This window comes from Schistocerca gregaria, chromosome 5 (assembly GCF_023897955.1).
Source record: "Schistocerca gregaria isolate iqSchGreg1 chromosome 5, iqSchGreg1.2, whole genome shotgun sequence".
Lineage (NCBI taxonomy): Eukaryota > Metazoa > Arthropoda > Insecta > Orthoptera > Acrididae > Schistocerca > Schistocerca gregaria.
The window spans coordinates 70,195,610-70,267,698 of NC_064924.1; the positions used below are offsets into that span (position 1 = coordinate 70,195,610).

A 72,089-nucleotide genomic window follows, 5' to 3' on the forward strand; every position below is an offset into this window, starting at 1 on the left:
TCATTGGGAAGCAGGTTAAACAAACTTCTAGGTGAGATGTCTAACTATGGAGAATGTGTAATGTGTATTGTGGAAACTTAGTTTAGTCTTGCAACATGTTGATCACTTTGCAAAGCTTTGTAAACTCCTGTCACCAATTTTGTAAAGGCCTCCTTGCTAATGCTGTAACGGTAGGCTGAGTTCTTGAAATGGCTTCTGGTGCAGTGCACCACTATTCTCCCTTCCACCATTACATAGCTATGCTCCAGGATCAGGTAACTGGATAGGAGAATGAAGGTTCTACAACGCTCCAACCAATTAGTAACAAAGTCACACAAATGAGTTAAAGTGTACTTATCTATGTGACTGGTTGAATAAAGAAGTCTGCAGCACTGCTTGTAGTGTAACACAAAAAAGGCCTTCAATGACTAAGTGCAAATAATTGTAGGTAGACTTCACTGTATATTGCAAATACAATTTAAAACTGCCTGTTCACTTCTTAGAATTCACTAAACAATGTTCCGTGTCTATGTCAGTCCTGGATGATGATCTATAACTAAGTGGGTGAGCACTGCTCTTCTATCTTTTGAGTAGGCTTCTGTCCATTGTCATCTGGTCCTTGGTGTATTGTACTTGGCCGAGGTGAAGTTTATTTCTTCATCCTCAGGGCCACCCTTGTCGCTGGTTGAACTCACACAGGTGGTGAGCGTCTATGGCACTGGCACCAGCTCGCATCTTTGTGCCTGTGGTGCTTTTGCCCTGGCTGTGTCTTATTCGGACATCACAGCACAAAGAGTGATAACTAGGTTAGCATAAATGATACATTTTAAGGTTACATGTAAGAGTCAAGGAGTGCAGAACATCTAGTACCTTCCGCCGTGGAAGTCGAACATGTGGCAGAACAAATGGACGTGTTCAGCCCATAGAGGGCTCCACCTCCGCGGCGGCTATTCCGCGCGGCGAGGGTGCCACCACTAAGCGACGTGCAGACAGCGGCCAATAGCCGCTCCCTCTGGTTTTGTATATAGGGACCCACTCTGCCGTAGTCCAGTCAGTCTGGTACTCGTTCTGGATTTCTTTTCTATCTCGGTGGTACTGCGTTCTGGTCGTTGCTCGTTGTTGACATTTGCCTGGCTCTGGTTCCAAGTGGATTTACATTTGGTGTTGTGGTTTCCACAAGCCTCTATTGTTTATCTCTTCCTAGTTGTGTCGCTTGTAGTCGGTTGTTGTCAGTTGTCGTTGGTCAGTAGTCCAACTCGTCCTGTGTTTACCCGGTGGTGCGTGCTCCCCCGCCTGGCGGCTCCGATCCACAGCCCAAGGCGTTCCCGCTGTCGGTTGTGGTTACTACATAACATATAATCATTAGGCTTCTGTGGCCATAGTCAGCTGATATAAAAGTTTTCTGAGAATTGTACTGTGCCATAATGTAAAAAACTATAATGGAGAAAGTCAACATTTCAACTACTGTAACCGTATTGAAACAATGGTTTCTCCAATAATGTTTTCTCTCTCTCTCTCTCTCTCTCTCTCTCTCTCCCCCCCCCCCCCCCCCCCACTTTATGTGGTGGTACAATACTCAGAAAAGTTTGCACCTAGGTCATGAAATTGTAGAATGCATACCGGAATACCGCAACTGTTTTGGCAGAGATGGTTTAACACTGCTGTCGAATGAACATGTGAGAGTCTTGTGGACTACATCTGCATTTACACTCTGCAAACGACTATTAAGCCCATGGCAGAGGGTGTGCTCCATTGTACCAGTTATTATGGTTTCTTCCCACTCAATTCACATGTTGAGAATGGGAACAATTATTATTTAAATGTCTGCTCACTGTAATTAATCTAACCATGTCCTCAAGATTCTTATGTGAGCAATATTTAAGTTTATTAACATCCTATTAGTATAGTGGTGTATTCTTGGAGTCCTAATTTAAAGCCAGTTCTTGACACTTTGTAAGTAGGCTTTCTCAGGATAGTTTATGCTTACCTTCAATAGTCTGCCAGTTTAGGTTTTTCAGCGTCTCTGTGACACTCTCCCATGGGATAGCTGCAGGCTGCTGTGCAGTGACTCTGGAAAGTGGGCAAGAATGATGTGGGCCAGAGCAACCAATGGAGTAGCAAGATATATATCAGATATACTAGTGCCGTGTCACAGCACTTGTGTATTGCTTAGAGAACCAACCAGTGACTAGAATTATACAAACTACAGAGAGATATGTAATTGTGGCTGAGACCAAGAAGGTGGAACAGTAAAAACTGTGTAAATGTAAATAGGGAAAAGAAAGAGTGTGGACATATGGTAGCTACATATAACTTTTATTTCAGACTAGTGCTCTGTAAAATGTGGACTGCAGTAACAGTTCATTTGTTGCAGCCAGACTTAAGCAGCTCAAGAATTCCAGAAAGGTAGGACTGTAGTGGTGCAGGGCACAGGCTCCGGACCACAGCCGAAATCCGAACACTTGACACCTACACGCTCAGCATTTACATTAATCTGAGATCATAACCTGGCTGGTGGGGCAATGATTGGCACTTTTGAGACATTTTGACAGCATTAGGTAGGCTGCATATGTGATCGTAACTGCAACATGACCTGCAATGTTTTGTATAAAAGCTGGCAGTCAGCCAGTTTGGGCATGAAGCAGACAGACTTATAATTGGTGTCTGCTATATTTTGGCTTCTGCCAATGTCTGTCCAGCATGTTGTAGGGACCTCCAACTATGTTCCAGAGCTGCAACGTGGATGGGCTGGAAGTCAAACTAACATCCTCTCAGCTAGAAGCTCCCAGGATTTGTCAGCATCTGCTGCAACCTCTGCATCACCAGTCCGAGTTCTGCTCTGGGACACTGCCATCCATCACCGTGGCTGCACACTGGTCTCTTCCAACCACAGTTACGAGAGCAGACATGTTGTGATGTACAGCTAGCAAGGTCAGTGCTGTGCCGTATTGACAGATGCGCTGACACTGACACCTCCTTGCTTGCTGTAATGGCCTGGATCACTGCTTCCACCACTGCATGTTCTAAGTATATCAATAATAATTAATCCAAACATAATAGCTAATTTGTCTTGAAAGGGGGATATAAGATGAACATCAACAAAAGCAAAACGAGGATAATGGAATGTAGTTGAATTAAGTCGGGTGATGTCGAGGGAATTAGATTAGGAAATGAGACACTTAAAGTAGTAAAGGAGTTTTGCTATTTGGGGAGCAAAATAACTGATGGTGATCGAAGTAGAGAGGATGTAAGATGTAGACTGGCAATGGCAAGGAAAGTGTTTCTGAAGGAGAAATTTGTTAACATCAAGTATAGATATAAGTGTCAGGAAGTCGTTTCTGAACATATTTGTATGGAGTGTAGCCATGTATGGAAGTGAAACATGGACGATAAATAGTTTGGACAAGAAGAGAATAGAAGCTTTTGAAATGTGGTGCTACAGAAGAATGCTGAAGATTAGATGGGTAGATCACATAACTAATGAAGAGGTATTGAATAGAATAGGGAGGAAGAGGAGTTTGTGGCACAACTTGACTAGAAGAAGGGATCGGTTGGTAGGACATGTTCTGAGGCATCAAGGGATCACCAATTTAGTACTGGAGGGCAGCGTGGAGGGTAAAAATTGTAGACGGAGACCAAGAGATGAATACACTAAGCAGATTCAGAAGGATGTAGGCTGCAGTAGGTACTGGGAGATGAAGCAGCTTGCACAGGATAGAGTAGTATGATGGAGAGCTGCAAGGACTGAAGACCACAACAACAACAACAGTTAATTACTAAAGAGCTACTTTATTACTACCTACCAGAAAGAAACTTTCCTTAAATATTTCAATAATCAGAACTGAGATAATCCAAAAATAACTAATTAATTACCTTCAAGTCCAAGGAGGTTTCTATTCTGTATGGAGGAAGGTGGTACAGTGGTTAGCACACTGGACTCACATTCGGGAGGACGATGGTTCAATCCCGTCTCCAGCCATACTGATTTAAGTTTTCCGTGATTTCCCTAAATCGCCTCATGCAAATGCCAGGATGGTTCCTTTGAAAGGGCACGGCCGATTTCCTTTCCCACCCTTCCCTCATCTGAGCTTGCACTCCATCTCTAATGACCTCACTGTCAACAGGATGTTGAACACTAATCTCCTCCTTCTATTCTGTACTTGAATGAAAGAGGGAGCAATTTCATATCAGTCATATCTCACACAATTCCAGTGATAGCAGATATTAAATACAAAGTCAAATTATACATTCCACGAGTACTCCACGTAGATGGCAAAGATTATCACGACAGCACACAAGGTGTTAAGGTAGCTTGATGTACATAGCATTTCCATAATTGCACAAGATGCATTACAAATGTTGAAGGACAATTCCTGACAGAACATGTGGGAAATATGTTGTAAAAAACTTATACCTGGTAAGTAGAGTGTATTGACTGATTCTAAAACCAACTGAATCAGGGATATATTTGTTAAAACAATGAAAACAATCAAACATAAAGTAATATCTTTGGAGTAAGGCCTTGGAAGTAAACCACAGAAAAATTTCTTGTAATTAAATGTCCTAAGCAGCAATTTGGTTTTGTAGTCTGCATTTGAATATTACTGATGCAATTTAATTTTTATTGCTATTTGATAAATGCTACCTGTAAGATAAAAACAAATATATTACAGTCACAAATAAGAAGAATTTGAAGTATAAAAACTCAGAAAGAGCTAAAAAACACACCCACACACACACACACACACACACACACACACATATTATTTATTTATTATCAAATATAAAGACAACTCCTTTCATGATGCTGGTACTTAATATATAAAAAAAAGGTCCAAACATTACAAAACACATTCTATGCTTTCATTTTGTAAGCCATTACAATAAATGACAATGTTGCAAAAATGTTTGAGGATGCATTACAACAGTCATATTAACATTACAATAAAATAAATGGGCTCTTATCTCAACAGTATGAATGCCTCAAAAGTCAATCATTGTCATCAAAACACCAATGTTTTTTTTTTTAAATATACCATATGGATTGTAAGAATCAATCTCAACTGCGATAATAGATGACAGCGAACATCTTTATCACCAGGAAACTTAACAGTCAGTCAATACAGTTAAGACTGTATTACTTTGAGATAATTTTCATGCAAATTCACCTCTGTACATAACAATATTTTTTTCAGTTTCATGGATTTTTACTTCATACAGTATTTCTGGGTTAGGTAGCAGGGATTTTAAGTTATTCCATATAAATATAGCAACATTTTCTGTTGTACTGACGATGTCTTTAAAATAAGGAACATCTTTATCAAGATTCTTATGATCCATTACATCCATGATAGCTTCATTCATGTACTTCTTGAGATCACTGATGTTCATTACCATGCCTGTGTCTGCAGCAACAGGACCCCTGAGTGTTACTTCAACTGCAAACAGAATAATACAACAATGAACGGAATACTAAATTATGACAAATTTTTAATACAGAATCACACACAAGAACAGAAATTAGACACTACAAAACTAATAATTCTTGCAAATATGAATTAACAACTGATTCATGAAAGGAAATTTTTCATACAATAAAGACTGGAACTGCATAATATCAATTTCTTGCTGAACTAAAAGAAAGAAGAGATGAACATGATTATGTCATGTAGGGATGGGATACAAAATTGAATTGATGAAGGACAGGGAAGGAAATTGACCATGCTCTTTCAAAGAAACCATCCCAGCTTTCACCTTTAATGATTTAGAGAATTCACATTGTACCTAAATCTGGATGGTGGAACAAAGCTTTGAACTGCTGTCCAACCGAGTAAGAGTCCAGTGTCTTGCCACTGAATCACCTCACTCTGTCTTGTCAAACAAGTATTCGACAGCAGCAGAATAATGGGCTTAATGCCTGATACTAGTTCAAAAATCTAATCACCAAGCAGTGGCAGGAAAAGCACGCATAAAATATACAGAATTTCACAAGTTTTCAGAGCCATTGGCTCCTTCTGCCAGAAGGGTTGAATGGAAAGGAAGATGGATCAAGAAGGAGGACTGGCAAGATTTCAGAAATGTCACCCAGAAGCCTGGATAGGGAAGATTTATGGAATGAGAAGGAAAGACTGATCGTTGGTGCTTGCTCCTGATAGGATTTGAAAACCTGAGAACTTATTCTCCAATTAAATTTCACATGGTCCTAGTCCAAATCTCATTCCACTGTTCTTGCTGTTGACTTTATCCTCACCAAGGGCCAGCTACACACATTAAGCCTACAAACAAATAACAGTACTTACATTTTGACATCCTTTTCATGTCGGACATTCCCTCCTATAAAGACTTGCAAACAAGACAAACCTTTGCTTGAGTGCAGATTCAAAAAACTAATGTGCCCTACTACCAACATTTGTACCAGCCCTGTAAATGACAAAGCATGTACTCCCCAAGACATTTACTCCCCCCACCAATCTACCATGTATAATGCACTTAGTTTTCTGCTGTTATTGACTTTTACATAATGCTTTTTTCAGTAATGTGTGTTGTTTATTACCCTGTCTTCAATCTTTAAGTTATAGGTTTTCAAATCTTGTCTGATGCAGGTGCCAGCAGTCAGTCTTTCCTTCTTATCCCATACAGTAAATCTCCCTTAACCAAGGGTTCTGGGTGACTTTTCTATAACTCCCCCCCCCCCCCCCCTCCCCTGCCCCATTTCCTAAATCTCACCAATCCTTTTCTGTCCTTCCTCTTCCTTTCCCTTCACCCCTTCTGTCAACACAAGTTTGTGCATTTCCATATTTTTTGTGTGTTTCCTTCCACTGTAACTTTTATTTAGTTATATCATATTATATTTTCAATTTTTTTTTTTAATTTTTGTTGATACTAGTTCAGTTAAAACTAAATAATTACTAGCATTAGACAGCTAGTCACCTTCATAATATCAAGAATGAAGGTTATTCAACATATGATGGGTACCATTGTTTTAAAAGTAAAAAACATACAATTGAACTCAAAAAACATGAAGTGAGGAAGCAGTATTGACAATGTTATGGAAAGGATGGAGTGCTACTCACCACATAGAGGAGATGCTGAGTTGCAGATAGGCACAACAAAAAGACTGTAGAACATTTGAGCTTCTGGGCAAAAGGCCTCCTCCTAAAGTAGACCATACGCACATTCATGCAAGCACAACTTATACACACTTGACCTCTGTATCTATCCACTGGGACCATACTGTGAGCAACTACACATGCTGGGAGAAGCAGTCTCAGCAGCAGAGTTAAGGGGGAGGCTAAGACGGTGATGGGGAGGGATAACAGGGTAGGACTGGGGGGGCAGTAACATAGTGCTTGTGGGAAGATGCAGGGACATGGCGTGGACAAGGTGGGATGGCTAAGAGCAGTTTGGAAAGGGGTGCAGAAGTGGAAAAGGAGAGTGTGAATGCATTTGTACATACATCCATTAATACTTGTTCCATAGATCATGAATATGACATTTCGTAACTGTGTGGAACATGTCGCTTTACATAAGTTTTCTTTACACAAAAGAGAAGAGAATAGAAGCTTTCGAAATGTGGTGCTACAGAAGAATGCTGAAGATTAGATGGGTAGATCACATAACTAATGAGGAGGTATTGAATAGAATTGGGGAGAAGAGGAGTTTGTGACACAACTTGACAAAAAGAAGGGACCGGTTGGTAGGACATGTTTTGAGGCATCAAGGGATCACAAATTTAGCATTGGAGGGCAGCGTGGAGGATAAAAATCGTAGAGGGAGACCAAGAGATGAATACACTAAGCAGATTCAGAAGGATGTAGGTTGCAGCAAGTACTGGGAGATGAAGAAGCTTGCACAGGATAGAGTAGCATGGAGAGCTGCATCAAACCAGTCTCCGGACTGAAGACCACAACAACAACAACAACAACAACAACAACAGTTACTACTTTATATTTAAAAATCCATCTATGAGTAGGAGTAGTTGTCATTTAGAAATTCTTTTAGTTTGCTTTTAAATGTTGGTTGGCTATCTGTCAGACTTTAACGCTATTTGGCAAATGGCCAAAGATTTTTGTGGTGGCATAATCCACCTCTTTCTGTGCCAAAGTGAGATTTAATCCAGAATAATGAAGATCATCCTTTCTTATAGTGTTGTGGCTATTTTTGAATTGGGATGGATAACAACAACAAATTTCCTAAGTGAATATACGTATTGCGAAGGTACTGCGACTATCCTGATTTCCTTAAATAAATATCTGCTAGGTGGTCTTGGGTGGGCTCCAACTATTATTCTGATTACATGCTTTTGTGCAATGAATATTTTTTTCTCTTAATGATGAATTGCCCCAAAATATGATGCCACATGAAAGCAGTGAATGAAAATAGGCATAGTAGGCTAATTTACTGATATGTTTATCAGCAAAATTTGCAATAATACTAATAGTATAAATAGCTGAACCTAACTGTTTCAGCAGATGATCAATGTGTTCCTTCCAATTCAATTTATCATCAATGCAACTGCCCTTACTGGACTTAGGTATGGGTATGACAGCGGCTACACTCCAGCATCTCGGAAAAGTGCCACCTTCCCAAATGCAACGTCTGAATGTGAATATCGTCCAGCCCTGCGGCGAACATCAGGATGAAGTGATAGCTCCCTCACAGTAAAGGCGGCATTGTAGCGTTCAGGATTCTGAGAGGAGTAGGAAATCACCCAAGCCTTCTTGTTTCCAAGGGAGGATGATAGTGGGTGGATCTAGAAATTTCTAGAAAATAGTGGCCAAAGTGCACAGTGACATAATCTGCTACAGTCAGGCCAGAACTTGGTGAATGGACCTCGGTCCCAGAGAGCCAATGGAGGTTGTCCCACATGACAGAATAGTTGAGAAACGGTTAAAAGAACTAGTAAATGAAATACAGCTAGATGTTACTTTGTAGGCTTTCTGCATAATAAGTCTTTAAAGTCTCTTCTGGTTTGCTGCCGGATCCAAAAATCAACTGGTCCAAAAATCAACCTGATTCTATAATTCGGCAATCCAACTGTTTACCATCTTCAGTAGCAGCAGTGTTCTCCTGAAAATGGTGAACAGTTGGATCGCTGAAATATTGAATCAAGTTGATTTTAGGATCTGGCAGCGAACCTGAAGAGACTTTAAAAAAAAAATGAGCTAGCTTTTTTTGCTATCCTGAAGAATGTGATGACACTGTGAACGTGACAGTTAATAACGAATACGGTTTGCCAGCATAGGATGACGGTTAAAAATGCAGAGAGCACATCTCTGCGTGTGAATCATGTTGCAGCATGCCTCAATCCACCAGGGGACTGAGACACAGAGGGGTAATAAATGATAATTAATTGAAGCCCTCAGATGCCGACAGGTGTTGTTGATATACCTTGATGGGGACAGCTGAAAATGTGTGCCCTGACCGGGACTCGAGATCTCCTGCTTACATGACAGGTGCTCTATCCATCTGAGCCACCAAGGACACAGATGAATAACACGACTGCAGGGACTTATTCCTTGCACGCTTCCCGTGAGACCCACATTTCCAACTGTCCACAATCTACATACGTAATGTACCTAATAGATATTTGTCCATTCACTCATTACTCTCGCACACTAAGGTGATGATTCCTGTAAGAGTTTGGGCAACCTGTGCGCATTCGCACAGACGAAGGTCAATGGCCGGGTAGCCTTTAACTATATATGAAAGTTCTGACTTTTCCCCAGGGGTGAAGATCTGGTGGGTTGTTGCACAGATGTACAAGAAGGAGATGGGGATGCTACCATGATACTGGGCAACTTCACAACTGCAGTATTCAAATCTGCTTGGCCATGTCGTTGAGGAGTGAGACATAGCAAGAACAGCGGTATAAGTGTTCTGGATGGTTCGATCATCAAGATCATTCACGAGATGAGGCGGCATGGTTGCCATTTCAATTAATGCAACAGGGAGGAAGAGGCAGCCAATCACCCTCATGAGCATTTCTACCACAAGTAACACATGTGGCCGTGTTTTTACAGGACACATAACTGTGCTTATAACATTGGTACAGGTAGCAATGCATCAGGTTTGGAATGTGCAGTTAGACTGTAATGACTTCATAGCCTGCCTTAATCACTGATTGCAGCACTATTTGGTCAAATGTGAGAAAAAGAGTGCATGTAGGCAACTGAATTTGCATCAATCTTTTTCATTACACGATGGACCATAGTGACACACTGATTAGAGAGATAAATTTGGATTTTTTCCTTGATCACACAATCAAACAGCTGAGTGTAAATATGAAGAATTCAGTGTACAATGGGCCTCGACACAAACAGGATAGCTGTGGAGGAGTGAAACTGCAAACAGTTGTTTGGCCTGAAAATCACAATTGGTTGCCAGAAGTAAAGTCCCATTATGTAAGCAAGAGCAGAATTTCACAGGACCTGCAGTTGCAGCAACACCTTTCTGAATAACAAACCGATTAACTGCAGCAAAGGACTGACCTTCTTCGGTATGTGATACCTCGAGGAAATGAGATGCAGATGTGAGCCTTTGAATCTTTAGCCTCGTTCTGTTTGTGTGTAGTAGACATAGATTGAGATGGTGATTGGCTCACTGTGAAAAACTCCCCACAGTTGCCAGCATCTTCAAAAAATGGCTCTGAGCACTATGGGACTTAACTGCTGTGGTCATTAGTCCCCTAGAACTTAGAACTACTTAAACCTAACTAATCTAAGGACATCACACACATCCATGCCCGAGGCAGGATTCAAACCTGCGACCTTAGCGGTCACGTGGCTTGAGACAGTAGCGCCCAGAACCGCATGGCCACTCTGGTCGGCCCAGCATCTTCAGTTGGCAGTTGGGAAAGTAACAACTCAGGCAATCATCCCTCCATGGGCCTGCCCCTCAGGTGCCGACTCCATGGGGCCTGAGTCCCCTCAAAAATTCGTTTATAAGGGGGGGTGCCTCCGTTACCACGGAGGCGCCCCCCCCCCCCCCCCCCGCCCCCAATAATTTAAGAAAATTATTAGTTATATTACATTATGTTGGAATTTTTTATTTTCCTGGTTTGACGATAGTTATCTTTTAAAATACATTCAGTAATTAAGTAAAACAAAAAATTATTACGATAGTAAGCAAGTTAACTGAAAGCGAAAGGTGTGAATCATGATAGTGTTACAGTGCTGCGGACGCACTTAGAATTTGTCCTGGTGTACACACCTTCGGGTGAAGTCTGGCGTAGGTGGGCCAGCACTGTGGCCGCGGCAACATCAAAAGGACTGGAGCAGAAGCTCCTGAAACCCTCCACCTTGCATCGTCTTGACGCTTCGAGACATTATGATGCCGCAGCTATATAAAGCCCATCCTGCTGTTGCAGTCATTCAGTGTGGATAGTTTCATTCAGTGCATGCTGCAGACATGTTTAGTGTTCTGACTTTTTTGTCTAGTGGACTATTTTATATTATTATATTTTATTCGTTTACTTTAGTCACATAGTGTATTGCGAATTAAGTTTGCAATGGATAAATTCGTTAACAAAAAGGCGTGCTGCAAGTTGATGATAACTGCGAATTAACCTCCAACAATTACTGTGTCATCAATTGCTTCATCGGCTTCAGATGAGAATCATTCACAGCCCAAACCTGGACAGTCCAGTAAGGGAAGATCATTTCAAATGTCTCGGTTGGATCAAATATACATGGCTAGAGTATCTACTGAAAAAGCTTTTTTGCAAAACCTGCAAAAAGGCGGATGCTAAAAATCTATTTCAATTTTTTTTAAAAAAAAAGAGAAGAAGAGAGAGATGCATTTACGTCTGTATAGTTTTCTAACTGAAAAAAGGTTGTGGAAAAATTCTGTCTTCATGAAAATACATTTACGCATAAAGAAGGTCTCCTGAAACAATTCTGTCCCCAGCTGAAGTGTGGCCTCCCAATTGAATGAACAGTTAGATAGTGATATGAAGAAAGGCCTTTTAGCTCTTGAGCAAATTTTTCCTACCATTCAATTTCTATGCCGACAAGGACTAGGAATCAGAGGACACGAAGATGTAAGCTCAAATATTTTCAATTGTTGGATCTTTGAAAGAATGACATACCTGAGTTTAAATATTGGTTAGGGCATTCGGGGTATAAGTGGACGTCCCACGATATTCAAAATTAGATCATTGATCTACTAGGAAAGTCTGTATTAAGATAGGTATTGGCTTCAATCAAGAAGACTGAACATTTTTCTATTATGGTTGAAGAAACAAGTGATTCTTCAATACACAAAGAAGCGTCATTTTGTATTCATACTGTCGATGATTCCTTAAGCATCAGTGAAGACTTTATTGGCTTATATGAAACCCCCAACTCTGAACCACAAACTCTGTTTAGTATTTTAAAAGACGTTTTTGCTCGTCTTCATTTGTCAATGGATAACTTAACAGCACACAGCTATAACTTGAAATGAAGGATGCGCTGCAAGGAACATTGGACCATCAATTGCTGTGTGTGCCACTGCCAGGCACTCACATAGCAGTGTACTCTAGTCAAGCCACAGGCCGATATAACCACATACACCAAACATCACTATGCCACTGCTTCTTCGAGCCTTCGCACTAAGTCATCCACGCATCCGCGTAGTGAGAGCACTGATGACAACACCTTGTATGGCCCAATGTGCATAAACACAAATTCGTGCATCCCAGAATGCACTCCTGCCAGAAGTGAAAAGTGACATGTCACATCCAGACCACCACTCGAAAACTTTGTTACTTTCGATTCTCGTTTTGCACATCTACATGTGGATCTCATTGCCCCCCCCCCCCCCCCTCCCCCACTACCTGCTCTCACAACTTCTGTTACTGCCTGACTGTGATCAACAGGTCTGGGAGGTGGCCATAGGTTTTACCTTTACAAGATAAGCAGAAAGAGTAGCCTGCACTTTTGCTCTTAGTTGGATATTGAGTATCGGTTGCCCAGAATATGAGATGTGATCAAGGTTGCCAATGGGTGACAGAGGTGTTCAGTACAACAGCACCACTTTTTGCTTCTCACCACAGAAGAACAATATATCATGGAGCCTTTACTGCTGTGGTAGAATGCCTTCACTGTGCACTTATGGCTGCCATAAAGTGCCACATGAAGGGGTCTTGGGTGAACCTACTCCCACTAGCACTACTTGGACTGCACAGTGATATGAGTGACGACTGTCAGCTGTTTGCAGCATACCACCGCAATCACGATCAGCTGCAAACGCTGTGAAAGTTCTTTGTCTCAATCTGCCACACATGCTAGCATGGCACCTACATTTGTAACAAACCTCTGGAAAAAGATGAGAGAGTTGTGACCAGAGCATGCCTTGCACCACGCAAGTCAGTTGTGTTTGTTTTCACAGACCTGGGCATTATGCAACACAGTTTGTTTTGCACAGAGGCCCATTACACAAAATGGATCCATCTTCCCAAGGCCCCCACTCAGTCATAGAACACGGTGACAGCGCACTGATTCTTCAGGTAAAAATTGACATACCTGAGTGCCAAAGACATCATTGAACTGCCAGCCACTTCCAGAGACTGTGTGGCTTCTCCATTCCCAGCAACTCAGCCAGTGACCACTGCACACCCAGATACAGATGCCTCAGTGTGCCAAATGTCATGAGAAGAGGTTACAACTGTCACCACACAAAAATGACTACTAATAGTATGCCACTGGCATGGCAGTTTCATAAACTGACAATTACTGTATGTTTCCCCATGCAGAAGGTGTGTTGTAGTGGCCTCAGCACCACACATTATACACTTGGGAACCAGCAACATTGTTGAAGAGATTTACCAGTACTGTAGGAGGCCACCTGAGGTAAGATAGCCAGTCTGCACCTATGCAGCGACTCAGATGGACACTGGACATAAGCACTACAATGTATAAAATTATATACCCCACAGTTATCATCATGGGTGTAACTGCCAAGAGGAGGAGGAGGAGGAGGAGGAGGAGGAGGGTTGGTTGGTTTAGAGGCAGGAGAAGGGACCAAACTGGACCAAGCTATGAGGTCATCAGTCCCTTGTTCCTAATAAAACAATACCACATGTGTAAGAATAAAATGGACGAAACATATAACACAAAACAGAAAGAAATGAAAAGCCACAAGAACAAAGGGAAGGCAATGAACACTAAAAGGAACAAAAGAGGATAAGAAAACAACAGAAACACTCCAGAAACAGAAGAGAGTAAAACATGAAACCCGATTACAGTGGCTGGCCAACCATGAGAATAAAAAGGGAAAGCCATCCACCCTAAAAGTACTAGGGTGGAGGACACAAGAGGGACAAAGGACATGCGCTAAAACCTACATAGAAGTATAAAACCCAATCTCACGGATAAAACATGAAACTAAAACTGCTGTGGAGGCATTGTCGCCCAACACCGAAGGCAGGGTGCTGAGAAAGTTGAAAGTCTGCCACAGAGCGGCTAAAAGTAGGCAATCCAGCAAGAGGTGGACGACTGTCATTTGGGAGCCACAGAAACACTGAAATGGGTCCGCACATCGGCGTAGGTAACAACGCATTAGCCACGTATGGCCAATGCAGAGCTTGCAGAGGACAACTGATTCCCTGTGAGAGGCCTGCATGGAGGATTTCCACACATTCATAGTCTCCTTAATGACACGCAGTTTGTTGTGCATGCTGTTATGCCATTCTGTCTCCCATAGCTGGAAAACCCTGCGGTGTAAGACAGAATTCCGACGTGTCCTGGGGTCCACACAAACACCACGGAACGGCGGGACTGTCCCAGGGCATAGATGGATTCCTGAAAGGATGTTACCAGAGGGTGGCAAGGGTAGCACTGGTCGATAGCTTGTAGGCTGCTCAGTGAGTCAGTGCACAAGACAAATGACTTGCCAGAGCATGAGCAGATGCACTCAAGAGCACGAGATATGGCCACCAGCTCTGCAGTGAAAATATTGCAGCCAACTGGAAAGGAGTGCTGCTCAATATGTCCTCCATGAACATATGTAAAGCCTACGTGACCATCAGCCATTGAGCCATTGGTGTAAATCACTTCAGAGCTCTGGAACACATCAAGAATCGAGAGGAAGCGACAGTGGATAGTGGCGCAGTTCACGGAGTCCTTAGCGCCATGTACAAGCTCCAGAAGAAGCTGCGGCCGAGGTGTACACCATGGAGGCATACGTCAACAGACTGCAAGAAGAGAATGTAAAGGGGAGGACTCCAATTCAGAGAGAAGAGACCGCACACAAACCGCAATCGTCAACCCCAGTCAGGGCCGCCAATGTGGGAGATGGACTGCCGTGGGTGGGAAAAGGAGATGGTAATTCGTATGCTCAGGGAACTATGAATGTGTGCTGCGTAACTGGCGAGCAGTTGCGTATGTCTGATCTGCAATGGAGGGACACCAGCTTCCACTAGTGCGCTGGTCATTGGATTCATTCTAAAAGCTCCTGTCGCTAATCAAACCCCACAGTGGTACACAGCTTCAAGTAAATGCAATGCTGAAGGCACTGCCGCACTATAAACCACACTCCCATAGTCAATTCGGGATTGGACATGGGCTCCCCAATTGGTGTTGCTCAGGCAATGGAGGGAATTGAGGTGCTGCCAGCACTTCTGCATAAGCTGACGAAGATGAGGGAGCCAAGTCAATCAAGCATCGAAAACTAGTCCTAGGAACTGATATGTTTCCACTATAGTAAGTGGATCATCATTAAAGTAAAGTGCAGGTTCTGGATGAAAGGTATGGCGCCAACAGAAGTGGATGACACATGACTTTGCAGCTGAAAACTGGAAGCCGTGGGCTAGAGCCCATGACTGTGCCTTGTGAATGGCCCCCTGGAGGCACCAGTTTGAGGAAAAGTAGAACATATAATGTACATCCAAATCAATTTATGATGGAATCTCAAAAACTATCTTACCACCCTGAAACTTCCTAAAACAAAGGGAATCCTCTCACTGTGCTACATGCTGACAAGACCAATGTGCAAATCCCATCCTTGTAATATTCTGGATAATACCAAGTCCTTATTGGTCCCTTTGTAACAGATCTTGGGATGATATTGGATGGAAATTTTACCTACAGTGAAAAGCATACTTTAAGCAATGTATTGTCACTGCTTCTTATCCTGCAGAAACACAAGAATCCAAGTTAAGAGACAAGAAATAGAAAAAGTTCATGGTTTAAAACATCTGTGACACTCCAAAATAAGTTATAAACTGTACTATTTCTACCACCTTGACAATTACTTTCATTTTGGTGGGATTCACTCTCTACTTACCTTTCAACAATCACATTACTACTCCTTATTCTCAATTATATATAAGTGAAAGATAGTATTACCACAAAGTATGCTTGCTCCATTGTTTCCTCACATACCTATTCTCATATACTGCAGACATCTACAATATGCATGATATACTTTACCTTTATATTCCAAATAATTTACTTGGAGGCCCTACTCTTCCTCTCCTGGGATTATGTAAAGTTCTTACAAGCACCCAACTACAAGACAACGTGTGCCATAATAGCAAAAATTGGACATGGCTCTGCTTTCAATAACATACTCTACCTTTGCAATAGCAAGTGCACAGACTTTGCTTCTCACCAAGCCTCCAAACACCAACAGAGCAACTGCTTCAATTTTAAACTATGGTTTTGGCGCCTTTTCTCTTTTTCCTCTTCGCTGTATCATTTTATTTTGTTTCTAAGCTGCTCCAATTATAGCTTTTTGCAACTATTATAATAATAGATATCAAAGATGTACCCCCTTAAACCAAGAGTGCCTGAAGGCCCTTATTTAGCTATGGTAAATAAGATGATGATGATGATGATGATGATGATGAGAGATGAAGGGCACTCGACATCATGGTAATCAGTGCCCTGACGCAAAGTCAGCATCCGATCTCATGGGTGTGGACGAAGGCTGTCCCCACATGCAGAGCACTTTATAACTTATTGAAGTCTGCCTCCCTTCCTCATCAATTTAGGGATGAGCCCTGACAGTTCAAAACTTTCACCACCCTTGTAACACGGGAATCAGTATCTGCGAGGATGGTGGTCAGGTCTCCATCGAGACTGAGGGTTGCCCTCATATCAGTATGTAGCACACACGTTGCCACAATATGCTGAACTGAAAGTGGCACGCCACAAACTTTACAGAGTGGTGGATCCTCTCGCTGGAGGAGAAAGCCACGTGTTAAAGGGCTTGTCTGGTAAGCAGAACTTCCTCACAGTGATGAGGCTGACATGAAGTCTGCCATACCTTTGTGGTCAATTTGAGCAACTGCAGTTTGTTTTCTGTCACCTGCAACCACTCTGTCTCCCACTGATGCATGAAGCGCCTGTCAGAAAATGAGATGATGGCGTGCAGCGGGATGAGTCACTGATGGACTGTATCATCCTGACATGCCTCCTTGGCAGCTTTGTCAGCCATGCAGTTGCCCTGTGAGCAGGTACCCAGCAAAAGATCACCTCCTTGTCACAGTGATGCAGCCACTATAAGGAGTCGTAGATGAGCTGAATCAGCTGCTCTACTGGATACATTTGGTGAGGTGCTTGCAGTCCACTAAGTGAGTCTGAAGAAACAAGAAATCTTGAACAGTGATGTCTGTGGATCCTCTCCAGTGCCATCAGAATGCCATACAATTGTGCATCATAATTTGTAAATTATTCCAGAAGATGCACTTTATAAACACTATCAGGGAAAACAGCAGAACAACTGAGGACATTCTCTTGCCGAGATCCATCTATATAAACAACAATAAAACTATGGTGCATACTTAAAATGGATGAAACGAAGTTGTAAAAACATAATCTGGAGGACAAGTTGTCTTGTACTGTGTCAAGCTTAAAATCACTATCAGCTCCTGAAGACACCAAGATGGCAATGTGGTCCATCCCTGGCCCTGTATTTTGATGCCTGATGGATTCAAATCCTTGAGACAGTCTGTAGTATGTATCCCAAATGACTTGGTCGCATGGGGCTGATTCCTGAACAACCGTTCAAAGGTGTCAGTGACTGAGGTGAAGCTGAGATTTTCAGCACCTGTCAAGCCAAAAGGATACATTGACAAATCCAGAACGTGGTTCACCAGCCTCTGCACACAGATTCTGAACTAGGCTGGTGCGAAAGCTCCAGTCGATATCTGAATGCCTTCATGGTTGACAGCATCTAACACCTTGAGGTAGGAAGGACGGGCTGATCTGTAGACCCTGCTGCCATAATCTAAACATGATCGAACAAATGCCCTATAAAACTGCAGGAGGCAGCACCTGGCAGCTCCCCATGTCCATCCGTTAAGGCATTTCAAAATATTCAATGACTGGAAGCCCTTTGTTCAAAGGTTGGTTGGTTGGCTGGCTGGTTTAAAAAGGGGTGGGGGAGGAAAGGGACCAAACTGTGAGGTCATCAGTCCCTTGTTCCCAGTAGAACAATTACCCAAGGGAAAGAAGAAAACAAAGAAAACTCATGGCACAATAACAGGAGAAAGGAAGGACCAGAATAATGACAGAAGGGCAACAAACACTACACGGGACAAAACAGGACAAGAACACCACAGAGAGACACTAGAAACACAGAGAGGAGATAAAAAACAAGAAAGCAGGTTACCATGGGTGGCTGACCATAAGAATAAAAAAGGAGAAACCAGCCACTCTGCAACACATTAAAACCTCCATCCTAAAAGCCCTAGGGTGGAGGAGACAGAGGGACAAAGGACACACGCTAAAACTCAGATCAAATGATAAAACCCTACTTCACGAATAGAACGTAAAACTGAAGCTGCTGATGAGGCATTGTCACCCAACACCGAAGGTAGGGTGCTGTGAAAGTTAAAAGTCCACTGCAGAACAGCTAAATGTGGGCAGTCCAACAAGAGGTAGACGATTGTCATTTGGCAGCCACAGCGACACTGAGGTGGGTCCTCGTGATGGAGGAGGTAACCATGTGCAAGCCACTTATGGTCAATGCGGAGTCGACAAAGGACAACTGATTCCCTGTGAGAAGCCCGCATGGAAGACTTCCGCACATGCGCAGTCTCCTTAATGACACACAGTTTGTTGTGCATACTGTTATGCCACTCCGTCTTCCAAAGCCAAACAACCTTGCAGCATAAGACAGAATGCAGGTCAGTTTCAGAGATGCCCATTTCCAGGAGCAGTTTACGCGTAGCCTGTTAGCAAGTTTATTGCCTGGGATTCCGACGTGTCCTGGGGTCCACAGATACACCACTGAGCAACTGGACCTTTCCAGGCAGAGACGGACTCCTGAATGTTCACTACCAATGGATGGTGAGGGCAGCACTGGTTGTAGATTGTAAGCTGCTCAGGGAGCGAGAACAGAGAAGAAATTACTCACCAGAACAGAAACGGATGTACTGAAGTGCACGAGATATGGCCACAAGCTCTACAGTGAATTCACTGCAGCCAGGAGAACTACAAATGTGTGCAACATAACTGGGGAGCAGTTGTGCACGTCGGATCCGCAATGGAGGGTCTCCGGCCTCCACCAGGACACTGGTCACCAGACTCGTTCTAAAAGCTCCTGTTGCTAAGCGAACACCACAGTGGTGCACTGGGTCAACGAAATGCAACACTGAGGGCACTGCTGATCCGTAAACCAGACTCCCGCAGCCAATGCGGGATTGTACAAGGGCTCTGTACAGCTGCAGCAGTGTAGAACTATCTGCACCCCAGTTGGTGTTGCTCAGGCAGTGGAGAGCATTGACACGCTGCCAGCACTCCCGCTTAAGCTGATGAAGGTGAGGTAGCCAAGTCAATCGGGCATCGAAAACCAGTCCTAAGGAATGATACGTCTCCACTACAGTGAGTGGATCATCATTAAGATAAAATTCAAGTTCTGGATGAAAGGTACAATGCCAAGAGCTGTGCATGATACACGACTTCATGGCCGAAAACTGGAAGCCATGGGCTAGAGCCCATGACTGTGCCTTGTGAATGGTTGCCTGTAGGGGCCGCTCAGCAGCATCAGTACTGGACGACCAATATGAAATGCAGAAGTCAATTTCATACAGAGAAGGCAGAGAAGGAGATACCGATGACCCTACAGCTGCTGCTAGGCTGTTGATGACCACTAAAAATAAAGAGACACTCAATACGGAACCCTGCGGTCCCGGAGACCTCACTAATACAATGTGTCAAGGATATGTTGCTGTGTTGTATGCTTTACGTATGTCAAAAAATACGGCAACCAGATGTTGGCGACTGGAAAAGGCTGTTTGGATGGTAGACTCGAGGGACTGGAAATTATCAGTGGTAGAACGACCCTCGCAGAAGCCGCCCTGGCACGGAGCCAGTAGGCCACATGACTCCAGGACCCAACCCAACCTCCGACACGCCATATGTTCCAGCAGCTAACAGAGGACGTTGGTGAGGCTGATGAGCCAATAGCTATCCACATCAAGTGGATTTTTACCAGGTTTTAGCACCAGAACTATGGTGCTCTCCTGCCACTGCAATGGAAAGACACCATTGCACCAGATCCGTTTGAAGATGACGAGGAAATATCACTTGTAGTCAGATGAGAGATGTTTAATTATTTGACTGGATCCGATCCGGCCCAGGAGCTGTGTCAGGGCAATGTGCAAGAGTGCTGAGGAGCTCCCACTCTGTAAATGGAGTGTTATAGGGTTCACTGTGGTGTGTAGTGAACTAGAGGACTTTCCTTTCCATCTGCCGTTTGAGGGTGCGAAAGGCTGACGGGGTAGTTCTCCGACGCTGAGGCTTGAGCATAGTGCTCAGCAAAGTGCTCGGCAATCGTGTTTGTGTCGGTAGAGAGCACACCATTGATGTTAATGCCAAGAACACCTGTTGGGGGTCTGGTACCCAAAAAGATGTCTTGTCCAGACTTGGGAAGGTGATGTATGGCACCCAGTGGTTGACACGTACCTCTCCCAACACTCCTGTTTCCATCGTTTTATAAGCAGGTGAATGCAGGCACGGAGCCGCTTAAAGGCTTTTCGGTGCTCTTGGGAAGGGTGCCATGTTGCTGTAGAGCTCGCTGATGCTGTTTAATTGCCTCAGTGACTTCCGACGACCACCAAGGGACTGTCTTTCACTGGGGGCATCCTAGAGAACAAGGGATTGCTTTTTCTGCTGCAGAAATTATCATGTAGTGACCTGCTCAATCACATTGATGGCACCACATGGGGGAGATTCAGTGGTGACAGGTGAAGTGAAGGCTATCCAGTCTGCCTTGTTTAAAGCCCATCTAGGTAGGTGCCCATGGGCATGATGCCAGGGGAGTGACAGGAAGATGAGGAAGTGTTCCTTACCACATAGGTCGGCATGTGCTCTCCAGTGAATAGAAATCAATGGCCGAGTAACTACCATGAGCCACACTGAAATGTGTGTCGGCCCCTGTAGTTAAGAGGCAGAGGTCGAGTTGGGACAGTAAATTTTCGACATCTCTGCCACGGCCACCCCACAAGGGGGTTATGGGCATTAAAAATCTCTCAAAAGTAGGAAAGGTTAGGGGGTTGATCAATCAGTGCAGTCAATACATTAAGGGGTACCGCACCATCTGGTGGGAGATATAGGTTGCAGACAGTTATTTCCTCGTCATCAGGCTGCAAAAGAAGGTCCCTGTGGAATATAATACCCTGGACCATACGAGGCATGATGGTAGTGGAAACATCCCCTAGCTTGTCATACGGAAGTAATGCCCATGACTGGGCAGAGGATGCCATTTTTATCAAGACTGACCCTGACAACATTTTGAAAAAGCCCTCTACCTCCCCAAACTTGTCCTCTAAATGCTCTACAAAAAACTGAGGCTTCATCCAGACAAAGGAGTCCCCATCACTCTTGTACGTATGAGGTACCAGGGCGAATAAGGTTCGCTGCCATCCTTAGCCTGGCGTTCCATCCATGGTGTGGCCAGGGAGGGGAACGATTTAGGATCATACTTCCTTGCATTGTACTGAGACCTGGAATGCTTAAAGACTGCTGGCGTTTGATCACCAGCGAGTGATACAAAGGCCACCTGGCAGGATGGACATTGCCGGAAGTCCTGAAGCCCCAGGGTGACAGGCATCTTCTCCTTGGCACACGTGGGGAGTTAACGGTGCAGGCATCAGCAGTCGGAGGGCTACAACCAACAGGGCACATGGCAGACCCACCACAATGGACTGGCTATTGTGCTGGATATGAGGTGCAAAGAATTCCATGTCCTCATTGGTGCAGTGGATGGAGGAAAACACACTCAGGAAGGTGTCCTAACTCAAGAGATGGAGGATGAGAGGGACTGCAATGCCATGACGAGAACGTGGGCTAAAGATCTTAATGCACGATGGACATGATGCACCATCTAAGGCGCCCTTCCCCAATTGGCTTGCTCTTTGGGAAAATTTTGAGAAATGGAGGTCAAACCCTACAGGGGACCATCACATAAAGGCCGAAAGGTGTGAACTCCATTTAGTTGCCTCTTACGACAGGCAGGAATACCTCGGGCCTATTCTAACCCCCGGGTCTGCAGGGGGTTTGTTCGAATGTCTTTCAGGTGTGGGAACCAAGCTAATTTTGAGTCAAATAATAAACCAAAAAAGTGCACAGTTTCTTGAAAATGTAAAATATTGTTCCCCATTTTGAGCAATGGTTGGTTAAAACTTGGACGAGCACAGTTAAAATTGTCATATGCAGTCTTCTTTGGTGAGAACCGAAAACCAGTTGTCCTGGCCCAGGTTTCCTGCCTCCTAGCTGCCTCATCATTGTCATATGATCAGAGGAAGAGCAGAAGATTGCATAGTCACCCACAAACAGAGAGCATTTGACAGGGCTCCAGACTGAGGAAGAAATGCCATTGATTGTGATGCAAACAATGTGACACTGTCCTGGCGGACTCCACTCTCTTGAACATAGCAGTCAGACAAGGCATCGCCAATGCGATATCAAAAATGCTGGTCCTCGAGAAAGGATTCGATAAGATGTGGCAGGCATCCATATAGTCCCATTCATAAAGTTGGCTAAGGATGTTGTACCTCCAAGTAGTATAATATGCTTTTTTGAGGTCAAAAAACACACAAACGAAATGGTTCCAGTGTAAGAAGCACTCCTGTAGAATTAAGTTGTCAAGGGTGGAACAGTAGGCCTGAAACCACACTGGGAATGGCTCAGGTGACCTCGGGACTCGAGCAGCCAGACAAGACGGCAGTTGATCATGCATTCAAAAGTCTTACGCACAACTAGTAAGGGCTACAGTCCAGTAACTGTTAGTGGCGCTGTGGTCCTTGCCTGGTTTCCAGTATGGAGTTAATATTGCTTCCTTCCAAGTTGTGGGGTAATGTCCATAAAACCATATCTAATTGAAACAAGAGAGGAGCTGTCCTTTCAATTCAGGGCACAGATGACGACACATGGCATAACGGATCTCATCAGGACCTGGAGCAGTTTCTTTGGCTGTAGACAAAGCCGTTTCCAGTTCCCACATGGAGAACATAAGGTTGTAAACGACCTCATTATGCGAGAAGAAATTGTGTTTCCCCATCTCTGCAGTCCTACAGAACACCTGAAAAGCAGGAGCTCGTGTGGATGATGTAGTTACAGTAAATAAGTGTTCAGCTAAAACCTGAGCCATGTCTTCTGACGTGTCCATCAAGACCCCATTACTTAACAAGGTCATAAGGGAATGTGTACTGCCCTTGCCTGAAATCTGTCTTATTGATTCCTAAACTTGCGCAGTGGAAGTGGACCGATTAATGGAAGTTGTGAATTCCCTCCAGGAAGCCCTCTTCCATTCTTTTATCATTCGCCTTGCAAGTACTGTTACAGATCTTAAGGCATGACAATTTTCCGTAGTTGGACAGTGTTTGAAGTTCTGCAGAGCTGTTCGTTTGTCCTTGATTGCCAACCAACAGTCGTCATTCCACCAAGGTACAGGCTGTCATCTGAGGTGGTTAATAGACTGAAGAATGGACTCTGCAGCATCCCGTTGGATCTCACAAGTGATAATGGCAAACGTCTCCTGTGCAAAGCCTTTTGTTCAAAAATAGCCTGTCAACTGTACAGCAACCATTTTGCTCTTTGTAGCATTCATCTGTGTGGTCTCCTGTCAGCCACTGTCCTCGCTGGTAGTGGTCAATAGAATGTAAATCTGGAGCCACTCTCCACTGAACTGAGTCTGCAATAGCTGGGGAACAAAAACAAAGGCCAATGGCTGAAAAACACCCTGTAGCTGTTGAAAAGTGTGTCATCTGACCCGCATTCAGAAGGCAGATATTCTGAGAATGGACGAGTTGCTCAATCATCCAATCCCTGGAGCAAATGGCAGCCAAGCCCCACAGCACATTGTGTGAACTGAAGTCTCCCACAAGAAAGAATGGGCATGAGAGTGCCTGGAAGAGTTCAGCCAGTGCAACCGCATCCAAAGCATCATTAGGCAGAATGTACAAAGAACATACAGTGATGTTAAAGGGTGTGAGAACTTTCACAGCTCTTGCTTGCATGGACACGGTAAGAAGGACATGAGAGGAGTGGTATCTCTCGTCAATGAAAACAGCCACTCCACCTTTACTCCTGTCTCCAGTGGTATCAGCCTTCCTGTATGGGTAGCAATCCCATAACGCACATGTGCTGCTGACTTTAAGGTGCATTTCCTGTAAGCAGATGCAGAAGCTGCAGGAGCAGATGCAGGATCAGAAGCTGTAATTCTTCCGAATGTGAGTGATATCAATTTAAATTCCACTGCAATACAGACGTCCCTATGGAAACCATTGTTTAGCCATGGTTGTCCTCCTCTTTCTCCCTAGAAGGCAGTGATTTACTGTAGAGATCATGGGGATCGTTAGCTGGTTCACGGCTCTTCGGTTCCTCCAACTGGAAGTCCATCTCCTGCAAAGCATATCCCCATAAGACAGGGAGAGAGCTTGCTGATCTGAAGGTTTAATTACCACTTTGAACTACTTTTCAAAGGATGTTTTTCTTTACTGATTGGAGGTGGGTAGTGCTATGTGGCTTAAGTGGTAAGCCCATTGCTGACAGTTCCTGAATGATTTCAGTTTTAAGTGAAGCATTTCCCCCACAGTACACTAACAAGTGCATGTGCTCATACTCGAATCTGTAGTCTGAATTTATGTGGAGGCATCACACTTGGTGATTGGCGTTTTAAAGGTTGATGCAAAAGAAATAGCGAAAATTGCAGGTTGCATAGCTTTGAAAGATTTTTTGGCTTCACCATAGGGTATATGTCTCTTGACTTTGAACTCCTGAATTTTCCTTTCCTCATTGTAAACCTCTCACTTTCTACTCCACACTAGATGATCCCCAGAGCAGTTTACTCAGAGGTTGACCGCTAGAGACTGTTTTTCCTCAGCAGCCATTCACCCCATCAGCACGTAGCACACTTTGAGGTTAAGGGTTTTCTATAAACGTGTGTACCTTTTCGCAATCCTGGCAGTGGAGATAAGACCCCCATTCTCCAAAACACACAACATTCCACTGCTATGCCACACGGTGGTTGCTGAAGCGTGTCCAGAGCTTATGGTGACAGAGAGCTGACGGCAATTACTGGTTCCCAGCTCAGGAACCCCGGGGTTGCAAAGCCCGTACTCAGCAAATGAAAGCTGAGCCCCAGAGGGAGGGGGGCGGGGGGTAAATAAGATAAATGTAAGATTGAGTACATACACTTCAGACATGGAATTTAGGACAATCCTACACAGCACAGCTGTAATCTTGACTTCCTTTAGTTTTGGGAATGGCAACCCATTGACATAACTCTGGTAGATTAAAATGTTTCTGCCTATTACACATATCTCAGTGGAAAATTGGAAACCAATGGCCCCTCAACTTCCAAACACCTGAAAATTTTTGAAAGTCCTGTCAAGTTATGGATTCCATTTTGGAACAATAATTTGACTGCTGCCCCCTTTACTTTCATAGGGCTTCAGAAGCAATGACTATAGATGTGCTCATTATATAGCATTCAACTGGACTATGATATGTCTACAGTTACACAATGACTTACATTGAACTCTGAATACCTTACACTAACATAACCATTCAATATTATTTATGTCCCTGCAATGTTTGATGAGCTGGGCGGATACAGTTTCTGGCAATATACAGAGAGCTGGATGTTTGTGTTATCATCATCATCATCATCATCATCATCCATGACAGTAGCTAGAGTGGACTGTGTAAACAAATTGGGCTGTCTAAAAATTGGGATTTTGTACAGGCGCTGATGACCGTGCAGTTGAGTGCCCCTCAAACCAAACATCATCACCCATAAACAGAGTCGAGGGCTGAAATGAAGCACCAATCACATTGACGCTTTTGGTTGTGTGCCAGGTTTCCCAACATTCAGAATATGGTAAAAGTTATGTAGTGGATCCCCTTGGATTTTTTGTACTTTATGTGCAATATACATTTGTAATATGTATCAAAAAACTTGTCGGAGGATTTTCTGTTACCTAACATTTGTACTCCAAATTTATCTTGTAGTTTTGATATTTATAATGAAAAGTGTACTAAATATGGAGAACTGCATTAATTATGGTATGAATGCAGACATCTGGCTATTCTATGACTCAGTCAGTCACCATAATCTTTCATCACACTTGCATCCATTGGCTTCACCATTTCACAACCAAATAAGCACCATCCAGCCTAACCTGGACTTTGGGTTATGCTACAGATCAGTCTGTCACTACACCAAAGAATTCAGAGGAGATTCACTATCATACTCTAGTCCAGAACTCAATGAACTCTTTAATATTTACTATCTTCAAAGCTCTTGTACAAACTATGCTTGACAGAGTGAAATTCCTGACACAGCTTGGTAAGGCACATAATTATAAAACAGGTGATAATACAAGAGGCCACTGCTCATGTAGCTGACAGTGTTGGGCGTACACACAAGGTTTATTTTAGATTAGGTGATTCTCCATCAAATCCAGATACTGACAGCAGTAGAAAATCCAGAAGTAACAGTTTGAGATTGAAAGAAATGCCTTCCACACGTGAGAGTGTTAAAATCCTAATGGTAAACTGGTGAAGCATTCGCAACAAAATGCCAGAGTTTGAAGCATTCATGAAAAGCTAATACTAGGTACAGAAAGCTGCTTGAAACCTGAATTGATAGCAGTGAGATTTTTGGGGAAAATTTAAGTGTATATCAAATGGATAGGCAAATGGGAAATGGAGGTGGTGTATATGTCACAGTAGACAAGAAACTCAAATCCACCGAAATAGAAATTGAAGCTGCTTGTGACATTGTTTTGGCAAGATTCAGTATCAGGGATGGGAAAAAATGATAAATGGATCCTTCTATCAGCCACCAGACTCATCTCCTGACATAACTGAAAACTTAAAGAGAAAATCTTAGTTCACTTGTACACAAGTTCCCCATTCATACTGTAATCATTGGTGGAGAGTTCAATCATCTAGCAATTAACTGGGAAGGTCACAGTTTTGTTAGTGGTGGGCACAATAAGACATCCTGTAAAACTTTACTAAATGCCTTCTCTGAAAACTGCCTAGAACATATAATTAGTAACCACACTCATGGTGGAAATATATTGGATCCTCTTTGAGGATGTTCACATCTAAACTGCTATCAGTGACCATGATGCAGTTGTGGCAACAATGATTACCAAAGCACAAATGGCAACTAGAACAAGGATATATATATTTTCAGCAAACTAGATTTAAAAAAAAAAAATCAGTAGTGTCATATCTCAATTAGGAGCTTGAAACTCTCAGCATGGGGCAGGAGCATGTAGATGAACTCAGTCTCAAGTTTAAAAGAATAGTTGACCATGCATTGAATAGATATGTACCCAATAGAACAGTTCATAATGGGAGATAATCTTTGTGGTATACAGTCACTGTAAAGAAACTTCTAAAGAAACAGGGATTACTGCATAATAGGTGTGAAGCAAAGTGTTGGGCTATAATTAGAGAGATGCTGAATGAACATGTCTGCCTGTCACATGAACAGTGTGTGATGCCTTCAATAACTACTGCAGCAGAATATTGTCAAGTGAGCTTTCACAGAACTCGGAGAAATTCTGGTTCTATGTAAAGATTGTTAGTGGCACCAGGTGTCAGTACCTAGTGAAGGAGACAGAAACCAAAATAGTAAAGCAAAAGCTGAAATGCTTAACTCTGTTTTCAAATGTTCCTTTACAAAGGAAAACCCAGGAGAATTGCCCCAGTTTAATACTTGTACCACTGAAAAGATTAATGAAATAACTATTAGTGTGAGTGGTGTTGAGAAATAGCTGAAATTGTTAAAATTGAACAAAACTCCAGGGCCCAAAGGAATCCCTGTCAGATTCTATACTGAATTTGCAGCTGTGTTAGTTTATTTTTAACTATTAGGTACATCCCTTGAACAAAACTGAGGCTCAGTTCTCGGAAAAAGGCACAGGCCACACCCATCTACAAGAAGGTTAGTAGAAGTGATGCACAAAACTACCGTCCAGTATCCCTGACATTATTTTTTTGTAGACTCAGAATATATTCTGTGCTCAAACATAATGAGGTATCTTGAAGAAATTGACCTCCTCAATGCCAGCCAGTATGGTTTTCCAAAACATTTATCATGTGAAACCCAACTTGCACTTTTCTCACTTGTCTTACTGAAAGTTTTGGATCAAGGCAATCAGGTAGCTGCTGTATTTCTTGATTTCCATACAGCATTTGACTCGGTACTACACAGCTTATTGACAGAAGTACAGTTATATGGGGTACCAAGTGAAATTTGTGACTGGATTAAGAAATTTTTGTCAGGGAGGACACAACATGTTAGCTTGGTTGGAGAGTCATTGTCAGACGTAGATGTAACTTTGGGCATGCCCCAAGGAAGTGTGTTGGGACCCATGCTGTTCATGTTGTATATTAATGACCTTGCAGACAATATTAATAGTAAGATCCGGCTTTCTGCAGATGATGACATTAATGGAAATGCCATGTGGCTAGGGCCTACCGTCGGGTAGACCGTTCGCGTGGTGCAAGTCTTTCGAGTTGACACCACTTCGGTGACGTTGCATGTCAATGGGAATGAAATGATGATGATAAGGACAACACAACACCCAGTCCCTGAGCAGAGAAAATCTCTCACCCAGCTGGGAATCGAACCCGGGCCATTATGCATGACATTCCTTTGCGCTGACCACTCAGCTACCAGGGGCAGACATGGCATTAAGCTGCATAGTCAGTCACATCTTGATAAGATTTCAATGTGGTTCAGAAATTGGGAATTTGCTCTACATGTTCATAAATGTAAAATATTCACAAAATGAAAAAACATAGTAATCTAAGACTACAATATCAATGAGTTACTGTTGAAATTGACCAACTCATACAAATACCTAAGTATAACACTTTGTAGGAATATGAAATGGAATTATCACAGAGGTTAAGTCATGGGTAAAGCAGGTGGTAGACATTGGTTTATTGGTAGAATACTGGGGAAGTGCAATCAGTCTACAAACGAAAATGCTTAAAATTCACTCATGCAATCTGTACTATAATACTGCTTAAGTGTGTGGGACCTGTACCAAATAAACTTGACAGGAAATATTGAATGTATACAGAGAAGAGCAGCACAACTGGTCACAGGTTTGTATAATCCATGGGAGAGTGTCACAGAGATACTGAAGGAACTGAACTGGAAGACTCTTGAAAACTATCCCGAGATAGTCTATTGACAAAGCTTCAAGAACTGGCTATGAATGATTACCCTAGGAACATACTACAACCCCCTACGTGTCACTCACATAGGGACTGTCAAGATGAGATTAGAATAATTACTGCATGCATAGAGGTAACCATTCTTCCCACACTCGGTGAGCGAGTGGAACAGGAAGAAATGCACCTCACAATCATCACTGGCCAATTACACACACACACACACACACACACACACACACACACACACACACACACACACACAGAGAGAGAGAGAGAGAGAGAGAGAGAGAGAGAGAGAGAGAGAGAGAGAGAGAGAGAGAGAAAAATTGGGAAAATTTTAGAAATGAATTGAATTACTTTATATGTGGCCATTCTTTCTTGACAAACACAATGTTGATAAACTGATTCTTGACAGCAGTGTCTGTGCAATGTAACATAGCTCTCTGTGTAGGAGGGTGCTGTCTTCCTTTCCACGGCCACTTTTGTCACATGAAAAAAGATGGAATGCCTCCCATAGTTTTGATTAAGTTAGGTCCCTTACATGTAGCAATAAGAGCATAGGGCCAGTGACAAAATAATTACTCAAGTTTCTGTAGGGACTAAATGGCAATTAAATTTTTGTTTGTTTGTGTACATTGGTAAATGCACTAGTTTTCAATCACATCCACTGTGCAAGTCCCCACTTCCTTCCCAGTGATCGTACTAGTTCACACACTGATGGGAGTGCTTAGAAAACCCAGTTACTTTGTTCAGTCGCTAGAGCAACTTAACATTCAACAATCTGGGAGACTAGGAGATTCTGTGCAGGTGGTCAATTCCATACACTGCAGTATGTGTTTTCTTGGGCTTTACCCTATACTTACCGACATAATTGTGCCCATGCCCGTGAAAGTTATTGCATTTCCCGTATGTTACACGGTTTTCTTCATCTGTAAGTTGTGGACTGTAAAAAAAATCAAATTTTAGTAGGAATGATACGCAGAGAATTTAAAGCGAACACTTTAAACAGCGCGCTCGCTGCGAAGAATTTTACCTGTGTAATCTGTGACAAGCGCTGAATATTTCCCTACGAGTGAGGTACGCTACTGGATTGCCCGCCATTGATCTATGTGACGAGAACAAAATTGGGCACAGACACAGAACGATCCGTGGTCAACTGGTTACCTAACGAAAAGGCACTGACATACTCTTCTTTTTTTTATTTTTTTTTTAACCAGTGCTGGTCGTCTGACAACTCGCTAAACTATCTCACATAACAGGTGTCTCCGGCGTTACCAACCGTTATTTACGTAACCGAAAAGCTTCAAGTTTTCTAGGAATAACGTTGTAAATAACCAAAGTGAAAATTATTCAGTTTGTTTGTCACCTGAAAATTGATAGGTATTTTCATTTCGGAAATATCGTAATAAATACTTGACGATTTGATTTCGTTAAGTTGCCTCGTGTTTTGCTACTAGTGGAGCAATTGCCCTTTGGCTCCATCTATGGACCAGGCGAAAATCTGGGGTCGAAGTCTGTGTGTGTGATGTGGAGTCTAAGTTCGGAGTAAAATGTTCGCATCTAACAGCAGGGGACTAGCATTGCAGGTAGCTTCCGTTTTAGTATACTTTCACACATTTAATACGATGCCCGACCATATATTGAAAAGGCTTGTCTGCCGTTTAACAGCTGTGTTTACCAGGTGATATAGTTACTACAGCCCTTCTACATTGTTCAACACCCCTCTTCGTTCTTGCTCTCAACGATTTTGCGCCTCCGGCATCTTTGTGGCTATTGGAGCGTACCGGTTATCAAACGGTCACTCGCACTTTGTCAAGTAAAAGCGCAGCCAAATATCACGAGGTACTTCTGTTGAAACGATTCCATACGCTACGCCGATGTGCCATTATATAATCCTACATTTATTTACATCGCCACAGACATTAATCCTGAAATTTGCTATTTCACTAGTAGAAAAAATTGCCCAATCGATATTTCCGTAAGGAATGCGAAATGCTGTTACTTGTATGTTCCCAAACAACTGTAGTACGGCACATTTTAAGTTATTTAGGCTACTTAAACAAATTTTTCACCCACTGTAGTGGTGGGTGTTGTTAAGACACTGGACTTGTTTTCGGAAAATATGGGATTAAAATCCTCCTCATAACCACCTGGAATAAGTGTCACCAAATCACTTCCCATAATTGTAGGACAGTGGTGGGCCATGGCTGCTTACCTACTCAACACTTGTCATTTTTGGTCATGAATGGCATATTAAACACTAGTCTTAAGAGTTCTTCATATTTCCAGTCATCTATTATAGCAGCAGACAGAAAAGTAATAGATACCAGACTGTGTAGGTCTACTGTAAAATATGCAAATATACGAATGAAGAGATGCAGGTCTCTATTATGATATGACTTTTTAACTAAGTGTCTGGTATTGACTCAGACAGCTGCATGTACTTGTATTAACAGAGCATAGCAACAGTAATCAAACTCCATATTCATTAAATTGTCTTGATATTCCAAAGAGGTAAGATAAATTTCCACATTTTCTGTTTAATACATTATTTTTATTAATATCATATGTTACATACAGTGCACCACTTCCACTTGAGTGTTGTTGGGTGCCCAACATCACAACTGATTAGTATCACGGAAGTCTGAAAGTGATACACATCCAGTTTCCGGAAAGTAACAGTTTGTTGCTTGGGGAGGAGAGAGGGATAGTTTGGGGATGGTTTAAAGGATGGGTAGGTCACTAAGACGATAGCGTAGGATAAAGGGAGAGCCATTTGCAGTGAGGATAGCTACAGATTTTACTATATAAAGTATGCAAGATCAATAATACACAACTTAAACAGAAACATGGTGGATACTGTAATCACCTTCTTGTCACTTCCATAGGGATTCTGTGCACAAAATCAGATTAATTACAGCATGCACAGAGGCATTTAAACAGTTGTTCTTACTGTGCTATGTATGTAAATGAAATGTGAAGGAGCCCTAATAACTGGTACATCTGAAAGTACCCAATGCCTTGTATTTCAGTGGATTGCAATGTATTGCTGTAGAAGTAGAAGTAAAAGGGTCTAACACACTTTTCTGGGGCACATTGAAATTAGGTGTATGTGTGTCGATGGCTAACCATCAAAGATCGTATGCTGTATCCATCGTAACTTGAAATGATAAATTGTTACACATTTCATTTGACACCTGATATGACTAATGTCACTAATAAGCATTGGTGTGTTAATCAAATGCCTTGTGAAAGTATACTTCCTCTGATTTGTGGCTTGCAGGATGCCTTCTGGGAAAAGTGTGTTCAGTTTTGCATGACTATTGCCTTTGGAATCCATGATGGTGTAATTTGTTCTGTTAGAGAGACCTTCTTATACATGAGCTCTTAAAATGTTCTAATGCTTTGTAACAAATGAATGTTTAGGGTAATGACCCTTAGTTTTGTGGATCTCTACTGTTGCCCTTATTGTCGAGGATGCGATGTTTTCTTTTTAAACAAATCTTCACAATGGGCCTGATTACTGTTATTATTGTCTTTTTTTGCAGCTTTCCTGTTGCATGCTGCTGCTAGCAGTTTAATAACCTCGGCCATTGCCATTTGGGTGATAGCATAATATAGCCACTGAGAATCACTAAGTTGTATAATCCTGGTCGTCACAAATATTTCACTGTTTTTTTGTGAATGTATCAAAATTTCTAATGTGGTGGTTAGGGTACAACTTATTAGCTTACCTTTAAAAAAAATTATTTATGAAGCTTAGGAAATGATGACTGAGCAATTAGATTGGCTGCTCATATCCAGCTGGTAATTTGCCACGTTCATTTCCCAACCATTCTTAATGCGAACTGTTACCAGCACACAATGGAAAATCCATGAACACTGATAAGTGCTCTTTTACGCCAATTTGTACAGGAAAACTGTAAAATGACACATATTGCGTCCTGACGGAATTGAAAGTTAACAATTTGTAACATATAGGGTATGCCCTATATTATATAGTTTTTCATGTTAAAATTTACTTGATAGTGTTACTTTCATTAAATATATATATTATACCAAATGAATTGCCTTTTAAAGGAAAGCAATGTGCGTAGACTAATGCTGAAATTTAATGCTTCTTTTTTGTGTCTTTATAAAAATGTTTAATACTGTAAGTTGTCTGCTTCAGAAGTGTAGACAGCAAGCACATGTATATTTCTATAGTAAGTGATGTTATACTGCAATTTGTTATTCCTTTCCTTGCTTGCAGCTTTCAAATCATCTGAAGAGGCTACAGAGCACTTTGGTGCTAGCTGAGCACAACAATGAAAAGTTGATACCAATAACACAGAATGCCATAAGTGCAGCAAAAAAGATTGGTGGAGATATTTCAGTTCTCGTAGCTGGAACAAAATGTGCCCCGGTTAGTATGTGAAATAGATTTTTTATGCAAATGAATAACATAATTTGGTTACATAGGTGTATACTTTGTGTTGCACATGTAGTGTAAGTTTTGCAGAGTCAATAATTTGTCAACAGACTGTGACGTCTACTTTTATTTAGAAGCAGTATCCGCCTGTTTAGCTGGGTGGTAACATGCTCGCCTGCCACGCAAGCGTGCCCGGATTATATTCCTGGTTGGGTTGGAGATTTTCTCCGCTCGGGGACTGCATGTTGTGGTGTTGTCATTATCATCCTTCCACCCTCATCACTGGCGCGCAAGTTGCCCAATGTGGCGTCGACTGAAATAAGACTGGCAGTTGGCTGTCGAACTCCCCCGGATGGGGCCTCCCTGCCAACAATGCCATACACTCGTTTCATTTCATTTAGAAGCAGTTAAAGTTGTAACTTGGATAAAATTAATTTTGAATAAAAGTACATAAGTAATCACTGCCACTATCATAAGTTACATCAGAATAAATTTAGGTAATTTAGCTACTTCCTTTTTATCATGTTAACTTAGAGGAACTTTAAAAATGTTTAGTGTTAAAACTGAGCAACGTGAACATTTTGGTGCCATGATCCTGTAAATGTCATTTTTGGCTCATGTGTTCTAAAGTTCCCCAAATTAAAGAATACGTATCACCCTCATGTCACAACTGTTTGTGAAAAATTATGTGAAAATACTGGAACATATGAAAAAAGTTTAAAATATCTTTCCCCAAATTTTTGACCAAAGCTGTTGATGCATAATTTTGAAATTCTGCACATTTTCATAGATTAGTGTAGCTGGAAAGGTGTGTTAAGTTTGTAACCTTGTAACTTTTTTACATACAAATATATTAGTCAACTTTGTGTTTGTGGAAAGATAAAAGAATCAGTTATGATACAAATTATTAAAATGCTGGGATTGTGCATACAGATCTGTAATGAGTCATTTCTAAAGATTTTTTTTGTAAATTTCAAGATTTTTTGTCACCAAAATCACAAGTTTCACCATCTTAATTTTGTGTCGCGTAATACTAGCCATCGTACTTATCAACATAAAAAAAATCACAATTGTGTTTGTGCCGGTTAGTGTTTTTAAACAGAAAGAACATAAATGAAACTATATTTGTTCTATTTTTACTCTTAGCTAATGTTAACAAATGATGTTAACAAATGATCTTCAATTCATATTAAATAGATCCATAACATTTTAAAAAGTGTTCATCCTCTTAAACAAGATATCAATGAAAAATACTGTCTGATTCTAAAGTATATATGTGACTGTGACTTGAGCTTGCACTAAGAGAGTGCAAAACTATTAAAATAGAATCATAGGGGAGCCACCAAACTTTGGCATAACGTGGCCATGAATAATCTGTGCTCATTGATTTTACCTTTGCCTTTCTTCTTCACTGATCTCCAAAATTTTTGCACGATGATGATGATGATGATGATGATGATGATGATGATGATGATGATGATGATGATGATGATGATGATATGCACATTATCTGCAACCTGCTGTCATTCAGTGGTTTGAAGAAATGATTACATCTGATCCCAGTAATGGTAGAACCAGTTTCATATTGTTTTTGTAACATATTTGTGAATTTTACCTCCTCTGTCACACTGTAAAATTTTGTATTTCCCTTGATGAATATAAACAGATTTTTGGACATGAAATGAAATTGTCATGTGGATTCTGTAAACTTGTTCTTGTGACTAAATGTTTGAGTCCCACCATCTCTTATGTGCATTTCTGCTATGAATAGAGGCAAAATTCCATTATGCTGTTGTCCCATGATGTTGCTTGTGATGGCACAAATTTGCAAGGTTGTTGAAGTTTTTATATTGTGCCTAACTGCTATAACATATGTAAATGACATGTTTGATGTGTGTTACTTGCTCCAGTATTCAGGTGAGTGCAGGTGCATGGGAATCTATGCAAGACAATGATGTAGCCCTGTGTTTTGTAGTACTTGACAGAACGATAAAGTACTGCATTGCAGTGTCCGAGACACTGCTTTAACAATAAACAGCCACATTAAATTGAGAATAAATTCAAAAACTCATATTATGGTTCTGCCTCAGCTGTAGAATATTTCAGAGCAAATGAAAATTTGTGTTGGTACAAATTTTTGAGTGTTCTACAGCTGATGTAGATCTGTATGGTTTTCTGTAAAATTCACTATAACACTGCATGAAGTATCAGGGAGTGTTTCCGTGCTTGATTTTAATTCACAATTTGGAGATTTCAGTATTTAATGACATTGTATAAAGTTTCTCATATTTAATTTTTTTCATCTTAAGATGAGGTACTAATGTTAGATTATTTTCATTGCATTCCATTAAGGTTGATCAGTTTTGGTCAATTGCTTGAAAAATAACATTTTCTTAATTTTGTAAGGATTCTAGCTTCAGTAAAAAAAAAAAAAAAAAATTGCTTTCATCACAGATTTGTAACTATTTACATGCATATTTCCATCATTTTAATAATTTTATATTAGAGTTGATTCTTTTATCTTTCTTTACAATGACACCAAGATTAACAAAACTGATTAACAAATAGGAAAGTTGTAGTGACTATTGTGGCTCTAGAAGCCAGTTTGTGCAAGTGACCAACATTTAAAAATGGCCCCTAAATATAGTTTTGATCAAAATAACATGGAAAATTATTTTAACTTTTTTTTCTTACACATACTTACATCAAATTCATATGAACATTTGCACTGTGAGGGTAATGGTCACTAGGTGATTACATGTGAAATAGGAATTTTGTTAACTGTACTAAGGACTTTTTTTTGTGGTTTAGTTTTTACTGCCTTTGTAATCTTCATTCCTTTACTACAGGGATTCCACTTAACACTTCAGTTATCAGATAACCTCTTTGGTATTGACAGTGAATTAAATATAATTGAAGGGATGTGATTATAATGTAAACTGCCCGGAAGATTAAAACTGCTTTGGTCCAAGACTCTCAGAACTTTTGGCTTTTGTTGATGAATGTGTCTGAACTATCCACTGATGATTCACGACTCACACTCGCAGCCTTAATGTCTGTGAAGTTTGGAAAGTGAGAGGTTCTGGCCGAAATAAAGCTGTGAAGGAGTCATGCCTGGATGTCCCAGATGGTAGAGCATTAGCCCACGAAAGGCAAAGATTTCAGGTTGGGGTCCCAGTCTCAGTCCAGTACACAGTTTTAATCTATCAGGAAGATTGAAATCGGTGTACACTCCATGGGAAAGTGAAAATTCATTCTGGATTCCATTGTAGTCAGTCAGGCACTCCACATATTATTTTCTGTAAATAAGTAAAGTGGCCATCAACCTGAATGTCAGTTTGAACACCACAGTGCTTTTCTAGGCATTGTGCTATTTTGAGACAATATACCACTGCCTTCCTATGATGTTTGAACCGTCATATCCAGCCCTTTATAAGTAGATCTACAGTTTAATGTGGATTTCGAAACCCGGCACAACTAGGCTTTCTTCACATGCAAATGGTTCCCAGTGGGGGAAAGAGTTGATAAATGACAGGTAAAAGTACTTACATTGACTGGGAGTTGAACCTGTGACCTCTGGATCTGTATTCAGACATTTTACCACTGAGCCACTGTCTTTTCTAGAGGGAAATGAAGAGTTGTGAATGTGTGTTATTTCATGGGTAGCTGTCACAAGACATGTACTAATCATGATGTCTCCAGAAAGATGTGATACTGATTTAACTGTTGACAAATATTGAAAAAAAGAGGGTGAATTACAAATTTGTTTTGATAGTATGAAACTATTTTAGTCCTTGTTACTTAACTGTCAGTGCTCTTTTTGACACTAAGCTTAGAGTGCAATATGAAATTGATATGAAGGCTAACACAAGACTTAAAAAGCAAATAAAGTTTGATGTGACGTTTTCTTAGATTAAGGAAATGTGTGGTTGTTGTTTTTCGGTCTGGGTTGCAGCTCTCCACACTAGTCTATACTGTAAAACTCTCTTCACCTCTGCATAATTACTGCAGCTTACATCCATTTGAATGTGCTCACTGTATTCAAGCCTTGCTTTCCCTCTACAATTTTTACATTCCTCCCTTCCATCCCCACACTTCCCTCCATAGCAAAATGACTCTTTCCTGATGTCTCCATGTATGTCCTATCACCCGATCCCTTCTTTTAGCCATAACATTCTCTTTTTCCTCATGCTGATTCATTGCCTTTTCATCAATCTCCCTTCTAATTTTAAGCATTCTTCTGTAGCAATATATCCCAAAAATCTTATATTCTCTTCTTGTCTGAACCTATCATAAATCTTCCTTTCTGTCCAAGGCTACATGTCAGACAAATACAACCAGAAAAATTTCCTAGCACTGAAATTTATATTTAGTATTAACAGGTTTCTCTTTTTCAAAAACACTTTTCTTTGCTATTGCCAGTTGGCATTTTATTTCACTCTGTGTTGGCCATCATCAATTTACTTTTGTTGATGCTCATTTTATCACCTCTTTTTCAGGACATTATCCTTTCCATTCAACTGATTATTCAAATACTTTGCCATCTAGACAGAATTAAAATGTTATCAGTAGGCCTTAAACTGACTATTTCTTCTCCTTGAACTTCGTCAACATTTCTTTTTGGTTTTCTTTACTATTTGCTCTGTGTACAGATTGAATAACACTGGAGATAGGCTACAGTCCTGTCTCTCGTTCTCTTATCAACCACTGCTTCCCGTTTGTCCTTAGACACGCATCTGTTTACTGGTTTCTGTAAACGTTGTAGTTAACCCTTTGGTCCCTGTATTTTATCTATGCCACCTTCAGGATTTCAAAGAGTAACAGTGTACAGTACATTAATTCTTTACAGGTTGCTGCACAGCTTTCAAAAGCATCAGGGGTGTCGAAGATTCTCCTTGCAGAAAATGATGCTTTTCTGGGATTCACCCCAGAAACTCTGACTCCACTTGTGTTGGCAACACAGAAGCAGTTCAACTTTTCACATATTGTAGCTGGTGCTAGTGCTTTTGGAAAGTCTGTCCTTCCTCGCATTGCAGCAAAGCTTAATGTGTCGCCTATTACAGATATCATTGATGTGAAGGCACCTGACACTTTCGTAAGGACAATTTATGCAGGTAAGATCATATATGATTTTGTATCTGTGTGTTAAGTTGTGGTTTTGTAACTTTACTTCTGTTCAATTTAAGCTATGTTGTTATTGTCTTCAGTCCTGAGACTGGTTTGATGCAGCTCTCCATGCTACTCTATCCTGCGCAAGCTGCTTCATCTCCCAGTACCTACTGCAACCTACATCCTTCTGAATCTGCTTAGTGTACTCATCTCTCGGTCTCCCTCTACGATTTTTACCCTCCACGCTGCCCTCCAATGCTAAATTTGTGATCCCTTGATGCCTCAAAACATGTCCTACCAACCGATCCCTTCTTCTAGTCAAGTTGTGCCACAAACTTCTCTTCTCCCCAATCCTATTCAACACCTCCTCATTAGTTACGTGATCTATCCACCTTATCTTCAGTATTCTTCTGTAGCACCACATTTCGAAAGCTTCTATTGTCTTCTTGTCCAAACTAGTTATCGTCCATGTTTCACTTCCATACATGGCTACACTCCAAACAAATACTTTCAGAAACGACTTCCTGATACATAAATCTATATTCGATGTTAACAAATTTCTCTTCTTCAGAAACGCTTTCCTTGCCATTGCCAGTCTACATTTTATATCCTCTCTACTTCGACCATCATCAGTTATTTTACTTCCTAAATAGCAAAACTCCTTTACTACTTTAAGTGTCTGATTTCCTAATCTAATTCCTTCAGCATCACCCGATTTAATTTGACTACATTCCATTATCCTCGTTTTGCTTTTGTTAATGTTCATCTTATATCCTCCTTTCAAGACACTGTCCATTCCGTTCAACTGCTCTTCCAAGTCCTTTGCCGTCTCTGACAGAATTACAATGTCATCGGCGAACCTCAAAGTTTTTACTTCGTCTCCATGAATTTTAATACCTACTCCAATTTTTTCTTTTGTTTCCTTTACTGCTTGCTCAATATACAGATTGAATAACATCGGGGAGAGGCTACAACCCTGTCTCACTCCTTTCCCAACCACTGCTTCCCTTTCATGCCCCTCGACTCTTATTACTGCCATCTGGTTTCTGTACAAATTATAAATAGCCTTTCGCTCCCTGTATTTCACCCCTGCCACCTTTAGAATTTGAAAAAGAGTATTCCAGTCAACATTGTCAAAAGCTTTCTCTAAGTCTACAAATGCTAGAAACGTAGGTTTGCCTTTTCTTAATCTTTCTTCTAAGATAAGTCGTAAGGTCAGTATTGCCTCACGTGTTCCAACATTTCGACGGAATCCAAACTGATCCTCCCCGAGGTCTGCATCTACCAGTTTTTCCATTCGTCTGTAAAGAATTCGCGTTAGTATTTTGCAGCCGTGGCTTATTAAACTGATAGTTCGGTAATTTTCACATCTGTCAGCACCTGCTTTCTTTGGGATTGGAATTATTATATTCTTCTTGAAGTCTGAGGGTATTTCGCCTGTCTCATACATCTTGCTCACCAGCTGGTAGAGTCTTGTCATGACTGGCTCTCCCAAGGCCGTCAGTAGTTCTAATGGAATGTTGTCTACTCCGGGGGCCTTGTTTCGACTCAGGTCTTTCAGTGCTCTGTCAAACTCTTCACGCAGTATCGTATCTCCCATTTCGTCTTCATCTACATCCTCTTCTATTTCCATAATATTGTCCTCAAGTACATCGCCCTTGTATAAGCCTTCTATATACTCCTTCCACCTTTCTGCCTTCCCTTCTTTGCTTAGAACTGGGCTGCCATCTGAGCTCTTGATATTCATACACGTGGTTCTCTTCTCTCCAAAGGTCTCTTTAATTTTCCTGTAGGCAGTATCTATCTTACCCCTAGTGAGATAAGCTTCTACATCCTTACATTTGTCCTCTAGCCATCCCTGTTTAGCCATTTTGCACTTCCTGTCGATCTCATTTTTGAGACGTTTGTATTCCTTTTTGCCTGCTTCATTTACTGCATTTTTATATTTTCTCCTTTCATCAATTAAATTCAATATTTCTTCTGTTACCCAAGGATTTCTAGCAGCCCTCGTCTTTGTACCTACTTTATCCTCTGTTGCCTTCACTACTACATCCCTCAGAGCTACCCATTCTTCTTCTACTGTATTTCTTTCCCCTATTCCTGTCAATTGTTCCCTTATGCTCTCTCTGAAACTCTGTACGACCTCTGGTTCTTTCAGTTTATCCAGGTCCCATCTCCTTAATTTCCCACATTTTTGCAGTTTCTTCAGTTTTAATCTACAGGTCATAACCAATAGATTGTGGTCAGAGTCCACATCTGCCCCTGGAAATGTCTTACAACTTAAAACCTGGTTCCTAAATCTCTGTCTTACCATTATATAATCTATCTGATACCTTTTAGTATCTCCAGGGTTCTTCCACGTATACAACCTTCTTTCATGATTCTTAAACCAAGTGTTAGCTATGATTAAGTTGTGCTCTGTGCAAAATTCTACTAGGCGGCTTCCTCTTTCATTTCTTAGCCCCAATCCATATTCACCTACTATGTTTCCTTCTCTCCCTTTTCCTACACTCGAATTCCAGTCACCCATTACTATTAAATTTTCGTCTCCCTTCACTATCTGAATAAATTCTTTTATTTCATCGTACATTTCTTCAATTTCTTCATCATCTGCAGAGCTAGTTGGCATATAAACTTGTACTACTGTAGTAGGTGTGGGCTTCGTATCTATCTTGGCCACAATAATGCGTTCACTATGCTGTTTGTAGTAGCTTACCCGCATTCCTATTTTCCTATTCATTATTAAACCTACTCCTGCATTACCCCTATTTGATTTTGTGTTTATAACCCTGTAGTCACCTGACCAGAAGTCTTGTTCCTCCTGCCACCGAACTTCACTAATTCCCACTATATCTAACTTTAACCTATCCATTTCCCTTTTTAAATTTTCTAACCTACCTGCCCGATTAAGGGATCTGACATTCCACGCTCCGATCCGTAGAACGCCAGTTTTCTTTCTCCTGATAACGACATCCTCCTGAGTAGTCCCCGCCCGGAGATCCGAATGGGGGACTATTTTACCTCCGGAATATTTTACCCAAGAGGATGCCATCATCATTTAATCATACAGTAAAGCTGCATGTCCTCGGGAAAAATTACGGCTGTAGTTTCCCCTTGCTTTCAGCCGTTCGCAGTACCAGCACAGCAAGGCCGTTTTGGTTAATGTTGCAAGGCCAGATCAGTCAATCATCCAGACTGTTGCCCCTGCAACTACTGAAAAGGCTGCTGCCCCTCTTCAGGAACCACACGTTTGTCTGGCCTCTCAACAGATACCCCTCCGTTGTGGTTGTACCTACGGTACGGCCATCTGTATCGCTGAGGCACGCAAGCCTCCCCACCAACGGCAAGGTCCATGGTTCATGGGGGGAGGCTATGGTACAGTGAAAAAGCTTACTTGTTATATTGCTGAAGTAACCGCACAATACACTGGTAGACAAACTTAGCTTTGTGAGCAAGGGTGTTTGATTGCTCTACTTTCTACCTGAGGTGACTGTCTGCTGCGTCTCAGAATTACTTGATGTGACTGGAGAAAATTTGGTTTTTTTGGTATCCAGCAAGCAGATCATTCAAAATTAATGTTTTGTCATTGTGTGGCAGAACTCACAGCTGAAACAATTAAGATAAAAAGCTGGCTTGGAGTACAGTTGAGCATCCCAGTTATATTTCTCATTGTGTGTAAGACTCAATCCTGAAAACATAATATAATAAGGTTTAGTGAATAGGTGGTGAGCTCATGAGATTGTATTTACATTATGTTAACAAGGCATTGGAAAATGTCTGTTTACTGATCTTAAACAAGCTCACACAGGAAATAACTGCAAATTATTGCGTGTATCGAAGGGGTGGGGGTGCAAGCATTGCAAATGTAATCTAATACTTTAGAAAACAACATAAGCTATTTTATATCACTATCTGACAGGCTATAAACTAAGCCGGCCGGCGTGGCAGAGCCGTTCTAGGCACTTCAGTCTGGAACCGCGCGACTGCTATGGTCGCAGGTTCGTATCCTGCCTCGGGCATGGATGTGTGTGATGTCCTTAGGTTAGTTAGGTTTAAGTAGTTCTAAGTTCTAGGGGACTGATGACCTCAGATGTTAAGTCCCATAGTGCTCAGAGCCATTTGATCCATTTGTTTTTGCTATAAACTAAAAGTATTTCAAAACAGATTCTGTCAAATTTGAATGAAGTTGAATCCAGATCAATTAAAAGAAATACCCTCACCAAATTTTCAAGCCAGGAGTGTGCTTTGGATATGTTGTGTGTATTTATTTGAGAATGAATCAAGTGTTATTCTGATGATTTGTTTGAACCTTGACATACTTGACCATTTTTTAAAACATGTCTCTAATTATCGCTGTAATTTTTTGTTTTAAGGAAATGCTATCCTCACATTGAAGTCAAAGGATCCTGTTAAAGTCGTCACAATTAGGGGGACGAATTTTGAACCAGCACCTCTGGAGGGTGGCAGTGCTTCTACTGAACAAGCTGCTGCAGGAGACTACAAAACTGACGTAGTACAGTTCGTTGGACAAGAATTAAGCAAGAGTGACAGGCCAGAACTCACTAGTGCCAAGGTGGTTGTAAGTGGCGGTAAGTGCAGATGTATATTTTTGCGTCTAATGCTGTAACTTACTCTGTTAGGTTTCGCTCTAGTTTTTAATTATGTATGATGATCCCATTACCATATTATCTATATGGGCTATGTAAGACATAAAAAATACATTTCTTAGGCCGAGGTATGAAGTCTGGAGACAACTTCAAGCTTCTGTATGATCTTGCTGACAAGCTCAATGCAGCAGTAGGCGCATCTCGAGCTGCTGTTGATGCAGGATTTGTTCCAAATGATCTACAAGTTGGTCAAACAGGAAAAATTGTAGCACCAGTGAGTATATTAATTGATTTATTGAATTTGTAAATCACAGTCTTGATCCCATTTTCCTAACAGAAAACATTAACTAAAATGTGTCAGAATTAAATGTTTGTTTATACTGGCAAACCATTAAAACATTGATCACTCTCTGCAATTTGGAACAGCTGCACCTCATAATGGCATGTATTATTTATGCCAGAACTTGACAAGACTGTTTCAATTTACAGAACAAGGGATGTGATTTCGGTCACTCATCAAGTTTGAATATATATTCCTGACTCATAGGGTCTACCATTGTTACAGCTGTGGATAAAATAAAATAAAAATAAAAAGTGGTAATTTGACTGCAATTAAAGTTAATTCAGTTGTCACAGAGTATCACCAATAGCCACCCATGCTTAGCAGTTTACACAGGGAGTTACAAGGAATGACAGCATTCTACCACTGCTCATTGCTTTGTGTAAAGCACAATATGACCTTGTTTTATAACTAAATTATTATTAAGTTGTACAAGTAAGCAATCTGTCCTGTTAAGTCACCCCATGTAGTCTTGTAATCAGTCAGTTATATTTTTCATTTGTTTAATTTTTGATCAATTTGTTTGTGTTTAAACTAAATCTAATTTTTAATTCCAGGAGCTGTACATAGCAGTGGGTATATCAGGTGCCATCCAGCATTTAGCAGGTATGAAGGATTCAAAAACAATCGTCGCTATAAATAAGGATCCGGAAGCTCCAATATTCCAAGTGGCTGATTATGGATTAGTTGCTGACCTCTTTAAAGTTGTACCTGAACTCACTTCTAAACTTTGAGTTTGTGTTTTTTTATATTTAAGTAAGTTTATTTTTATAATCTGAAGCCAAATCACAATATTTCACATTTTTATACGCCGTCATTGTTATTTCATAAACAATGTCTCTTAAGACATTGTGGTCCTAAGTATTTTTTTGTTATGAGGAAACAAATGTACCACAAAATTTAATAAATATATGCCATGCATTGCTGGCCCCGTTATCGGTGTTTCATTTTATCTAAGTTATGTGTCTATAATTACCAAAATATGGCCATAAGCTGATATATTTAGCAATATTTACAAATAAGCTTCTGCATTTTGTGATGTATTTTATGGTATGTAGTACAGCTTGTTCACTTTGCTTTCAAGTTTAGTGTATGCTAATTTGTGATGGGTGTGGGATAAAGTTTTAATAATAATTCTATAATGCTTTTACTTGCTGAACTTAAATTTAGTCTGCTGAATGAACTGATTTGTCATGGAGGTGACCACACACACACACACACACACACACACACACACACACACACACACACACACACACACACACACACAGAGTTCATTAGCATGCAGGAACCCATCTCATCTGTAATCATATTTCTGTAAAGGCTGTAGTTGGCAGTAATGATTTCCAGTTAAGTTTTAAAGTGAATTTCTTTGACTACGCATCTAATAACTGTGTTCAAAAAGTAATTGCCAAAAATAGTTACTTAACATAACTTTATATTTTATCAAAGCATACTTCATATGGGCCTTACAGAACTTGGAAATACTTACCCATTTGAGACAAAATAGGAAAATTCTTATAAGATCAGCCAAATTTTCTTGGTGTGAGTAATGGTGTGCTTCTGGACATTCAGCCAAGCTGTTGTATTCATTTTGTGCACAATATTTTGTTGTTTGGTACCGAAATATCTTCTTGGGTGCCTAGAACATGACTGAATCAGTTGTCAAAATATTGTGCATAAAATGGAAATAACTGAGCAGCAGACAATAAAGGAAAATTCTAGTAAGATTATCTGTGGAGAAAGCAAGACAAGGTCTCACAAACAGGATACTAGTAGAACTAAAAGAAATTATCCTATTGGTATATTCTGTGACCTGCCAAAGCATTTGCAAAACACAAAATTCTACATAGCAAAATAGTGTTATAGCATTAATGATGTCCATCTTGTGTGGATATAATCTTGCCTCCATAATAGAAAGCAGAGGGTCCCATTAATAGATTCTCTCTCAGATGGGGGAACATAACAGGCTGATTACCAAAAGGCCGACTTGTGTTTCTAAACAACATAAATGACCTTCCAATGACTTTGAAAAGTGCTTGAAAAACTGTAATGCTTGCTGATGACACAAGCATTATATTCAAAGGTCAGTCCTCATCCTTCGCAGACGCAGCTCAGATTATAGCTAAGCACACCTAAAATTGTTTAAATGAAGTCATTTTCTCTTTTTGCGGTATTGCAGTTTGAATTATGTGTGATTGTCAAGCATTACCAGAAGTTAATGGACTGTTAACAGTTCTAAGTTTTTAATCATACAGAGGCTCACATTATGCAATTTTCAGATAAGTAATAGTGACCAATTAGCACCAGATGATGTTGGTGATATGAACAGTAAAATTTCTAAAATCTCACGTATTATTCCTTCGTCAGTTGCAACAGTTTTCGATGCAACTGAATGAGGGTTATGGAGACTTATATGTTAAGTCAACGGGCAAGCTGACAACTATTTTTAGATTTAAAACTTGCTGTTATTGAATTTATGAAGGAAAAAGGAATAAAGATATGAAAATTGGAACATCTGGAATGGATTGCAGTCCTTGCGTTTTAACTGGACCTGACTGCACACAGCCCACGTTTAGCAAGGTGAGAAACAAATTTTCTGATTTGATGTGGATGCATTTAAAATGAAACTTGAATTGTAGAAGGGACACATTCTGACAAACACAATCCATAAACCTAAGTGCACTGGCACTAAAGAAAATGCAAGGTTTCAATAATTCATTGCAGGCTTGAAAGAATTAAAAGGATAGTTCCGTAAAGGTTTTGAGAATGCTGTCAGTCTTAAATCTGTTTTCAGCACCATTTGCTGTTTCAGTTGAAAGTGTGTCTGTGCATTTGTAGATGTAACTGATTGATCTGTTAGGGAATTCTCATTTTAATGACAAATCCTTTCACGTTAAAACTTTCCAGCATGTCTACATTACTTTCCTGAGGTAGACCTTCCCTGTCCCCATACTGAAGTTGCAAAAGTGCTACAATATTTAGATTGACATATTTGTGTGAAAGATATTTTTTGGATTATGAAACTAAACAAGTCATGATTAGGTGGCAACCTGAGTGCAAATATCTGTGCAATTTTTTGCGTCTGTCAGATGCCAACAGTGTGTACCAGATAAAAATCATGCTTTCAGTACACCAAAAATAATTAAATACTGAAAATTTGTTTTATTTGTCATATATTTTGTTGAGAAATGTCAAATACAAATACAGAATGCAGTGCATTTGCAGTTTTCTCCTCTTCCCCTTCCACGCAGTCAATCGGCATGGCAGCGAAGGGGACATGTGCAGCAAAGCTGAGCACTCTGGCACTTGTGCTGGGACATAGCTTGTGAGCTGAAGTCTTGGCTGTCCTTAACCTATTGTCAGGGATTGAAAAGTTCTGTTACCTTAATGGCAAGTAGCAGTGTTATAAAGCTGAATGACTAGCATTAATGTGCTATTAGAAGAATACAGTTCTACACATATAGGTAAATATTTTTTTTTTTGAAAAATACCTCTGTAATAAATACAAATTAAGATATTAATAGCAAATAAACAGCAGCCAAGCAGTAAAGCTGAAGAGGCAATAGCTGTTTCAAAGTACCAGTAGCAGCTGTCCTCCCAATTTACTGCATTATATTTAGCTATTGTGAATATGAATAGCATTAAGCAGTATAGTGATTGTTGGCTGTTACAGTATACATATTAAGTTTCTATACTTACCTAGTCTTTTGTTAGTTTATAACCTGACTCATTCTACATCCCTGAATATTCTCGGTGGGGTCTAGTGAACACAATGTATGAATGCATGAAAGATATGAGGATACTGATTTTAACAACCAAGAAACAATGTTATTTAGATTTTTAGACAGTAGAAATATATTGCAGAATCTCCTTTATTTGGTAAAGACAGACTTGTATCTTGAGAAAAACAGACTGCTTCAGTCAGAAAACGTTGTTAATTTTTTTTTATGAGACTCATAGTAAGAGTCTGATTTTGAAATTAGTGCTACTTTTAGGCATGGAAACAAGGATACTTTGGACATACCAGATGTCACAAAGAACAACAAACCATTGGAAAGAGTAACAGGGGACATTTCAGACTCAACAGTCCTCCGTCAAAACATGCAATCAGTAAAAAATAAAATACTGCTATTAGAAGTTGAGCTCCAATCTTTGAACTGGACAGTATTTTGTGTTACTGAGCACTGGTGTAGGTAATAAATGATCCACAACACTTAACAAACTATTTAAACAAGCATTTTTCAAATATTTTAGAGAAGTTACAGCAAATATTCTCCAAAACAAACACACCACCTGTAAATAATGTTGCACTAAATACAATGATGTTACTTCCAACCACAGAGAATTAAGTCAATAAAACTGTTCAAAAACTAAGTCAGTAGGCTTATATGAAGTACCAATATGTGTACTCAAACAATGCATAGGGATTATACAGGGCCCCTTAACAAATATAATAAATGAATCCTTCACATCAGGGACATTTCCAGAGCAGTTAAAACAGGCAAGAGTTCTACCTTTGCTTAAGAAAGGTAATGCAGAAGACATAGAAAGTTACTGGCCCATTTCCTTGCTGTCACCATTCTCAAAAATAACAGAAGCAATTGTGAAAGACAGGTTAATGAAGTACATGAATAAATACTTTCTTTCTTGCAAATCACAGTTTGGTTTCCGAAGTGGCAAAAATACGTTGTCAGCCATAGTAGAATTCACAAAAGTTGTACTTGATGCTCTTGATAAAGATGAGTGTGTCACAGGCATATTTCTGGCTCTTTCTAAGGCCTTTGATACAGTCGACCACAAGATTCTATTAAATAAATTAGAAGCATTAGGAATAAGAAGGTTGACTAGTTTCAATCGTACCTAGCAGATAGGGTACAAAGAGTAAGATAACACATACTTCAAATAGATCTAAAATTTTCCTAACACTTATCAGAACCAAAATACATTAATATAGGGGTTCTGCGAGGTAGCACATTGGGACCAATACTATTCCTGATATACATCAATGACTTTCCGAGTAGTGTTACTCATAGTGAAAAAATTCTCTTTGCTGAGGACAGCAATATTATAGTCACTGAGAAAATGAGAACTTGGAGATAAAGCAAAAGAAATTCTCAAGGAGGACTGGTCAGAAAGCAATAAAGTGACATTGAACATAAAGAAAACTAATGCCATGAATTTCAGCTTGAAGAAGAAAAATGACAATGTTAAATTAAATGTAGATGGCACCTCTATAGACTGTGTAACAAATGTTAAATTTCTAGAAATGAATATTGATTCTCAGGTGAAGTGGTGTGAACACACAAAAGTACTTGTAAACAGAATGTCAGCATGTTATGATCTTAGAATTCTATCATCAGTGTGTAACATGCAGTGTCCTTTAGTTACATATTACTCATATGTACACTCAGTTCTTAGCTATGGCATTCTTTTTTGGGGAACAAACACACAAAATATGAATACAATTTTCAAACTCCAGAAAAGAGCCATAAGAATAATAAACAAAAATACTAGTAGAGCTAATTGTAAAGATCTGTTCAAAACACTGGGATTTTAAATGCTCCATGTGAATACATTTACCAGTCAGTTGTAGACATCAAAAATAACATTGGTAATTACTCCACAAAAAGCTCTGTCCATGACCATGCAACAACAGCTAGACTCAACTTACATTTACCACAAAAAATTAAACATAAAACTCAAAACAGCATTTTCTACCAAGGAATACTCTGTACAATAAATTACCAAAAAAAGATTAAAGAAATTGTAAAAATACACTTCTTTAAAAAGGCAGCTGGAAAGTACCCGTTATGCAATGCATTTTATACATTATTTATTTAATCATATGGCTAGGCCCCCCCTCCCCGTTGGGCAGACCATTTGCCGAGTGCCGGTCTTTCAAGTTGATGACAAAATAGTTTATGAAATTGCTTGGATAACAATCACTCTTCACAGGCAACAAAATTATTGTAATAATGAAATACAGGAAAGTACAAAACATTGACACAGTCTATTACCTCTGTTCTGAGTGTGTGTTTGTGAACAACAAGTAGTTTTTCATTATTTATTTATTTATTCATTCATTCATTAATTTTTTTAAAGCACCTGACTACTTGCTTCAGTCTGTCAGCTGTTGCAATCAGAACAACTGACTTTAAACGAAAACTTCAAGGTTTCAAATAAAAAGGTATATTTGCCATCACCTGTTGGTTGGTTTCAATGCCTAAGATGGGATATTGGGATGTATGGAATCTTATCAACATTACTTTCAAAATTACTTAAGACTCTCTGCAGAGTCTGAATCAATGAAGACTCCATGAGGGTATGTAACTGTCAGTTTGAAAATGGATGACTACTTAGGAAGTAGGAAAATAACTTTTGGGCAAGTACTTCTGCCCACCACTCACACACACAGATATATCTGCGCGTAGACAGCATTGTTCCCTCCGAGAATATTTTGTGTGTTTTGGTACTGAATTGCAAATGTAAGGTGACATGCAATCATCCACTATGAAGTAACTCTACATGAAACCTACTCTGGCTTTCATCGAAGGTGTTAAATCAATTACAATATATCCTTTAAGTAAAATCTTCTTATTTCATTGTGTGTGTGAGAACTTTGTTCCTCTTCAGATACTCTGAAACCAATCCAGTTGCAGTAGTTCTAGGCGGCAACTGAACTATTTTTTCTTTCAAAAACATAGTGTTGTGATGTACATGACTGGTGAGCAGTTACGTTACAGTTGTTAGATTTTCTCAGAAATATTGACAAAATATAACTGAAGTCCAAAAGATACTTTTTAATGATAAAGTACATTCCACAAATAAATGCTTGTCAAAAGTTAAATCCACTTCTACAGTGCAATTTAGCAGAGCTGTCGTCCCTGGTAAATATGCAGGTGTTTGCTACACATGTCCATTTTTTGAATTTGATAACAACATCAATATCAAAATTTCTTTTGCAATTGTCTCTACGTGACATTCACTGTCACAGTGTTGTAAAGATTGGCTACCTTTTAGATATGTGCAATGCCAAGTACTGAAGAAGTGCATAGATGCATAGCTAGAAATACTGCTCAACTGCACTGAAAACAATGAATACTATAAACTAGGAATGGGTGGGCTGTTTAGATTGTTCTTTGATCTTAATTTAGGTCATTGTTCGCAGCCAGTATAATGTTTACCATATAACCACTGAGTGTATTTAAAAAGGGAGCTAACTACATTTGTTGGTGATACTGAAAGTCTATCCCAATCAACGATGATAGTATGAAAAGGACAGATTGCTACTCACTAAGCAAAGGAGGCATTAAGTGGCAAACATGCACTCTGGATGAAGACTGCCAGAGACACTCACAAAGAGAGAGAGAGAGAGAGAGAGAGAGAGAGAGAGAGAGAGAGAGACTCAGAGAGACTCTTGTTTCAGGGCACTCAACCTGCATATGAGATGAGCAGCCCTCTCAGCTAGGGTGGGTAGTGGAAGTACAGATGTAGTGTGAGTTGAGGATGGGAAGGAGGATAGCAAGAAAGGGGTGTGGAAAGCTTCTAGTGCTGCCTGTGGGAATGTGCAGGGATATGGTGGGCACTTGATAGGGGGCTACTAGGTGCAGCATGGGGAGGGTGAGGGCAATGGGAGAGGAGAGAAGTAGAGAAGGGGACAGAACTCAGCAGATGAATTGCTGGGATGAAGGTGTGTATAGGTCTGGAGTGGGAAAAGGCAGGGAGTAGCAAAAATTGGGACCAAGGAATTATGGGAAGAAAGGGTTTGTTGCAGAGAGAAGCCCCACCTGTGCATTTCAGAAAAGCTGGGTGTGGGTGGGAAGAATCCAGATGGCACAGGATGTGAAGCAGTCACTGAAGTCAAGCACATTGTATTGGATGACATGCTAAGCAACTGGGTGATTCAGTGGTCTTTATGTTACAGTTTCCCAGTGGCCATTCATGTGGATAGACAGCTTGTTAGCAGTCACATCCACATAGAATGCCACACAGAAGTTGCAGCTAGGTTGGTAGATCACTTGGCTGCTGTCACAGGTGACTCTGCCTGTGCTATTACAGGAGATGCCTGTAGTAGAACTCGAGTAGGTGGTAGTGAGAGGATGTATAGTCGTGGACAAAACGAGAGAGACCCCTCGCTTTTTCGTTATGCTGATCCGCACAGCTTTAAAGCCTGCTACACAGCATAACAGGCAAGGAGACGAAGTGCTACCAACATACTATGCACAGGCGTGAAATTGAAAAACTATCCAAACTATGTCAGACAGTTTTCAGTCGTGTGTAAGACTATATTAACGCTGATTATTGTGTTAAATACACGTAAAAGACACGTAAATATAAGAGATAAATGAAAGAAGAAACGCTAATTAGTATGAACTGTACTAACAAAAATGAATTTCAGCTTATAACTGTTTTAGTAGTACAAAGTACCCCAGATCGTTACGAATTAGCAAAATAATATGAGCATTCCGCCGTGAAACGGCCTGTGTCAACGTTCAGACCAGTTATACTGGATTACCGTTGCTGACCTACCATGAAAGTGTGCAAATTTAGCAATGAGTGAAGATTCAGAACCAAATTCAGTTAAAAATCATTCAGTGCCTCACATACGTCAATTCATATTGACATCCACAGGTCGCCAGAACAGAATAAAAGTAGCAATAAAACGTATTTGGGGCGCGAGTATTTCTTAAAATTGCTTTACTGATAGTCTATCTGCCTCCATCAAGATTAGAACCGAAAACAAACCAGAGCTCCCTTGCAGTAGCATGCACCTTTCACTACGCTAGCAGACAACCCAGACAAACAGCCCTCTATTATTACCCCAGACATGAATAAGTCGGCAATTTCGCAATGAAAATGCCAAAATGATCTGCAGTTTCTGTTGCATAGGGCTTTCTGGAGTCAAAAACATGAATTTTCTACCTTTATGTCACCACTTACGTGGCAATCATTCGGGATGTTTATCGAAGTAACAAAATACTGTTATTAACGAGTAAATTTAGTAGGGTAATTCTGCACCATCCCAAGAAATAAATGGCTACAAAGCTTCCAAGGTTTGGAATTCTCCATTAGACTCGGCACAGCCAGAAAACGTTCGTTAGCCGAAGTGTTTGTTAAGCAAGCTAGCAATGGGAATGCTCGCACTTCTAAAACGCGCTGGCATTAATATTGGAATCTGAAGTACCACGTGTATAGGCAAATGGATTTTATTTGCGTTCCTGTAAACGTCATTTGGATCGAAAGCGTGGCTACGAGTAATATGCTGATGTATTGACTGCAACTAGAACATTTCGAATAAGGAGTAGGGGTAATTATTTATGCAGCCCTCATCTTCAAACTGTCGTAGCTATATTCGTCACCTAAATCGGTAAAAATGGAACCCTACTAGTCTCACTTTCTTGACCGTCTATCTGTCAATTCAACCCTTAAAACCTGTTTACCTCGAGTACGGTTAGACATAATAAGCAGAAATGTATCACGCTTCCTGCGGTATATGGCCCCTTGGTGGTGTAAAAAAGTGAGCTTCTATGTCTAACGCAATATAAAGATACGGCCGTTTGTGTGAAGAAAGTTTATGTGAAAGGACAAAAAATGGCTCTAAGAACTATGCGATCAAACTGCTTAGGTCATCAGTCCACTAGACCTAGAACTACTTAAACCCACCTAACCTAAGGACATCACACACATCCATGCCCTTGGTAGGATTCCAACCTACGACTGAAGCAGCCGCGGGGTTCGTGACTGAAGCGCCTAGAAAGCCGGCACGGTAGCTCAGCGTGTCCGGTCAGAGAGCTGGTTGGCCTCCGTAATAAAAAAATAAAAAAAAAACTGACTGGAAGGATCAACAAACGATCTTGAATGTGATGTCCGCGACGACCAAACACAACGAACAAGATGGAAAAAAAAAGAACCGCTCGGCCACCGCACCCATCTAAACCCTTTTCACCTCATCTATAAAGATAATATATGCTGTCTAGTGAGGATAAACTGTATTCGCCAGCAACTCAGATCGTTTGATCACGGGACTTTTATGAAGCTACATTAAAAATTTTGTTCCAAGTCTTCTGTAATAGCCACTTATAAACACCCTAGGAACATCGTATGCGATATCCACTGCTGAAGACGCTGGCAGATACTGCAGTAATATAACAAGTAGTTAAGAATTTATTGTTATTGGTCCATGCATGACACTTTATTTCAGTATCAATTTAATGCACCTAGGTGTTTGTCTATGGCTGAAAATAATGAACAAAAAATAAATAAACAGCAAATGCCTTTGATGTTCAAATCAAATGTAGCTCACATGTCGAATTACAACATAATTTCGTTGTTACATCTACATGACTACATCTGCAGAATTTCTTTGCAATGTAGACTTCGTGCCTGGCAGAGGGTTCATCAAACCAACTTCGGACTATTTCTCTACCGTCCCACTCTTAGACTAACAGTAAACCAATTTTAAGAAATTTTCGTGCCCACAATACGTTTTATTGCTACCTTTGTTCTGTACCGGCGCCCTGTGGAAGTCAACATGAAACTTTCATAGAATTTCATACTTGTTACCGCCTACTTTTTCCTCTTCTGTTAATAACTGAATTGACTTAAGTGTGGCACTGAATGATTTTTAACTGAATTTCGTTATGCATCTTGACACATTACTAAATTTGCACACTTTCATGGTAAGTCAGCAACAGTAATCCAGTATGACTGGTGAACGTTGACACAGACCGTTTCGCAGCCGAATGCGCGTATTATTTTGCTAATTCGTAACGATCTGGGGTACTTTGTATTACCAAAACAGTTATGTTATCTCGATAAGCTGAAATTCATTTTTATTGCTACAGTTCATGCGTTTTTTCTTTCATTTATATCTTATATTTACGTGTTGTGTTTAACACTCTAATCAGCATTAATACAGTCTTACACATGATTGAAAATAGCCTGACATAGTTCGGATGGTTTTTCAATTTCACGCCTGTGCATAGTATGTTGGTAGCACTTCGTCTCCTTGCCTGTTATGCTGTGTAGCAGGCTTTAAAGCAGTGCGGATCAGCATAACGAAAAGGTGAGGGGTCTCGCTCGTTTTGTCCACGACTGTACTAGGCAAGTCTTGCATCAAGTTCTTTGCAGGGATATGAACCATGTGGGGAGATTTTGAGAGCAGTGGTGGAATAGGAACAGACTACGATATTGCTTAAGGCAGGTGGCTGATGAAATACCACTTTGGCAGAGGGGAATGGGAGGATATGGAAGAGGATATTTCTTGTTTCAGGGCCCCACAAGAGATCATTGAAACCCTGGTGGAAAATGTGATTCAAATGCTCCAGCCCTGGACGGTCCTGGCCGAAGGGGGAGGGGTGATCATTTGTGGCCTGTCGGTGGATTTCTATTTCTGTGGAGGTACATAAGCTAGGAGACAAGGTGTGGGAGATCTGTTTCTAAACAAGGTCTCAGTGAGGCCGTTGGCATATTTGGAGAGAAACTGCTTGTCACTAAAGATGCGATGAGGACAGGTAACTAGGCTGCATGGAAGGATTCCTTGATATCCTCCATAAATTGATTTATTTATTTCTTTCTTTATTAATCCACGTAACAATTTACGCTGTGTGGATTTCGTCAGCAAAATCATATACAAATCAATATACCTACAATTTATACTCATAAAATCAATATTTAAACACATTTTTAAGGTATTTTACATTAGTTTTATATCCTTATGTAATTTTCCTATACTAGTGTACAATTCTGGATTTCATATTATAACTATTTCCTCATGTATTACAATACAGGCTACTTTAATTTCACTACATATTTTAATTCAGGTAGTCCGTTACTGTGTAATAACTTTTATTTAATATTTTTTTTTAGTTTTGTTTTGAACTGTCCAATTGTGTCAATATCTTTATTTTTGGGGTAATTTAGTATATAATTTAACGGCATTGTACAACAAGTTCTGCTGAGTTTTAACTTTATTTTTCCTCTCTAGATGCAGATTGTGTTGGTTTCTAGTTTCATAGCTGTGTACTAAAGAATTTTTAACATAGCAGTCAATATATGTTTTTTTACATACATAGTACTTTGAAAAATGTATTCACAGGGGACAGTTAGGACTTCCAGCTTTTGGAAATGTTCAAGGCAGTGAGCCCTACTGCCACTCTTGGTAATTATACGAATTCCTCTTTTCTGTACTTTGAAAACTATTTGAATATTTTTACTGTTGACTCCCCAAAATATTATTGCATAGGTAATAACAGAGTGGATATAAGAAAAATATATGGATCTGACACATGTAGTATCACACACTGCAGTCAGAATTCTAAGAGCAGAGCATGCTGTAGCAATTCTGTTACTAAGTATTTTAATATGTTCTTCCCACTTTAACTGACTGTCAACATGCATACCAAGACATTTTGTGTAGTCTACACATTCTATAGTTTCATCGTTTAACTTAAAGTTGTTATAGTGTGTTTTTTTGCAGACATAGAAGTTAACAGCATTTGTTTTTTTTTTAATTTAGTGTTAGTTTATTATTGGATGCCCACTCACGTACACTGTTTAGCGTTTGTTCAGCTTTTTCTTACAGTGCATCTGGCGATTTGTCACTTATTAGAGCGTTTGAGTCATCTGCAAACAATATTGTTTGTCCATGGTTGATGCTTCGTGGGAAGTCATTTATGTAAATGAGGAATAGTATTGGGCTAAAGACACTACCCTGTGGGACACCTATATTTACATCATTTGGGTCTGAAGTATAGTTTACAATATAGTTTGAGCAACTTGAAATATGTGATCATAGGATGATGTCCGTTGGACGTCCACTGCCATACCATGGAGATGTCTGTAGATGATGGCTCCAAAGTGGAAGTAATTGTGGATGTGGGTATAGTTGGTCATGATGACTAGGAAGGATGTTGTAGATATGGCATCAGCTGGACATTGGGAAGGGTCGTGTTCAGCAGCAACAAGGCTGCAGTCATTGAATGTGTTACATTAGAGGAAGGTGGTATCGACAGTGTTGGGGAGTGGCAAAGAAACGGAAACTGTGGAAATTCAATAGAGGAAATGGTTAGGTCTTTTTTTCTTTTCTTTCCTCACTTTTCTGACTGTTTCGATAGAGCCCACCACGAATTCCTCTCCTGTGCTAACCCCTTCATCTCAGAGTAGTACTTGCAACCTATATTCTCAATTATTTGCTGGATGTATTCCAATCCCTGTCTTCCTCTACAATTTTTGCCATCTACAGCTCCCTATAGTACTGTTGTAACCATGACAGGAATGGTCGCGGGGTTGCCACTAACGAAAACGTGGCGGGGCCGCACGGGAGAGGCCCGCGAACAAACAAGACGGACGAATGGGAATGGAAGGACAAGCATGACGACAGACAACCCAGCAAGACACCAAGATCAACAACAAAGTATTAAGCAATGGGGTCACAAGAGATAACCTCACGAAATCAAAACAACGTCCACTCGTAAACAGGAAGTAAGCACACGCAACATAAACACGATGTCTGTAAGTGAGATAGTAACCGACACAACGCGAATACCAGACTGCCTCGCTGAGTTTTTTTTTTCCTTTATTGAATTTCAATTCCCCCCGAAGGGGGTGGGCTGGCAGCAGCTTAGTACGCTGCTCTACAGCCTACAGACTTTTTTAAAAACGGAAGAAGAAAGAAACAAGGAAAACAGGCGATAAAAAGGTGACGTAAAGTGTAAAATGGCGGAAAAATGCGGAAAGTTAAAACAGAAAGCAAAAGGGGTTGGCAATGTTAATAAAAGACACAGGAATCAGACAAGTAACAAAAAACATGGCGACAGTCTGGTTCCTGTTTGCAAGAGATAAAAAGCACACCCAGCGACAGTATGATGGCCGTTCGCAACACTTCCCAAAAAACACAACACGGAACACTCTCTGTAAAACACTCACTGTAAAACACTGCACGAAAAGGGCGGCACAAAGATGACACTCCCAAGCCAAAGGCAGATGGGGGGGGGGGGGGGACCTGGAGGAGGGGGAAGAACAAGGATGGAGGAAGGAAAAAAACGAAAAGGGGGGAACCAAGGAGGGAGAGGACTAATAAAGGGGGAGAGGGGCAGGGCAGATGCGAGAGGGTATGAGAGGAGGCAGGAGAGCTAAATGCAAAAGGACTTGGAGGAGAGTAGGGGGCAGAGTGAGGGGATGTGGGGAAAAAGAGGATGGAAGGGAGAGAGAGGGAGCCTGGGGAAAGGACAGAGGAAAGGAGGGGGAGTGAGGATCAGAGTTGATAGGAGGTATAAATGGAGGGAGAGAGGGCATCATCTGGGAGGGGGAGTTGATGGAAGCCACCTTGGGAAAGGAGATGAAGGGTGTAGAGATGGAGGGTAGGGGGGACACAACAGTGAAGATGTGGCAGGGAGTGGGGATGGGAGAGGATAGGAGCAACCAGGGGGTGGGGGGGATCAAGGTGGCGGGAGGTGTAGAGGATGCGGATATGTTCAAGGAATAGGAGCAGATGGGGGAAAGGAATGAGATCATAGAGGATCCGCGTGGGAGACGGGAGGCGTATACGGAAGGCGAGGCGGAGTGCATGACGCTCAAGGATCTGGAGGGACTTATAGAATTTGGGGGGGGGGGGGGGGCACTCGCAGAGTGAGAGGCAGCCGCCTAAAAACACGACAGGGTATGTTGCTATTGGCCGGTAGGACCATGTGCTCCACAGCGGCGCCCTCAGGTTAGACTCGGGGCCAGGAGCACGCGCAGCCACAGCTTACGGCGTGACTGCTGCAGAGACTTCTAGCGCTCATCGAGTTCCATGCCGTCTGGCGCTGATTCGAAACCCGCGGTGCTCGGTACCAGAAGTACCATGAAAGTCATTTCCTGATGTCTTAACAGATGTCCTATCATCCTGTCCCTTTTCGTCAGTGTTACCCAGACGCTCCTTTCCTCTCCAATTCTGTGCAGAATCTCCTCATTCCTTACATTATCAGTCTACCTAATTTTCAACATTCGTCTGTAGTACCACATCTAAAATGCTTCGATACTCTTCTGTTCCAGTTTTCCCACAGCCCATGTTTCACTACCACATAATGCTGTGCTCTAAACGTACATTTTTCAGAAATGTCTTCCACTAATTAAGGCATATATTTGATACTAGTAGACTTGTCCCATCCAGGAATGTCCTTTTTGCCACTGTTAGTCTACTTTTGATGTCTTCGTTGCTCTTTCCGGTGTCGGTTGTTTTGCTGCCTGTGTAGTAGAATTCCTTAACTTCATCTACTTTGTGACCATCAATACTGATGTTAAGATTCTCCCTGTTCTATTTATGCTGCTTCTCATCACTTTCGTCTTTCTTTGATTTACTCTCAATCCATGTTCTGTACTCATTAGACTGTTTATTCCATTCAGCAGTTCATGTAATTCTTGTTCACTTTCATTCAAGATAGCAATGTCATCGGCGAATCGAATCATTGATATCTGTTCACCTTGAATTTTAATCCCACTTCTGAACCTCTCTTTTATTTCCATCAGTGTTTCATTGATGTTGAGATTTGGCGAAAGACTGCATTCCTCTGTCTTACACCCTTTTCAGTCCGAGCACTTCGTTCTTGGTCGTCCATTCTTATTATTCCCTCTTGCCTCTTGTACATGCTGTATATTACCCGTCTCTCCCTGCAGCTTACCCCTATTTTTCTCAAAATTTCGAACATCTTGCACCATCTTACATTGTCGAACACATTTTCCAGGTTGGCAGATCCTATGAACGTGTCTTGATTTTTCTTTAGTCTGCATCCATTATCAATCGCAACGTCAGAATTGCCTCTCTGGTGCCTTTACCTTTCGTAAAGGTAAACTGATCGTCTCTAACACATCCTCAATTTTCTTTTCTATTCGTCTATATATTAAAACTTTTATGTATGAGCTGTTAAGCTGATTGTGCGATAATTCTCGCACTTGACAGCTCTTGCAGTCTTCGCAATTTCGTGGATGTTACTTTTCCGAAAATCAGATGATATATCGCCAGACGCATACATTCTACACATCGACGTGAATAGTTGTTCTGTTGCCACTTCTTCCAAAGATTTTAGAAATTCTGATGTAATGGTATCTATGCCATCTATTTTATTTGATCTTAATTCCTCCATAGGTCTTTTAAATTCTGATTCTAATACTGGATCCCCTGTCTCTTTTAAATCGACACCTGCTTCTATCACATCAGACAAATCTTCCCCTCGTAGAGGCCTTCAATATACTCCTTCCATTTATGTGCTCTCTTCTCTACATTTAACAGTGAAATGTCCGTTGCACTCCTAATGTTACTACACTTGCGTTTAATTTCACTCTAGGTTGTTTTGATTTTCCTATATGCCGAGCCGTTCCTTCCGACAATCATTTCTTTTTCGAATTCCTCACATTTTGCTTGCAGCCATTTCGTTTTAGCTTCCCTGCACTTCCTATTTATTTCATTCCTCAATGACTTGTACTTTTGTATTCCTGAATTTCCCTGAACATTTTTTACTTCCTTGTTACATCGATCAACTGAAGCATTTCTCCTGTTATCCATCATTTCTTCGCAGTTACCTTCTTTGTACCTATGTTTTTCTTTCCAACTTCTGTGATTGCCCTGTTTAGAGATGTCCATTTTGCTTCAACTGAACTGCCTACTAAGCTATTCCTTATCACTGTATCTGTAACCTTATAGAACTTCTGTATCCCATTCTTTGCGTATTGATTCTTCCTGACTGAAGTCCTAAACTTCAGCTTACTCTTCATCACTACTACATAGTGATCTGTGTATATCTGCTCCTCTGTACACCTTATAATCTAGTTTTTGATTTCGGAATCTCTGCCTGACCATGATGCAATGTAACTGAAATATTCCTGTATCACCCGACCTTTTCTAAGTATACCTCCTTCTCTTGTGGTTCTTGAACAGAGTATACACAATTACTAGCTGAAATTTATTACAGAACTCAATTAGTCTTTCTCCTCTCTCATTTCTTGTGCAAAGCCCATATTCTCCAGTAACCATTTCTTCCACCCCTTCTCCTACAACTGCATTCCAGTTCCCCATGGCTATTAGATTTTCATCTCCCTTTACATACTGTATTAGCCTTTCAATAATCTTGTATACTTCCTCTATCTCCTCATCTTCAGCTTGCAATGTCGGCATGCATAGCTGAATTATCGTTGTCGCTGTTGGTTTGCTGTCGAGTGTGATAAGAACCTGTTCGCAATAACACACTCTTTTTCCCAACCTTCCTGTTCATAACGAATCCTACTCTCGTTATACCATTTTGTGCTGCTGTTGATGTTACCCTATACTCATCTGACCAAAAATCCTTGTTTTCTTTCGATTTCACTTCACTGACCCCTACTACGTCTAGACTGAGCCTTTGCATTTCCCCTTTCAGATTTTCTAGCTTACCTACCACGTTTAAGCTTCTGATATTCCACGCCCCCACTTGTAGAACATTATCCTTTTATTGATTATTCAATCTTTTTCTCATGGTCCCCTCCTCGAGATTTGAATGGGGGACTATTGCGGAATCTTTTGCCAGTGGAAAGATCATGACACTTTTCTTTCAATTACAGGCCACATGTGTCTTTAATGCAGTGGTTTCCATTGCCTTCTGCATCCTCACGCCGTTGATCACAGCTTTAGGGCAGTGCCCACCTAAGGACATGAGAGTGTCCTGAACCTATGTCCACTCCTCCACCCTGTTCGACAAGGCCCTTGGCAGAATGAGGGTGACTTCTTATGCCGAAAGTCTTCGGCCGCCAATGCTAATTATTACTCAAAATTTAAGTTGTGACGGGTTTAGAACCCCGGACCGAGGACGTTTTGATTACTAATCAAAGACGCTAACCCTTTTTATTATGACCTAAGAGAAGCGTCGGTGGCAAAGAGAGCAGGGGTCGTCTTCCGAGGCCGGGCTTCAATGTCCCGTTCCCTCCCCTCCCAGAGGCAAGGAAGAAAAGGGGTTCGACAGGATCAAGAGAACTTTATTGGATAAAATTCATTTATTTATCCTACAACTGCCACCAGAAGCTTCCGAGTCGTCTTCGTGTAATGAATGTAAAGGGGACTCCCTCTAGATCACAGGAATCATATACAATGTTGGAGTGATGGGGGTGGGGAGGGAGATAGACTGAGTGGAGAGGCTCTGGGAAGGACCTAGGATTTGTGGAGGACCTGGAGATTCTGCAGTATTTGTGGCATCCATGTTGAGGTGTTTGGTTTGGGGGAAGATGGTGAGGCAAGGTTCAAGGTCAGGAAATTCTGGAAAGTTTAGAGGTTAAGAGGCGGTGATTCAGGGGGAGTACGGGTGGATCACGGTTACATGGAGGTTACTTTTCCCAATACCCAACTGACCCCTACGCCATCAAAGGTAGGGCTACTTGTGAAAGCAGTCACGTGATCTACGAACTTAGCTGCAACCACTCTTAGTTATTCCATTTGGGCGTGAAAAGTAACAAGTTTACTGTCTGCCTGAATGTTGTGGCGGTTCCATTATTAATATTCCGATTGAGTTTACTTAAAAGTATTTCTACCTTCAGGTCCTAAGCATTTAAGGTATTGTTGTTCATATTGGGTTAATCTTGGAAATGTGGTTTGCAGTAAAAATATTATAACTGCGACCTTATTTTTTGAATAATAATAATAATAAGATGATGATGACCACGACGACGACATAGTGATGTGATCACACGACAGCAAGGTCCTTAGTTCCGCACGAGAGTCCTCACGAGGTGGCTTCGAAACTTTGATCGTCATTTTCTCGGAAACTATTGAGTGTTAGGCACCTAAACTAAAATAGGGGTCCCTTTATTTCACTCTCCTTTCGCTCTGCGAAGTTTCAACTGTGTCAGAGACGACCCACCGAGGGTTCCCCTTGCAAGGCAGAACGTTACCGTTGCAGCACCTTGGAGAAGCGGATTTGTGATGTGATACTGTCTGAGGAAGTGGCGGAAAGCTGAAGAAAAAAATGGTCGGAGAGAATTTTCGTAGCAGTTGTTATGCTAATATCGCACGAAAGTTTTCGCCGTGGATATAAACTTACGAGAATCTGGCTCATTCACCCCACAATCAGCTGGCGAAGTTTCTCTGCGAAAAACACATAGAGACGATGCTGTTAATTCACGTGAGAGGAAATTCATCAATAAGCTCCTGTCCAAGTGGCCGTTGTAGTCGATCTGCTGTCGTCGACTTATCTGACGTAAGATATTGGTGTAGTTATCTCCTGTATATGCCCGACTTTTCGTTACATCTACGCATCAGATGGAGCAGCCACAAACATCGTCACTGTAACGGCGACTAAATTTCGGCTTTTCAAAATAATAATAATTAATGTAGACTTTTTGCACGGTCGATCACCCTTCATTTGTTGCCGCGCTACCGAAGACTAGGTAGTTAATAATATCTTTGGATGTTAGTTATTATTTCAATTCCTATTTCCGACGTTATTTCTTATCCGCACTGTTTCTGTTCTTGTACTATTTCTGTCCGATTGCAAATGAAATGTTAAATAGCTTTTAAGTCACAATTTACGCTTCGTAATACTTCATAATCGAATCTTCCGTGCGAACACTGCAGACGAGAGAACACTTAACAGCGGGCAGAGCATGTCTCCAAGTTTTAGAAGCACGTAACAGGTGCTCAATGCGGACACCGTATGTGAGGCGGCAAACATGCGCGTGCAGTTCATTGAAGTCGCTGTTCGTACTGTTGCTCCTGGCTGGGAGCGTGTAAGGACGGCAGCCCGCTTTGGATACCTGTTCACTGGGTTGCCTACCTCCAGCTGTGAATCACTCTGATGCGGTAACACGAAGCGGATGATGTGTCTAAATGTTCTGCCACTCCTGCCTTCTAGTGGTGTGCTCCGCAACTACGCCAAGGCACGTATTACTGATCGCGACTTGAGAGATACTATATTTACTGATGTGTGTCATCTTTCTGTATGTTCTATAGTTTTAGCACAGTCGTCTTCTGAAAACCCGATTACACTTATGGATAACATTGTATATTCGCCACTAAAATTGTCCTCAACAATCCATCACAATTTGAGAAGATGAGAGATGCCCTTACCGAAAACACTAGAAAAACAAATGACCTTTATTACTTATTATTACAGTTGGGGATCGAACTAAGTTCAGCAGTGATCAATTCTTTTTAATCATTTGTCCAATAATTTAATATGTCTAGCAGGTAGTTAGAGCAAGCTTGAAATTTAACATAAGATCGTACTTAACGTAGAACTACTCCTGTCTACTACATTGCCATATTTTTGTTTAAAGCTGATAGCCAGTGGAAAGGGTGACGTTAACTAAATTGATCGAAAATGTCAATTTTCAATTTATTTTTTATTTATCTCTAGAACTCGTAGACAATAAGTCCGCGAAGATTCAGTGATGAAATCGCATCCAAACTTCGTGAAAAATAATTAAACATGTGAAGCGACCTTCCTGCCACGCCTACTTTTTGCACCAACACTTCAATACTAGCTCAGCGAACGACGACTCTGTCAGTTACATTCATAAGGAGGGGCTTCCAAGTGGTATCCTGGATGTTGTCAAGCCCACGTACAGGTTTCTGGCCGAACCTGAACTTCTAAAGAAGTGTGATCATGGAAAAATCCAGAATCCAAATGAGTCTCTATTTCACTCATACGGAAACGATTCTCTGAAACTACATTTTCATCTGCTGTCAGAATTGCACCTTATGATGCAGTTCTTATATTTAATGATGGGAACGTAGGAAGGATGAAGGTATTAGGGAGAATGGGATTTAATGTAGGAAATTTCACTCGAGACACCTTGAGAAAAATATGTTTACAGCGCCTCTCTGCAGCTGAAAAAGCAGTTGAAGACCTGTTAAAGGAAAGAAGGAAGAAAGTAAGGAGAGGCAAAAATCAGAAGAGAAGCGTTGAAGGCAAAGAGGAACCTGACTACAAGTCTGAGGCCTTCTGAAGAGATTGCATAAGAAAAAACGTTAGGCTGAACTTTAAATTGCATTTCCTGGAAATTATGTTTTTTAAAGTTTATGTAACTTTTTCTCAGAATCTATGACAGCTAATGAAATTTTGTTCATGTATTTCCATAAACCCAATAAATCTTATCTCAAGAGTAAAATTTGGAATTCTGACTATAAGCTGACATATGGAGCAAAGTGCTTAGAGTTTTGCATCGATTTTATATTATACTTACAGAGTTACAATTAAAAATTATTAAAATTCTCCCATTCGATATATTAAAAAAAACCTCATGAGAGAAGCTTACTATATGAAAAGAGATTAAACAGAGAAATCTTTTGGACGGTTTCTAAGAAAAAGGTACATATATTATTTTTTGAAAATAAAATTTTTAGATTTCATAAGGAAGTCATATATAGTCCAAGAAACTTAACAGTAAATGTATTGATTTCATGTAAAGCATGGTACAAAATTTCATTGCCGTATCTTCAGAATTGTGGATTTGGTGTACTTTGTAAATAGTGTGTGTTTTTCACGAACGTCCGCTCTTAAAGTAGTTGCGTGAGGAGGACTGAAAAAATAATATGTTGGCCAGGGAGCCATTTAGAAACGTGTAAATGGCTAGTATGTAGCTATCCACTGAAAATAATCATACATACAGATTTTGTAAAATGATTCGTTCCACATAATTTGGATTAAATATAGTTTAAATGATTCGTGGAACATGTAACTAGCTAACTGCACTCGAGATGTGAAGCTGCAGTTATCAAAAACTGCATATTTTGTAACCCGCAAGACAATGCGATTTGAACTCGATGGTTCGGCATCTCACTTGAATATCAGTGACCGTTGAACGGGTGCTATGACCCCTGGCTTCTATCTCATCTCGCATCTGTCGTGAATGTCCTGCACCCATCAAGATCCTCAATAAAAACGCTGTTTCCTCCCGTATATACGAAGGGTAAAGGAACGCATGCGCAAAATAATGGATGAATATCCTTAACGTCGGTCTACTGGAGGATCCTTGGGCTCATTGTAAGATCGTTCAGCATCATGAGTTTCCTAGGTAGAGAAAAGCTTCTGTCCATAAACAAAAATGGACTGCTAATCAGAGATGTGTAGATCAATCAGATTGTAAACTACCTAAACAATGATGAGGCAACTGGGAAGATGGAACTGCAACTCACACGATAAAGTGGGGAGCTGTCAAGGTGGTAGACAACATGACCAAAGCTATATGCCAGATATGGAACACTGTGAAATTGCCATAAGTGCGTAAGAATTCGATGAAAGTGTCACATACAGTGGGTGGCCAAATAATGGAAACACGAGAAATATAATACATTGCCATACCCAATACGGTGTAGGAAACCCATCGCCATCAAATAACTTCCAAACATCTGGGAACGGAAAATACAGATCCTGTATGGCTTTCAACGGAACCTTATACCGTTCTTCCTACAAAATAGCGGCTATTTCAGATAACGATGATGGAAGTGGATAGCGACCACACACCCTTCTCTCCACAGTAGACCACTAAGGCTCAATAGTATTGAGATCCGGTGATTGTGGTGACCACGGTAGATACGAAAGTTCATCCTCGTGCTCACACAACCAGGCTTGGACTATGTGAGCTGTATGAACAAGGGCGCTGTAGTCTTGGAACACAGCATCAGCACTGGCGAACAAACCTTGTACCACGGGGTGGACCTGATGAGCCAAGTTGGTCACAAATTTCTCTTCAGTGACGCGACCTTGCAGTGTGACTCTGGGTCCACGGAATACCACGATACAGGTGCCCAAATTATCTTTGAAACCCAGCCGGCTTCCTCCCTTGGGATCTAAATTCGACCAGGAGTTGGAAACAGCGTGAAACAAGACTCCTCTGACCGAATAATATTTTCCCATTGCTCCACAGTCTAGGTTTTATGGATTTGCACCTCGTTTTCCTGCTACGGGCAGTTGCATTACTCATGAGTGGTACTAGAAGTCCAGCTTGCCCTGAAATTCCCTGCTTCTGGAGCTCCCTCGTGTTGGTTTGGTAATGACAGAGTTTGCGATGCGACGTTCAGTTCTGTAGTGACTTTTGCGGCTGTCGTCCTGTTATTTTTCCAGTACCTACAATTGTATCTGTCCATAAAGATAACACACACTTTTGTCCGCGTTGTGACCGGATTAAGTTTTTCTGTTTTTCCTGTATACGGTATAAATTTTCGATGAAGTCCCTGAAACACCAAAAAATTCGGCTCCCATGGTTATGGAATCACCCACCATTAAGCACCAATTACACACATCAAAAACAGTTTTGCATCATCTCGGTTCCGAGACTTCCGGAACCTGTACAGAAAATTGGAATAGAGATCAACGTTAACATCATTTCCGCGCCTTTTATTGCTCATGAAAATCACACATTGTGTGTGGTACCACAATACAGCGAGACCTTCAGAGGTGGTGGTCCAGGTACTGTAAACACTGGTATCTCTAGTACCCAGCAGCACGTTCTCTTGCACTGATGCATGACTGTATTCGTCGTGACATGCTATCCACAAGTTCATCAAGGCACTGTTGGTCCAAATTGTCCCACTCCTCAACGGCGATTCGGCGTAGATCCCTCAGAGTGGATGTTGGGTCACGTCGCCCATAAACAGCACCTTTCAATCTATCCTATGAATGTTCGATAGGGTTCTTGTCTGGAGAACATGCTGGCCACTCTAGTCGACCGGTGACGTTATCCTGAAGGAAGTCATTCACAAGATGTGCACGATAGGGGCGCGAATTGTAGTCCATGAAGGCGAATCCCTCGCCAATATGTTGTCGTAGATTAAAACTGAAGAAACTGCAAAAAAGTGGGAATTTAAGGAGATGGGGCCTGGATAAACTGACTAAACCAGAGGTTGTACAGAGTTTCATGGAGAGCGTAAGGGAACAAATGGCAGGAATGGGGGAAAGAAATACAGTAGAAGAAGAATCGGTAGCTTTGAGGGATGAAGTAGTGAAGGCAGCAGAGGATCAAGCAGGTAAAAAGACGAGGGCTAATAGATATCCTTGGGTAACAGAAGAAATATTGAATTTAATTGATGAAAGGAGAAAATATAAAAATGCAGTAAATGAATCAGGCAAAAAGGAATATAAACGTCTCAAAAATGAGATCGACAGGAAGTGCAAAAAGGCTGAGCAGGGATGGCTAGAGGACAAATGTAAGGATATAGAGGCTTATCTCACTAAGGGTAAGATAGATACTGCCTACAGGAAAATTAAAGAGACCTTTGGAGAAAACAGAACCACTTGTATGAATATTAAGAGCTCAGATGGAAACCCAGTTCTAAGCAAAGAAAGGAAAACAGAAAGGTGGAAGGAGTATATAGAGGGTCTATACAAGGGCGATGTACTTGAGGACAATATTATGGAAATGGAAGAGAATGTAGGTGAAGATGAAATGGGGGATACGATACTGCGTGAAGAGTTTGACAGAACACTGAAAGACCTGAGTTGAAACAAAGCCCCGGGAGTAGACAACATTACATTAGCACTACTGACGGCCTTAGGAGAGCCAGTTCTGACAAAACTCTACCATCTGGTGAGCAAGATGTAAGGAACAGGCGAAATACCCTCAGGCTTCAAGAAGAATTTAATACTTCCAATCCCAAAGAAAGCAGGTGTTGACAGATGCCAAAATTACCGAACTATCAGTTTAATAAGTCACGGCTGCAAAATACTAACGCGAATTCTTTACAGACGAATGGAAAAACTAGTAGAAGCGGACCTAGGGGAAGATCAGTTTGGATTCCGTAAAAATATTGGAACACGTGAGGCAATACTGACCCTACGACTTATCTTAGAAGCTAGATTAAGGAAAGGCAAACCTACGTTTCTAGCATTGGTAGACTTAGAGAAAGCTTTTGACAATGTTGATTGGAATACTCTCTTTCAAATTCTGAAGTTGGCAGCGGTAAAATATAGGGATCGAAAGGCTATTTACAATTTCTATAAATACCAAATGGTAGTTATAAGAGTCGAGGGACATGAAAGGGAAGCAGTGGTTGGGAAGGGAGTGAGACAGGGTTGTAGCCTGTCCCCGATGTTATTCAATCTGTATATTGAGCAATCAGTGAAGGAAACAAAAGAAAAATTCGGAGTAGGTATTAAAATCCATGGAGAAGAAATAAAAACTTTGAGGTTTGCCGATGACATTGTAATTCTATCTGAGACAGAGCAGCTGAACTGAATGGATAGTGTCTTGGAAGGAGGATAAAAGCAAAACGAGGATAATGGAATGTAGTCGAATTAAGTCGGGTGACGCTGAGGGAATTAGATTAGAAAATGAGACGCTTAAAGTAGTAAAGGAGTTTTGCTATTTGGGGAGCAAAATAACTGATGATGGTCGAAGTAGAGAGGATATAAAATGTAGACTGGCAAATGCAAGGAAAGAGTTTCTGAAGAAGAGATATTTGTTAACATCGAGTATAGATTTAAGTGTCAGGAAGACATTTCTGCTAGTATTTGTATGGAGTGTAGCCATGTATGGAAGTGAAACATGGACGATGAATAGTTTAGACAAGAAGAGAATAGAAGCTTTCGAAATGTGGTGCTACAGAAGAATGCTGAAGATTAGATGGGTAGATCACATAACTAATGAGGAGGTGTCGAACAGGATTCGGGAGAAGAGAAGTTTGTGGCAAAACTTGACTAGAAGAAGGGATCGGTTGGTAGGACATGTACTGAGGCATCACAAATTTATTATTGCAGGGCAGCGTGGAGGGTAAAAATCGTAGACGGAGACCAAGAGATGAATACACCAAGCAGATTCAGAAGGATGTAGGTTGCAGTAGGTACTGGGAGATGAAGAGGCTTGCACAGGATGGAGAGCTGCATCAAACCAGTCTCAGGACTGAAGACAACAACAACAACAACAACAACAACAACATGGTTGCACTATCGATCGGAGGATGGCATTCACGTATCGTACTGCCGTTACGGAGCCTTCCATGACCACCAGCGGCGTATGTCAGCCCCACATAAAGACACCCCAGAACAGCATGGAACCTCCATCTTGCTGCATTCGCTGGACAGTGTGTCAAAGGCGTTCAGCCTGACTGGGTTGCCTCCAAACAAGTCTTCGACAATTGTCTGGTTGCGATACTCATCGGTGAAGACAACATGATGCCAATCGTGAGCAGTCCATTCGGCATGTTGTTGCGCCCATTATTACCGCGTTGCCTGCTGATGTGGTTGCTAAGACGGACCTCGCCATGGACTTTCTTTCTTTCTTTGTTTTGCTTGTGCCTGCTTCCCGCAGTGATGCAGGGTCGGCACGGTTAATTGGATTTGGCAAGGTTAATTCAAGGAGTGGCCGGATGCCCTTCCTGCCGCCACCCTATACCCCCGAGGACGGAATGAGTGTACCCCAACTGTCTGCGTCCAGTGTAATCCATGGAATAGTGTGAATGTGTTCAGATGTCTGCGAGCCATGTAACCGAGGCGGGATGTGGGGACCAGCCCGGTATTAACCTAGAGGGATATGGAAAACCGTCTAAAAACCATATCCAGGCTGGCCGGCACTCCGGTCTCCGTCGTTAATCCGCCGTGCGGATTCGATCCGTTTCCGGCGCGCCTGCCCGAATCCAGGAAGCAGCGCGTTAGCGCTCTCGGCTAACCTGGCGGGTGGACCTCGCAACCGCGTCATGCAGCCCGTTGCGCATAGTTTGAGTCGTAACACAACATCCTGTGGCTGCACGAAAAACACTATTCAACGTGGTGGCGTTGCTGTCAGGGTTCCTCCGAGCCATAATCCGTAGGTAGAGGTCATCCACTGCTCCTCCATGTACGAACAATATCGCTTTGGTTCACTCCGAGACGCCTGGACACTTCCCTTATTGGGAGCCCTTCCTGGCGCAAAGTAAAAATGCGGACGCGATCGAACCGCGGTATTGACCGTAGGCATGGTTGAACTGCAGACAACACGAGCCGTGTACCTCCTTCCTGGTGGAATGACTGGAACTGATCTGCTGTCGGACCCCCTCCGTCTAATAGGCGCTGCTCATGAATGGTTGTTTACATCTTTGGGCGGGTTTAGTGACATCTCTGAACAGTCAAAGGGACTGTGTCTGTGACACAATATCCACGATCAACGTCTATCTTCAAGAGTTCTGGGAACCGGGGCGATGCAAAACTCCATTTGCCGACAAACAACATAAAACTTTAAAGGCATTTGCTTTAGTCCAAACAGAGTCTACTGCTCAGAAACACACATTTTCAATGATTTGCCAGCAGCTATAAAAAGCTTATCTATAAATAAAATTCAGTTTAAGAGTGGCCAGGAGGACTTATTTGTGGTCTACTCCGTTGACGAACTATTAAACAGAACCCACTGAAGTAGCTTATGTACTGTTACTATCATAACACGAGTGGGCCACTAGAGGACCACGTGTAGCATCTACTTAATGTATATTTTCTCAGGTGCCATACTTCTTTCATCCTCTCGCTATGAACTTTCTTTCTGTCTTCCAACCAAGTTCTTCCTATCTTGAATTCCTTAATCTCTTCTCTCACTTTACACTTGAGTCCTTTCTGGTGGACCCTTTACCTGTTTTGTGTATCTGAATCTGTTATGCTGGCTGTTATGCATATTTCACATCTTTTCTGAATTAGGTGATCCGTGTTGTTAGTGCTTCCTGCCTACTCCAAAATCTGTTTAGTTTGTCGGATGTCTGGAATACTGCTGATATGTCTGTAAAATTTCACTCGATGTTCCTTCATGTCATTTAGTGTGTTAGATACCTGTTCGATCTCTTGTCTGTACCGTGTGTCTTCATGTGTGTTATTGGGCCCCAGAGTTTTTCTGATGATTCTTCTCTATAGTTTATTGATATTTTATAGTGCTCCTTTCCTAACCACGCCCAACACTTCTGGTGCGTATAATGTTTCTGGCTCGAAGACAGTATTGTAATGTCTCAAGTTTCCATTACGTGACAGGCATGACTTCTTGTCGATGTTTCCAGTCTTCCAGAATGCTCTAATTATCTTTTGATTTCTCTGTTCGTGAGCTTCTTTCTT

The 72,089-nt window shown here is 41.0% G+C and overlaps 2 protein-coding genes across 2 annotated transcripts; one reads left to right on the top strand and one right to left on the bottom strand.

Annotated features, from left to right (window-relative positions):
* Window positions 1-4,728: 4,728 nt before the first annotated feature.
* On the bottom strand, window positions 4,729-30,883 carry LOC126271848 (6-pyruvoyl tetrahydrobiopterin synthase). Its single transcript, XM_049974183.1, has 3 exons — window positions 30,652-30,883; window positions 30,482-30,561; window positions 4,729-5,417 (listed from the first exon to the last, which is right to left on the bottom strand). The coding sequence occupies exons 1-3, from the start codon at window positions 30,717-30,719 to the stop codon at window positions 5,134-5,136; spliced, it is 432 nt and encodes a 143-aa protein (XP_049830140.1). The 5' UTR covers window positions 30,720-30,883; the 3' UTR covers window positions 4,729-5,133.
* A 16-nt stretch (window positions 30,884-30,899) lies between these two features.
* LOC126271847 (electron transfer flavoprotein subunit alpha, mitochondrial) lies at window positions 30,900-45,021 on the top strand. The gene is made up of 6 exons (XM_049974182.1): window positions 30,900-31,204; window positions 33,871-34,023; window positions 38,879-39,143; window positions 43,512-43,727; window positions 43,868-44,019; window positions 44,643-45,021. The coding sequence occupies exons 1-6, from the start codon at window positions 31,169-31,171 to the stop codon at window positions 44,817-44,819; spliced, it is 999 nt and encodes a 332-aa protein (XP_049830139.1). The 5' UTR covers window positions 30,900-31,168; the 3' UTR covers window positions 44,820-45,021.
* The last annotated feature ends 27,068 nt before the right edge of the window (window positions 45,022-72,089 follow it).

What these genes read in the sequence shown, in the direction of transcription:
- LOC126271847 (XM_049974182.1), top strand. Translation starts at nt 31,169, where the DNA reads ATGTTCGCATCTAACAGCAGGGGACTAGCATTGCAG. An exon ending in CAAGGTGGTTGTAAGTGGCG is followed by an intron (nt 43,728 to 43,867) that starts GTAAGTGCAGAT and finishes TACATTTCTTAG; the next exon opens with GCCGAGGTATGAAGTCTGGA. An exon ending in CAGGAAAAATTGTAGCACCA is followed by an intron (nt 44,020 to 44,642) that starts GTGAGTATATTA and finishes TTTTAATTCCAG; the next exon opens with GAGCTGTACATAGCAGTGGG.
- LOC126271848 (XM_049974183.1), bottom strand. Translation starts at nt 30,719, where the DNA reads ATGGCGGGCAATCCAGTAGCGTACCTCACTCGTAGGGAAATATTCAGC. An exon ending in GCTTGTCACAGATTACACAG is followed by an intron (nt 30,562 to 30,651) that starts GTAAAATTCTTC and finishes TTTTTTTTACAG; the next exon opens with TCCACAACTTACAGATGAAG. An exon ending in GCATGGGCACAATTATGTCG is followed by an intron (nt 5,418 to 30,481) that starts GTAAGTATAGGG and finishes TTCTGTTTGCAG; the next exon opens with TTGAAGTAACACTCAGGGGT.